We start from the raw sequence: 71615 nt of genomic DNA, 5'->3' as shown, positions 1-71615 counted from the left end.
TAAAAAAGGACATTTGCTATTGAAAGTATTTGTTGTGCTCTGTAGCCATGGATCTGTGCGATGGTATGTGTCGGTACATTAGGGATGACTCCCCACCCAGTCTTCACTGACTACATCATTGTTCGATGAAGCAATCCTCTCTGCTTATTGAAGTACCGTCTGGATATTTTGTGGTGCCAAAGTTGGGAACCGTTTTTAAGGGCTATTTATTTTAATTGCCTCCCCAGTTGAGGAGCGTGTTTCACTGGTGTGTATGGATTTTTGCTGGAGTCCAGCTTGGCTGAGCTTAGTGTTTGCATTTTCGTCGCCACCCATGTTAATAAATCGAAGGAGGGCCTTCCCCCCCCCATCTAATTTAACAGCCCTTTTAGCGAGTCTGCAGAAGTGTGCGGCTCTCAAAATGAAATTCTAAATTTAACTCTGGAATATGCACAGCTTTGTTTTACTGTTGAGTCTCTTGCTAGGCAGGAAATACCTGAGGGCAGTTAAGCTGTTGACTAAAAAAAAAAAAGTGTGTTGGGGGGAGGGAAATCCAGTCTTGTGCCATGAATGGTATGCAGCGCTCTGAAGGAAATCGCTTCAGACTCGAGTCAGAAATATTTGAAGCTAAGAGTTTGCTTTGGGACGCATTCGTGCTATATGTGTGGAAAATCAATGACTTGACGAGAGGGTTGCTAATCTTGTGCAGATGTGCCAAAGGACCAGCATCTCCAGGCGATCAAGGCAGCCATTATGCTTCTACCAGATGAGAACAGAGAAGTCCTACAGATCCTCCTATACTTTTTGAGTGACGTCACGGCCGCTGTGAAGGAAAACCAGATGACGCCGACAAACCTGGCTGTGTGCTTAGCGCCTTCGCTTTTCCACTTGAACACCCTCAAGAGGGAAAATTCTTCCCCAAGGCAAGTCTCCAGGTAGCTCAGTCCTCTCTTCCTTCCTGGCGTCCTCGCTGGTGGTTTGTTGGGCACTTAAATAAGCCTTTCCTTAAGACGCTTTGAACTCTTTCCCCCTTTTTTAAAAAATCAGTCTACCTTTGGGCTAGTGCAAATTCTTCCCACTGAACAGTGGAAACAGGTTGAGGGGACTTTTAAGTGAAAGGTGCTAGTTATTATGCCTGTGATGATCACACAAGTCATTTTTTAAAATTCTGCATTCAACATGATGATGAACACGTGTGCTAAATTCATCTGGCCATTCCATTACATGGTTGAAAATGAAGATCATGTTTAGACCTAGAGCGCAAGATTTATTATCAGCGTTCAGGTGTGGTTCCTAGCTTTTTCATTTCATATTACTTCATTCACACAGGAAAGCACACCTTGGCGCTCCAATATAGTCCTGACAACTTTTCTTTCATCACAACTAATTAATGGTGATTGCGTTAACAGGGTGATGCAGAGGAAACAGAGTCTGGGAAAACCCGATCAGAAAGATTTAAATGAGAATTTGGCTGCAACACAAGGTCTGGGCCACATGATTGCAGAGTGTAAGAAGCTGTTTCAGGTGAATATTCCACTATACACGTCTTCCTTGGGTCTTTTAATATCATGCAATATGCTAAATTGCATTGTCTAGTTATTGACCTGATAAGACTGGCAACCAGTCTTATAGTGATTCATTGTGTCTGTAGTTTTGAACCTCCCAACCATTTTATCCTTCTTGTTCCCATACCCTCAGATCCCTGAAGAAATGAGTAGATGTCGGAATTCCTATACAGAGCAAGATCTTCGGCCTCTGAGCTTGGAGGAACTAGGCAAAACTAATAACTCTGAGCCTGCCGACTACCGTTTTTACATCCAGGACTGTATGGATGATTTGCTTAAGGAGATTAAGGATAAATTTAAAGGCTGGGTCAACTGTTCCACCTCGGAGCAAGCAGAGCTTGCCTACAAGAAGGTATATTAGCACAACTCCAGGACTGTTGTTAAATCTCGATGCATTTCACATAGAAAGTGAAATCACAGAGAGAGTACATTTGGAAAGGGGGGAAATAATGACTGCCTTAAACTTGGCAAACTTCAAATAATATTCCCACTCACTAGGGCTTCTCCCAAAAGTGAGAAAGATGGAACAAACTGATCTGATCTGAAATCATTTTGCAGAGCTGATTGCCAGCAAAACGTTAAGCTTGAGCCAATGATGAAATCATCCAAAGTTATTAACATTTCAGAGAAGGTCAAACCAATGTAGCATTTTATGGGCGAAAATGATATGTGGACTGAGGGGCAGTATAGCTTTTAAGGCAGAAAATTCAGGTCTGGTTTATACATGGAGTCAGAAGACTCCAGTGGACTGCAGCAGAGATATTCCAGCTCTCCTCCAGAACTGCCACCATGGTCTACTCGCTCGCCCTCTAGCAACAGTCCTGCTGGCAGGATCAGTAAAGACAAGGGAACTGCAGCCAAAAGGAAGATAGCTGCTACAATCATCGAAGGGCTTCTGACCACACCATTTCTTATGTGGTCCATGGGTTGCACTTAGGATCTGTTCACCCCCCTGCAATTCTTTAACAGTGCAGTCCTAAGCATGTCTATTCAGAAGTAAGTCTTTTTGTACACAGTGGGGCTATGTTGTTGTTTAGTCGTTTAGTCGTGTCCGACTCTTCGTGACCCCATGGACCAGAGCACGCCAGGCACTCCTGTCTTCCACTGCCTTCCGCAGTTTGGTCAGGCTCATGTTTGTAGCTTCGAGAACACTGTCCAACCAATGGGGCTTATTTCCAGCTAATTAGAATTTCAGCCTCAAGAGACTGAAGTCAATAGGTCACTTCAAAATAAGTGCTTTGAGGACAAATTCCCACAGATACTATCCACCAGACATAACTTAGACATTTGCACAGTAACTAAGGTAAAGGGACCCCTGACCATTAGGTCCAGTCGGGACTGACTTGGGGGTTGCGGCGCTCATCTCCCTTTATTGGCCAAGGGAGCCAGTGTACAGCTTCCGGGTTATGTGGCCAGCATGACTAGGCTGCTTCTGGTGAACCAGAGCAGCACACGGAAACACCGTTTACCTTCCCGACAGAGCAGTACCTGTTTATCTACTTGCACTTTGACGTGCTTTCGAACTGCTAGGTGGGCAGGAGCAGGGACCGAGCAACAGGAGCTCACCCCGTCGCGGGGTTTCGAACCACCGACCTTCTGATCAGCAAGCCCTAGGCTCTGTGGTTTAACCCACAGCGCCACCCGCGTCCCTTGCACAGTAACTACTATATATTAAAAAGAGGCTTGATCCCTTTCTTTGTTTTCAGCTTGGCTCAGTTTTGAATTTACACTTTCATAATTAAGCAGGCTTAAAGGGCTAGCTTGTCGAGCATAGTTAAGTGTGTAAGCATATATAGCTACTTATGGTGACAATGCTTTCCAGGTTTCCGAGGGTCCACCTCTCCGGTTATGGAAATCCACGGTTGAAATCCCCGCAGTTCCTGAAGAGATCTTGAACCGTTTACTTAAAGAACAGCATCTTTGGGATGAAGATCTTCTGGATGCTAAAGTGATTGAGACTTTGGACAGCCAGACAGATGTATACCAGTATGTACAGAACAGCCTGGCACCCCACCCAGCCAGAGACTATGTCGTCCTAAGGTAATCTTGCAGATTTCACCCCTAGCAGATTTATGAAGGACAGAGCCTGCAAAACCCTTTTATGAATACAGCTAGCTAAAATGTAGATATATTGATTCATCTACTGATTTGTTTATTTTTTAAATACCTTCACTACCTGAAATGTATGAAGCCTACATTTAAGCAAGCTCTTCATTTAAAAAGAAAAAGAAAGAAATAGGTCAGTCTGCTACGTTAAAATTAATGGTTTCTACAAGTTTTCTACAGATTTATATGTACTAGTAGCAAGAAAGTTACAGCCTACTTTTTTTTTTTTACTGCCAATGAGATTTTTAATTTAAATTATTTTGAGACGTTCAGAATTTTAAGCTTTGACAGCTTGCATTTCTGAATGTTTATTTGTTTTTAACGTCCTCTTGGATTTACTTGTTCTGTAAGTTACGTTGTAAAGGCTATTGGCGGCAAACAATGAAAACTTGGCTAGCTGGTATCTACGCAGTCTTTTGTTATAAAGCTGTTCTTGTTCCTAACAGGACTTGGAGGACAAATTTATCTAAAGGCGCTTGTGCACTTTTAAGCTCCTCGGTGGACCATGACCGTGCTGCAGTCCTTGGCGTTAGAGTGAATGTGCTCTTGTCCAGGTATCTCATTGAACCTTCTGGATCAGGAAAATCCAAACTCACCTATATGTGCAGAACTGATTTAAGGTAAGCCTTTTTTATTCACTTTTTCCTCTTCCGTTGTTTTAACTTCCAAACCCTGTTAGAAGAATTAACTGCCGTATGGCTCAGAATCAGCTGTGTTGTCCTTCCCCTTCCTCATTTGTATAATGCAGAAGAGATGATGATTGGTTTTAATTGATTAATTTAAACGGGCAACTTCACAAACGATTCACTCAAGAACTCCCTGCAATCCCACCGCAGAGATGTGCAACATGTTCAAAAGCAATTCCTCTTGGAAGTCTGGTCCCTACATCACAAATTCCACCCCCCGCTTGTGGATTTGGGGTGCTTTCATTTGCACTTCCATTTATTTTGTTTACAGTTGGTGTGCATATTCATGTGAATGCATACCCTGCCCATGGTTGCACTGTAACATGCGATGTGGAATCTCAAATCATTAACAGAACAAGAATGTGGTTGTCTAAGGTCCATTGCTAGCTTAATGGTAAGACACCTTTGTTGCATGCAGAAGGTTCCAGATGGGCATCAATTCTGGGCTGCATCAATAGGAGTATAGCATCTAGATCAAGGGAAGTAATAGTGCCACTGTATTCTGCTCTGGTCAGACCTCACCTGGAGTACTGTGTCCAGTTCTGGGCACCACAGTTCAAGAAGGACACTGACAAACTGGAATGTGTCCAGAGGAGGGCAACCAAAATGGTCAAAGGCCTGGAAACGATGCCTTATGAGGAACGGCTAAGGGAGCTGGGCATGTTTAGCCTGGAGAAGAGGAGGTTCAGGGGTGATATGATAGCCATGTTCAAATATATAAAAGGATGTCATATAGAGGAGGGAGAAAGGTTGTTTTCTGCTGCTCCAGAGAAGCGGACACGGAGCAATGGATCCAAACTACAAGAAAGAAGATTCCACCTAAACATTAGGAAGAACTTCCTGACAGTAAGAGCTGTTCGACAGTGGAATTTGCTGCCAAGGAGTGTGGTGGAGTCTCCTTCTTTGGAGGTCTTTAAGCAGAGGCTTGACAACCATATGTCAGGAGTGCTCTGATGGTGTTTCCTGCTTGGCAGGGGGTTGGACTCGATGGCCCTTGTGGTCTATTCCAACTCGATGATTCTATGATCTCCAGGGAAGGCAGGGAACGCCCCCAGTCTGAAATCCTGGAGAGCGCCTGCCAATCACTGTAGACATCAGGCAGTTAGATGGACCAATGGCAGCTTCCAAAGTTCCCTATCCCTGCTCCCCAGCAACTGAATACTTGTTCCAGGGATTCCTGTTCCATCTCTTGTTTCTTCCAAGTTATGTCTGCTATGACCAGCTTCAATCATGCATTTTCTTTCTTGGAAACAGGGGCCACAAACCCGACTGGTACACAAAGGCTTTTGGACACTTGTGTGTAGCTGAAGTCATTAAGATCAGAGACTCTTTCAGTAATCAGAACCTGGAGACGAAAGAAGCAAAGTCCAGGTGACAACTGAAGCAGACCAACGTGGCCGCAACGCGAATAGATACTTCCAGGAACTGTTGATTGTTACAGAACGGGCCACAGAGTGGCCTAATAAGTCTTGCCATGAAGTAAGTGTGTCTGGAATGGGCCCGGGATTCTCACTTCCAGCGTCTGTGGCAAACAGTACATTTCCAAAGCTGCTTCCTATCTGTATAAGGCCTATACTGTAGGCCTTGACTGGAATATATTGGATGGTGCAACCTTTTTCTTTCTTTTTTTCTAATAATACTATACTATGTTGTTAGACAGTGTGAATTGCTTCTGAGAAGCAAAACCCTTAAGACTTTAAATATATATTTCTGGATGGTAGTGGAAATGATTCTTTCCTATATAATGTTAGGTTTATTGTATGTATCTGTGTGCCATTTGTCGAGGGACTGTTGCATCCACTGGATTTGTTGGCACTCATCCATGGGGTCTCGCTAAAGCAAGTGAAGGAAGGTTTGCACAGAGGCAGAGGTGTGAATGACTGTGTAATTGTTGAGCGGAGTTGTAGAAAACAAGAGTAGGGGAATTGGAAGTGTCTGGGACACTCAAGAGCATTTGGGAAGATTTTAATCTGTGAGGGGGAGGTAGGCCTAGGAGCTTTTTGTCTGTCCAACAGACCATCGCAAGCTAGTCTTTGCTCATGTGTACTGTTATTACTTGTGTATATCTGAAAAGGAAAATGGAGGAGCTGCCCCAAACATGGCAAGGAAAGCTGAAGCTCAACACTTGCAAATGAAGATAGCGGAAACGAATAAAATGAATGCCTGATGCATTTCAACCTGTGTCTTTTGCATGGACCTTGGGTTGTATTCCATCCTGGAAGGACTTCTGTTTGCACGACAGAACTTTGCCTTCCTCTTTTCTCCCTGCACAACCCCCCAAATCTGCTCCAGAGAGTTGGGGGAAACCCCAGAACAGATTTGGAGTGTGTATGGGGAGGGGAGAAAAGGGGAGCTCCATTCCACTAGCAGAAATCCTTCATGAATGGAACAATTTTGTTGGACACCAACCCAATCCTCCTAAAGATGAGTTTCCTGTTTTAAAGCTCTCAAAGCCTTTTCACCTGCGCTACACCTAGGTAAATCTGAGTCTATAAAAGAGTGTGCTTGAAACCTGGAGTTGTGGTTGTTGACAGCTTCCTCAAAAGTGCACCTGCAGAAGACCTGTATTTGCCTTGTTCATGTTTTATATTGGGGTTCTTCAAGCTTGGGGTCCCAGTGTTGAACTGTAACTCCTATCCTTCCATGCCAGCTAAGCCACCAATCAAGAGAGGAGAGGAGTTGTAATTCTGACAACATCTGGGGACCCAAGCTTGAAGAACGCTGCTTTCCATTGGCAGGTGCACTCACTTAGAAGCCTCTTGGGCACATGTTTCAAAAAACGAAATGCGTGTGAATCTGACAGCACCCATATTTCTACTTCTCAGACGGAGAATGTCTTGGGCGTTAAGGTCCTTGAAAAAGATATACGTTGAAAGGAATGGGGTATTTTTTTACTTTTAAGCGAAAAGTTTTCTCCACAGCCACCTTCCTGCACAAGTACCTGTTGAAAGTATTGGCCGTGGTCTTTTAACAATCCTCTCTTTTGAATGAATCTCATAGGAATGAACTGAAAGCTTGTGGCATGAGCTGAAACTGCTTTCAGTGGCTTGAAAAGTCAGCACTGGAATACGTCATAACTGGAGCATTCTCAAGTTCTAAAGCAATTCATTGTAATAGAATACCGTGTTAGGAGTTCGAAAGTCTTCATATATTCCACTCCACTATAACCATATAACCTCATTTTATCCACTTAGTTTGAAGGGAGGTGACCTCTAAAACATTCAGAGGTTTGGATAATAAAGGATACTGTGGCTATCGTATTATGTGGTGTAATGTAAAGGACTGCAGGTTAGGATAAATGGGAGGGTCAGAGTGATGAGGCCTACCATGCTTCAGGTCAACCACCTTTACAAGAAACCTAGACCCATAAACTCTAAACATCCTCTTTGGGGGGAAGCAAGATAGCCATAATAAAAGAGTAATGTTATCTAGGAAAGATGTGTATAGAATTGTGCTGTTATTTTGCCTTCCTTAGAAGCTGTAGATGCAATTGTCTGGTGCTGAGGTCATGTTTGTGGGCTTCTCTTAGGCATCTGGTTGGCTGCTGTGAGAACAGGATGCTGGACTAGATAGGCCATTGGCCTGATCCAGGCAGCTTCTTATTTTCAGATACAGTTCAATGCATTCTAAGGGGTTGGGTTAAATGACCCTTTGGATCCATTCCAACTCTTCCATTCAATAATCTTGTGTTTCTGTGAATGTGAAATATGAACTACAGTATCCCCTAAAGCAGGGTTTGGACCCTATTGCCTTCTTCCTACCAAAACCCAACCTAGAGTCCCATGTAGGTTGCAGATTCGATCCCCATATGGAACAGCTGCCTATTCCTGCATTGTAGGGGGTTGGACGAGATGATCTTCAGGGTCCCTTCCAACTCTAATTCTCTGTGATTCTATGTAAGGGTTGTTCTTTGATGTAGAAATGCAGTATTAGCACAGAGATGTGCTGAACCAATGTAAGGCAAGACACGGGGGGGTGTTGATTGGAAAGTGATTTTTTTCAAAGCAAGGACTTTTTATGCAGTTGTCCATAATATCTCTACACTCGGACTCTGCCCCTGGAATCCAGCCTTTTAGCCCTCCCTGCAAAAGCTAGAACAGGCTGCTCACACACACGCAGGTGAGTCTTACGAAAGATGGAGTCACCTGCTGGACAGTTGGTTCCATTTTGCTCACCCTCTCAACCTAGAAAAGCCCTTGTGACCTTGTGGTTGCCTTCTTTCCCCATCCCAGGGCAGTGATGCAGCTGGAAGCAGCCCATTGTTACCATTGACAGTGTTATATTATTATTTTTTACTTGTTTTGTTAAGGGGTTGTGTGATGAAGAATTATGGTGTGTTGGTGGATTGTGTCTTGTTCCTAGCAATTGCCTATGTCCACATTATTGGCCCATTTTTATTTCATAGTGTTTTATGTCACTGTGTCTGTCGTTTGCTTCTCTCCGTTCACGTTCTGTTCTTTGCATGTTGCAGTAGGACATGCATGCAAAGATCAGGTGAGGAACAATGAGAGAGAAGATTTGCAGTGAGGGACACCCGGCAGGCTGGGGCACTTCTTTGTGTGTTGATCTGCTTGCAGCATTTCAGGGAGAAGTTTCCAGGGAGAACAGTCCTTGTGATATCTGTCCAGAAATCATGAAGAACGTAGCAGGGATTTTAGTAATTCTCTTGATGTGGTTTGCGTCTCTGTACCAAACCTAGAGGTTAAACCCTTTGCCCTTGCAAGAAATACTGCCAAGGATCAGATATGGATTGGAACCAACTGTTTCAGATGTGACCTGAGGGGGAAAGCTGTGCTAGATCAGTAGTCTTCAACTTTTCAGACCCAGGACTAGCTTTTAACCCAAACATGCATGTGGAGACCAATTGCGCTCTCTCTTTTTAGCATATATTTGGATGGTGTTAGTGCTACTATTGCAACCCACTATAGACCAGGCCACGGCCAAGTAAAGAATCCCAACCCACCAGTTGAAGACGACTGTTCTAGATCATACCTTTAACCCTTATCCGGGGGGGGGGGGGGGGGCGGACCCAAAAAGTTTATTAGGCAGTTCATCCAGTTCGCTAGTTGAGAGATTACTGCCATGTTTGTGTGCTAAGGATTGCACCAGTAGCATATCTCACCAATAGGGAAGCCTTGTGTATTCTTTGTATACTTTTTAAATGTTCAAATGTGTGTGTAAAAAAAAAAGAAGTATGTTGTACATACCAGTCTGTTGTAAACATGTACACTTGCTCACAGTTTATTGTCCAACATAGATAAAGCATGAAAATAATTATTTAAAATATAGTTGTATTTATACCTCAGATATTCTTTTGAGGGGCAGGGTATTTGTACCTCAAGTTGGCTACCCTCCCTCCTCCCCTGTAAATACGTTCTATACGATTAAGGTCTAAGTAAAAGAAGAAAAGGTTTATAACTTGCTATTATTATATGTCTGTACAGAATATAATCAATAAATGCACTATTAAATGTTCATGTTTGTGAAACACCTCTTTTCTCCATGGTGGATAAGGCTACAGTGACTACTAAGCTGCTATGGCCTATGTTCTTCCTGCACTGTGGGAGGCAGTGGTATACATGCCTCTGTATACCAGTTGTTGGGGATCTCAAAGGGCAGTGCTATTTTTCTAGAAAAAGAGGTGCCAGAACTGAGTTCCAATGAGTTCTGGCTGAAAAAAAGCCCTGTCAAGGGACCCAAGGGCTGTTTGCGCTCAAGCCCTGCTTACGGCTTCTATTTGCTTGGCCGCTGTGAGAATAGGTAAAGGTAAAGGGACCCCTGACCATTAGGTCCAGTCATGACCGACTCTGGGGTTGCGGCGCTCATCTCGCTTTATTGGCCGAGGGAGCTGGTGTACAGCTTCCGGGTCATGTGGCCAGCATGACTAAGCTGCTTCTGGCGAACCAGAGCAGTGCACGGAAATGCCGTTTACCTTCCCGCTGGAGCGGTACCTATTCATCTACTTGCACTTTGACATGCTCTCGAACTGCTAGGTTGGCAGGAGCAGGGACCGAGCAACGGGAGCTCACCCCGTCGCAGGGATTCGAACCGCCGACCTTCTGATCGGCAAGTCCTAGGCTCTGTGGTTTAACCCACAGCCCCACCTGCGTCCCAGAGAATAGAATACTGGAATAAAGGGGACTTTGATCCAACAGGGCTCTCCATGCACTCTTATTCATTTAATGTTGCCTATTTTTCTCACATGCTATGAAAAGCTGCTCCCTAAACCAATGACAGGCAACATCCCAAACCTACTGTGCAGGCAATGTCTAGCCGCTCATAGTGAGCAGGCTGTTTATCCAGCTATGCAAAAGAAAAAGCCTGTTGCAGATACAGCTGGTTTTCGTCTCTTCATGCCCATCTAGCAGAATCCCCTCCTATTTTGGTTTAATGATCTATTGAGGCCTTCAGTTGACAAGCCCTCTTGTGTGAATCAGCCCTTTTAAGTATTAAGTAATCTATGGATCAGATTGCGAGTTTCAGTTTATCAAACTGGGTCAACACAACATTACATGAGGGACTTACTCCAGCTAAACTCAGGACAGGCTATCTCCCAATTTAAGTCCCTCCGTTACTGGCAGAGCTGTTAAAGAGGTTTTCACAGCAGAGAGGAAACGCTGTTGTCCTGTCCAGGAAACATGTAGGTTCCTTCAAAACAAAAGGGACAAAAGACCAAACGATAAATTGGAGAAAGTTTAATGTTTGCAAAGGAAGGAAGTCGGGAACTGGAATGTTGGGCTTCATGTGTCACTTTGCGATGCTGTCAAAGAAAGTAGTCAATTAAAACGCCACTTTTGTGCCTCCAGAAGGAGAGGTTCCATTTTTGTCTCCTCCTGCGGTAACATTCTGAATGCCACATCGATAATTAAGTAGCTGCTGCTGTGCAGCGAAGAAGGCATCTCCTTTTGCAGCTGTTTTTCCAGCTGTGAATCCAAAGAAATGTCAGAGCATCCTCTTCCCCCACACACACACCAGCACCCCACCTCCCCATCATTTCAATGGGATGTTATGGAATTACAAGGTCTAAGATATAAAATAAATGGACCAAGCAAACACATACATCAATATAGAAACCGCATGTCTTAAACAGTACAGGAAAAAGTCCTGAAACCATTTTGTCTCTCCCAAATTGACCTCAAATGTTTCTCTGCAAGGAGGGAGGAAATGAGAAAAATATCCCCATTGTCTCTTTGCTCGCAAATCCTGCCTTAAGGGCACATTTAAGTTATGAATAGGGCGAGCCTGTGACCTGGACTCAGGAATTAAGCATTTATCATCACAAAAGAATAGCCAGGCTAGCCAGGTAAACCCATCAACAGGTATGTGTCAGACAGGATTCTGTTGTAGACTGCCCCTTCTCTGATGTATGTATGATGTATTGGGGAGTGGTCTTGGGCTCCAGGGTGGGCAATTTCAAAATGTCTATATAAGGGCTCGCGCGCCATTGTTCTGGGTCCCAATGGGACCAGTTCCCCATTCTTGACCTATTGGGTGGGGCCTATGACATCATGGTGATGAACACAGTTCCTTTTTGGGACTTCTGATGCCCTGCCATTGCACCAGGTGCTCCCCCTTTTGCACAAGACTCCGTGCTCCACTTACCCAGCTTAGGAACACAAAACTCTCTCAAATTGGTTATAAAGGCTCATTATTACAATATCATTGCTGCCCATTTGGAAGCATCAAGTTTACCCTTTGAAAAAAGATTGATGAGTGCAATTATGTGAATGGCGAAGTCATTTCATAGCACAACGGAATCCTCTTTCCAAGTAATCACAATTAACTCTAAAAGGCTACCCATCTAGGACACCTGTCACCGCTTTCCCATGTCGCCTTCCTGAGCTCATCTGTTGGGAGGATATGTCCCTGTTATAAGAAAAAACTGCTCCTTTTCCCTTATGGGGTACCCAAGAGCCCATATAAAGTCCTTTTTGTAGGTTCTCTGTCGGTAGGAGAAAATAACAGAGGCCAACCAGAGAATATTGCAAAGCAGCAACATCCCAATGGGTGTGTCTTAGTTGCATAACTGTGGGCTGTGGCACAAAACTCTGGCATCAGTGGGGAGGGGATACCAGTGGGGAGGGGGTTTGATTTGATTTGATTATTTCATTTCCATATTGATTAATATATAAATTTTTAAAAATATATATCTCTAAGCAGTGTACAAAAACCTGAAGCAACGACAGACAGCTTAAACAAAATATTACAAAAATGGGCAGCTGTGTATAAAAAGGTTACATTAATACAAAGTTACATATATATATATAAATCAATGTCAAGTCATTTTCCTGCTGACACACCCTCCCTCTCAGCCTCCAGGTTCTCACCCAGGGTCTAGCAAATTCTCCTTCTGAGGTGGTTTGTGGAACACAAACTCAAGTGTATTCTTTTTTAGAGCCAGTAGTGCACATACCCATATCCTAAGAGCCCACTAGTTAGGCAACAAGATTTATTACCTGGAATTCTTTATTGTTGTTACTAAGATGTTGATGCACGTCAGGTAACAAATATTACATCCCAGACTCCTGATCACCAAAAGATGGGAGCTTTGCCTATTCTCTAAACCAGGCATGGCCAAACTTGGCCCTCCAGATGTTTTCAGACTACAACTCCCATCATCCCTAGCTAACAGGACCAGTGGTCAGGGATGATGGGAATACTGTAGTCCCAAAACATCTGCAGGGCCAAGTTTGGCCATGCCTGCAACAGTCTGGAAGAGGTATTAATCCTCTGTCAGGCAAAGCAAGAAGGGGGAATAACCTCATGCTAGTGTGAGCTCTTAAGGCTGATGTTCTAATACCTTCTGAATTAAATTTACTGAGCTAAATTCTAACTTATCTCTCTTGTATATTTTTGTGCCTGGGGAAAACGGTCTCTTAGAGAAAAGCCCTATTACAAATCCTCCTCAATGGGCTGAGCACCCTCTAGTGGAAAATGAAGTCTGTACCTATAACTGCTGCCCATAGTTATTAAACAACTGCTAAGCTGTTGCACTTATTACTACCCAAGAGAAAGTGTTTACTATGAGCTGGCTCTGCACACTTGTGGCACTTGGCATCTATAAATGAACTTTCACATATCCTGCACACACCACAGACATAACTTTTCAGACCATGCCCCAAACGCAATGCTGTTTCATTATGCACGTGTTCATCTGTGAGTCGTTCAGTGCTGACTGGCAAACTGGTGATAAATCAAGTTATTTACATGTAGGTGTGAACCGCTCTCATATTATTATGAGCAGGGTTTATTTTTGCAAAATTGTGGTTCAGTGACTAAACACTAGAACTATGGGAAGAAACTAAATCAGCAAACAGATGTCTGCAAAAGCTTCACTGACAGCCAACCTATTCGGGTGGGCATTCTGGGTCATCCCAGTTTCCAGATGGACAGTTGTTTTTTCATACCAGAGGTGAGGAATCTGTTGCCCTCCAAGGATTATTGGACTCCAACATCCATCATCCCTGACCAGTGGTCATACTGGTTCGTGGTTGATGAGCACTGGAGTCCAACCACATCTGAAGAGCCACAGATTCCCCATCCATGGTCTGTACCAGCAAAGAATCCTATTGCTTCTTTAATGTATTGTGACTGACAGCATATGTAAGTCATAAAGGTAAAGGTAGCCCTGCCCGTACGGGCCAGTCGTGTCCGACTATGGGGTTCTGCGCCCATCTCGCTTAAGAGGCCGGGGGCCAGCACTGTCCAAAGACACTTCCGGGTCACGTGGCCAGCGTGACAAGCTGCATCTGGTGAGCCAGCGCAGCACACGGAAACGCCGTTTACCTTCCCGCTAGTAAGCGATCCCTATTTATCTACTTGCACCCGGGGGTGCTTTCGAACTGCTAGGTTGGCAGGCGCTGGGACCGAGCAACGGGAGCGCACCCCGCCGCGGGGATTCGAACCGCCGACCTGATGATCGGCAAGTCCTAGGCGCTGAGGTTTTACCCACAGCACCACCCGCGTCCCATGTATGTAAGTCATAGTTGCTACCAAAGTTTTTAGCAAAACACACATAGACTCTGATTCCATGTATGTGTATTTTTATGGTTGTAAAAATTCGGGCATGTCTGGGTGCCACTGAGCATGTACAGGGTTCCTTTCCCCCAGGTAAGAGAGTGTGTGTGTGTGTGTGTGTGTGTGTGCGCGCGCGCGCGTTTAATGAGGATAAAACAACGGTACCCAGTAATACAGTAAGCCCACAACTTATGCTGGGTTTGTGTTCGAGGGATTGTGCCTAAAGTCAAAATTCTGTATAGTCAAAACACATTGGGTTCAATGGTAGATGGGATGGCCAAAGTCATTTTCCCCAAAACCCTGCTACCTTTCCACCCTCTTTTTAATTTGTTTACATTTCTACCTCACGTGTAAAGCTAAATGCGCACAAGTTAAATGCACATAAGCAGTGGACTTACTTTAATAGCAAACATGATTTTTATAAATAAATTAAAACAAAATCTGATTTATGCTGGAAATGAAAAATGGAATTTCCATCCATTTGTTGGTGGACCTGTGAGTATACGGAATATTTTTGGAAGACACTATTGAAAGCAGTTAAGGTCATCGTGGAAGATTCTAGACCCCCAAAATATTCTTATTAAAAGGAGCAGTGTCCAAAGAAAAAGAGGGAAGGTTTTTCTGAGACAGCAAGAATAACATGCTAAATATTAGGAGACTTCTCAGATGGCTAAATTAAGAGAATAATACAGGTAACTTGCATCTTATGCTTATCATAATTATGTGACCGCAACTTTATGCTAAAGAGCGGTTTTCCTGGGAATGCAGGGAGCAGCAGAACAAGAAGAAATGTGGATAACCCTGAAGTTAATACTGAATTTTAAATTCTTGCAACCCACCCTGGGAGCTGCTGGTGAAGGGCAGGTAACAAATACAACAATAAGCAACAACACCATTCAGATATCATCTGTTGGCAACTCCACCTTTTTGTGAGTAAAGCAGTGATTTATTTAAGGATAACTACTTTGCAACTGCCCTGAGGGCCACACTAGGCTTCAGTACTATTGGCATGTGAGATGATAGGAGCAGGCATGAGAGGGACGATTTAATCCTTCCCTTCTGAGGTCTTATGGGGAATCTCTCTTCCAAAGGTGCCGTAGGCTTGTGAGGCCAGATGCAATATCAATAACTTTCAAATAGCAGCACTGGCTGATGCTATTTGCATTAAACACACACACAAACAAACATACTGCATTATTTACACCAAGATGCATTTAATGTCCTGCCCAGTTTGATCTTGATGCACTCATATTTTGTACTCAGCTATTTGAAGTAGCCCTAGGGGAGCAGGAAAATGCTCATCATCACCATTCCAAATTATCCTCCTGGAAACCTTGGGTATTCCTGCATTACAGAGGGTTGGACTATGTGGCCCTTGTGGTCCATTCCAACTGTACGATTCTATGAGTCTATGTAGTTGTATCTTAGTAACTTTACCATAGATGATGTTAGGTTGACAAGATCCACATTTGTACACCAAAGAAGCCTGTCTCAGATGCTGGTGCAAGTTATCCTTTGCCCAACTACAACTAAGAATTTATCAGTGGGTCGGGGGGCTATTAAATATATACAGGTCTCTTTTCAACTCTCTTCCATTGCATCAGCGCTATTATTAACGCTAACCTAAAGCTTCTTACAGGCCTTGTTCTATATTTTCCCAGGTTAAATAATGAGCAAAAACGACAACCAACCAATTTTCAGTTGTCCTGTTTAGCAAATGTACCTTTTCAGTCCAGGAGAGGGCCACCTAACATTACGTATCCCTTTGACTTGAAAGCTTATGCCTTGCAGCACCTCCTGACAGCAGACTAGAGCCACCAATTTTAGCCACCATCACCATCAGATCATTTCCAGCTAACATCCAGAGCATTTCTACCGGAAGCACAGGACAACTGCTGAATCACATCTTAGGTCTGCAATCTAGGTGTGTGCATGGAATAGTCTTGCTTTCAAGCCCAGAGTTCTAGAGGAGTTCGCTGCTGTTTCGAAGCTCTGAAACAAACGTGGACAAATGCTTTTAATGACAACTGAATACAAGTCCCCTGGATCAGCCAACAAAATGATAACTCACCCAGACACACATTTATTTTTTTAATCGATAACATAAATAATCTTTATTAACGTACCATGGAATAGTTGAAAACCTGGACATTTAAAGTTCAATTATGTATCATGTTCTAAATGTCAGTGCGGACAGTTACAGTTCACTATTTGGTATGAATTACAACACTGAATAGCTGCCAGGCTGAGTACAAGGCAAAGAATAAAATGTAATGCATTGACATTTAGCTCCAAGGTTTTATATTATTAATTAAAGTCCACACTTCTGCTGCGTTACAGGTTAATGAATATTAGCTTCTATCAGTGCGTTGCTTGACCCTGCAGGGTCTAGTTTAATGTCCAACTGGGTTTCGTGCCCAGTAGTGCAAATGCAGTTGCCCAAGTAGAGCGAACAAAACCAAGCCCAATTGTTCATTAGCACCGCCTATATCTCACAGCGACAAGAGAAATGCAAACAAGCACATGATAAATAACAAAATGTCAACATATTGCACAAAGAATAATTGCAGCTTTGACAGCCTATTTGTGCTTTCAAGATCATCTCCCTCTGCAGCTCGGAGGGAACCAATTTAATTGCATGTTGCAGAAAGCCAATAGCTTTCCTCGCGTGTAAATATGTACATCTACAGTTTCATTAAAAGTAATGTAATTTGAGATTTGACATTGGTTATTCTGAAGGTGAGGTTTGTTCCACTCTAACCAAGGATGCTTTTATTGCAAGTGGCTCTTCTGGGTGAGGAAACAAAAGTAGCTTGGGAACAACGAAGACAGACCATTGCTGATTTTGATTAATATATTGCCTTTTAAGCTCAATTCAAAAAGCTGATCCCAATCTAAAAAAAAACCCAAATATTCCAGGTCCAGCAGATTCAGACATCACTTCCATGACCCACCATGCTCTCTTAAATACAACCCATGCCAAAATAAATGCCGAAGGGCATGCAGAGAGGATACTGGCACATAAGATGCAACTTTGGAATTGTCTTCCAGAGATCCACCCAAACCGAATCTGCACATTTTCTGGAAATAGTTATAGATTAGAGTAATTAGCATATTGTTCCCCTCTCCCTGAGACAGGGCAGACTATGCCAGATAAATACACACACTGAAGCAATACATTGAGAATAACCAGTATGCCATGCTAGCCATGGGGACAGCTTGTGAGGCTCCTGTTATCATGCAGGGTGCTGTAGGCAAGGAAGCACACTCAACGAAGGGCATTTACATCTCAAGAGGCGAGTTCCAACTGACATCAGTGGAAGAGGCGACATGACCCTGCTCCTTTTTGGACAGGGGTGCCCAAACTTTTTTCAAAGAGGGCCAGATTTGATGAAGTGAACATGCATGAGGCCCGACCAAAGCTGTTTTTACCATTTTACCCCAAAGTTGAGCTTTTTTTAGGATTTTACCCCAGGACATATACTGCCATGGGGGCCAAATTAAATCGACCGGCGGACCTGATTACGCCCCCAAGATGGACTTTGTGTCATGTGACAAAGACACATGAGAGCAGAAGCAGCAAAGCAGGCTGGGAAGTGCTGGGACTGCACAGTCATTTGGGCGTACTAAAGTTATTCAGGCCTAACTACTAACTGTTGAGTCACTCTGACATGTGACTTAGCAGCCAATTTCTCTTTTGTGCTCTCTGTAGGACCTCTGTAAGGACCTCTTCTGAAGGCCGGCGGTGGGCGAAAGTCTTTGCTCCCAACGGCCAGCATTTTAAAAGCGGTCCAGGATAGCGGGAAAGCGCAGCGCACTTCCCTGCTATCCCGGACCGCTTTTAAAATGCTGGCGGTGGGGAGCAAAGCCTTTCGGCCCCCGCCGGCCTTCCTGGACCTCTTCTGAAGGCTGGGGGGGCAAAAGGCTTTGCTCCCCACCGCCAGCATTTAAAAGAGGTCCCCGGAGATTTCCCTATGGGCTTTCTTCTTGCGAAGCAAGCCCATAGGGAAATTCGTCTTGTGGAACGACTCAAAAACGGAAAACTCTTTCGTCTTGCGAGTTTTTCGTTTTGCGAGGCGTTCGTCTTGCGAGGCACCACTGTATATGGCTATTATTTTGTAAGACTCACCCATGGAAGATGCTGCCTGTTAATTGCAGGACTATCTCACAAAAACACAACAGGGGCTTTCGACAGCTGATGATGTGGAAAGATGTAACATATAAAGGATGTGGCATCAGTTTGATTAGATGGAGGCACTCATCAGAAGGGCATTTCTATTGCAGTAAATCTCCATTAAAAAAAAAAAGTAGGAATGATATGAAGCAATATCCCATCAAATTGTCAAGTATCATTTAGCCATTGAAAAGGCAGTTAAATCTCAGCTACCTAAGTTATTAGAGGAGCCTTGCAGAGATGGAGGTCCTGGAATATTTAACCTAACTGATTTTAAGGATCCCACTCTGGGATATAAAAGCACCGGCAATCAAGTACTTCTTCACATTTATGCAATCAAGTGCTTCTTCACATTTATGCTAGTCATCACTTCATTGCCCAAGAAGTACTATCATAATGTACAGGATGACTGAACAAGCAAAGCAAGAGTTCCTGTGAGTTTTAAAAAGGGGGAAACTCAGTCTAGCTGGACTAATGGAAAAAGACTGCAGAGAAAAAACACATTGGGTGGTATTCAACTACATTTTATTCATAGTAAAACTGAAGTTTATGGATCTAACTTAGCCATATTCATTTATTTTAATGGCTCTACTCTGAGTAAAAGGTAGCTGAACATTGCCTACATCCATCCATGAAATTTAAGGAGTGTTTTGTTGAGCACTAGATGGAGAAAAGAAAGTCAAATGCTAGTCTACTAAGAAACCAATTCATCAGCCTCCCTTAGGAAAGCAGAAATGTTTTAAGGGTCCATTTAAAGTATGGAAGACAATGTGTTAAGGACTATGCAGTCCAACTGCTAGTCTGTTTAGGGGGAAATCAGCCTGGGTCCAATTAGCAAAACAGGCCTCTTAGGCTGTTTCCATCATCATTACTTGAGTGAATATGATGAGCACAGCCTATAGCCTCCGTTTATATATGCATCACTTCAGGAAACAGTGAAGGACACCCAGAAAGACACTCCTTCTACGGGTCATGTTTGATTTTCTCGGACTTTTTTTACATCTCTTTTATCCCTCTTGTTGTCTTGATTTTTCAGTTCATCCCTGGCTCTCACCTCACGTGTCTCTAAGATCCCACAGGAAACATCACCTGAAACCCTCGTTTTACAGTGTCCTTTTCGCTACAGTGAAAAAGTATCCTATGTATGTACAGTCTATTTGGATAGCAACATTAAAAAAAGAAAACAGAAAAGCAACATAAAAAGCAAAGGCCTTCAGATACGAGGTGTGTGCTCCTCCAAGCAAAAGTCCAGCAAGTAAAATGCATGCAACATATTTCAGTGCCAATAGGCTAAGGGTTGATCTTTTCATCGGGTGAACATTCATTCATTCATTCATTTATTTTTGGGTAACTAAAAAAAAATGCCTCGTTCCTCATCTTACAAAAGGCTTTATTTATAAAATGTTCTTAAAAACGCAAAACAGATTTCCTAAAAGCAATATAAAACTATGATGGGTGTTTGCAGAAAGCCTGCATTTCTGCAAAATGTCAAGTACCCTTTTTCACAATGGCATCCTTATCCACACATTTGTTCCCACACACACAGAATGGGAAATCAGATGGGGGGGGAGTCTCTAAAATTCCACAGGAAGCAATATCTGAAGCCCTTGATTTCCAGAACTACGCATGCTGTTGTTCACCTGCTTTCTTCACAATAATGCACCAGTTACCATGATCATAGCTTGAACTTATTATGTGAACCTCAGGCACATTATCCTCAAGCAGAGAGCACAGCTCCCCTTCCCGAAAAACATGGTAATAGCGCATGAAGGCTTTTGTATCCTGACCGCAAGCAACTCGGTCTCCCACAGCCACAGCCGCATCTACAATAGACTCACTGGAGCTCACCGCTGAAGTCCTTTTAAAGTGTTTGCCCGCAAAAGAATGACTATTGCCTGGCGGGATGTAGCCGTTGTTTACATTTTCCACAGAGCTCTCCAGGAATGACATTTCCCCATTTTTGCTTTGGACTAAAGCAGGGGGCTCCCCATTGAAATCTCTCAGTGATCTTGAGGCCGCCAGCCATTCCAATCTTTTGCACGCCATATGCTTCATAAACACTTCATCATAACTATTTAGTTGCTGCTCTTTCAGCAATGGTCCTCGACAGCCTAAATCTACACTGCAGTGCCTTGATGGCTGAACAGAGACGGCGTTGTTTGTCCATCCAGCTGTGCTCTTCAAAGGCTGCATCTTCTCATTCTGCTTCCCCAAGGCTGACTCGTCTAGTGATCTGGAGGAAAACCAGGAACGAAAAGATCTCCCAAGAGCACTGTAAACTCGTTTCTCTTCCTCTTCAGAGATTTTCACACAACAGGCTTCAGCTATGCAGCTGCCAGTCCTCTGGGGATGTTTCTGGTCAAGGGTAACAGGGTAGCTGCAGTTGGAACCCATTAGCTGGTCCGGGGGCACGGTCTGAGATGTTATGGTAGGAGCTGCAAACTCCCTCTTACACGCATCCTTGCTGCGTTCAGAAAGCAACCGGGAGCAGAGGGCTTTGTTCCATGGAACAAACACATCTTGCTTCTCAAAATGCCGATTCTTTTGTTCCATGGCCCACACGTAAATCATCATCTGGCCTCCAGGTACCAGCACCCTGGCCATTTCTTTTATTGCTTTGATTCGTCTTTGTTGTGTGGAGAAATGGTGAATCACTGGGGAGAGAAGCAAAACGATATTTTAACATTCATGGATATGGGGACTCTGTGCTAAAAATATTAAAATACTCTGCCTTTTACATGTGTGTCAATGCAACTTTACAAGTGAGATTACAATTTTCACATTATTTTTGCACCTAATGAATAATTTCTATAATGCTGAATTTAAACAAATGTTTTAGATATAATGTTAAAAGCCCAGCATCTTGCACTCTTGCCCTGTAGGCTCTATCTCATGCAAGGCTTGAAGGAACATGGGGAGTGGTCTGAAAAACATCCAACCATCTAGTCTAGGCTCAGGTTCTTGGCTGCTGTGTCACAAGGGTTGATCCTCAGCCTATGTTAATGACACACCAACTAGCCATGTTTATCTGCAACACACCCAGGAACGTGATCTCTTTCCCCTGCTAGTATATCAAGCCAAAGCCTCTCTCTTCACTGCTCCCCAAAACAAAATGAATTATTCTGTGCTGTTCAGGTATGAGGGGAGAATTGCACAGATGTCAGCAAAAATAATTTACTGATGCAGAAATTTTCAGATTCAATCCATAGCACTTCCAGTTAAAAGGATTAGATCCCTTCTATTGTTTCTACTGATTTTAGAAGTAGTTGCTAGGAGAGTAAGAGAAAACGTAGATATAAAAGGGGTAAAGGTGGAACATCAAACATATAAAATAAAAGTGTTTGCAGACGATGTGGTTTTAACAGTGGAAGACCTGAGGAGTAGCGTAACAAAGTTTCTATGCAAACTCATGCACCCTTCTGTATCCTCCATCCACAGAAGGAAGAGCCATTATCAGAGTTCTGGGACACATTCCAGCCAGGGAAAAACACTTGGGGGGTGAAAAGGGACTGGTAAGGGCTGTGGCCTGGAGACAGGGGGTGTGGCCTGGGGAGAGGTCCAAGGGCCAGATAAAAAGGCCTAGGGGCCATATTCAACCTCTGGACTTGAGGTTCCCCATCCCTGCTCTATACTATTCTTCATATTCTGGACAAAGTGAGCATACAGCAGTGCAGAAGCACACATTGTATAGTGAACATATTTTACTCCCCCCCCCAAAAAAACATCCAGACTCTCTTACCTCCCACAGAAATGATCGCGTTGAAGCACTGGCCCCGGAAAGGAAGATTAAGGTTATCGCAGATCATCACTTCGCACCCGTTATTTCTTGCAATCTCTACCAAAGAACCGCAGTAATCACATCCAAGATTATACACCTGGCTATTGACACCAAGGTATTTTCCAGTCCCACAACCTTTAAAAAATAAAAATAAACACACTCACACAAACACCAAACAAGGTTACAGAGGGACAAAGCAATCTCTATCGTTCAGATGACATTGGAGCAGAGTAAAACTGTGTGTTCTCAGAGTGAATATGGACCACTGAAACAGACAAATACAGTGGTACCTTGGTTTTCAAACGTAATCCGTTCCGGAAGACTGTTCGAGTTCCAAAATGTTTGAAAACTGAAACCTCAACCGCCAACAGCTAGGCCTCAGGATCAGAGCATTCAGTGGAAGCTGCGTGGCACGTTCAACTTCTGAGGCGTGTTCGAAAACAGGGGCATTTACTTCTGGGTTTACGGCGTTCAAAAACCAAAATGTTCGACAACTGAGATGTTCAGAAACTGAGGTACCACTGTCATTGTTTCTTACAAGAATCGCCAGGTTTAGATTCAGGTTGCTAACATCATGTTAATGCTAAAGCTGTCTTCTTCAATCCATCCTGCACTTACAACTTTAGGGCAGTGTTCCCCAACCTTGGGTCTCCAGCTGTTTTTGGACTACAATTCCCATCATCCTTGACCACTGGTCTTGCTAGCGAGGGATGATGGGAGTTGTAGTCCAAAAACAGCTGGAGACCCAAGGTTGGGGAACACTGCTTTAGGGGACTCAGCATCCACCCACAGAAACAGCTGGAGTCAATTCCTTACCTATAGCTCTCTTCATTCTAGTGACATTCTATGTAAACAGCAGTCTCATTACAAGTGTCATTCTGAATATCCTTCAAAGCTACCTAGACAAATAACTGAGTTTTAATATGATGTTTATGATATTCTGCCCTAATCCACCTCTAGTGATGAATTACAACTGGGATGGATAGGATGTGCATGAGAACCACCAGAGATGCATCCCAGTCAATCCTCTGAATGAATATTGGGATACAGATGTGCATTCAGATTAACATTAACAATAATAAGGCTGCATGAAGCCTCCATCACAGATCTCTGTTGCTGGATTGCAGCGTTCTTCCATAAAAATTACTGCTACTCATATGTCAAGCTTTAGGAGTGACTACAAAACATATCTCCTTCCTGTGCGTAGTTTCAAATCCACAGCCAAGAAAAAGTACCACTCTAATGCAAAGAAACCTTTTCAAAAAGAGTTTGAAAACTGCTCCAGGCAGTCAGCAGGCAAGTGATGAAGAATAATTCCTGCCAATTTTCAGCTGGCGAGATGCAGGGAAGCAGCAAAAGGGACTAGTTTACTATAAGGAATTCAGATGAAATGCTTCCGATTGCCTTAAGAATTGCCCTGAGTCTTTCTGACCTGCTAATAGTGTTAATGAAAAAACTGTCTCCCAGTCACTACAGAATGACAATGGAGCATCTTAAATAGCAAGAAAGCAAACGTTCAAAGCAGAAGCCTGCATACTTCTTCAAGCATACTGTACTACCGAAAAACGAAGGCTGCAATCCATCACACAGTAGTAGTCATTGTCATAGTAAGATGATGATAGTATTTGGCATTTATAGAGCACTTTGGGCGATATTCAGACTGTTTCAAATGTTTTCATAGTTCTTCTGTTTGCTTAGTGCTGGGTAGGGGTGAGATATTGGGGTGGAAGACAAGACAGCTCAGCTAACAGGGAGGAGGGCTGGACAGGTATAAGCTACCCATCATTCTCCGAGCCTGGGATTTCCTGGTTGCCATGTCACCAATCCATCAGTTCTAAAACTGCAGCCGTGTTCCAGATCAGTAACCGGCAACCACCTTCCATCCAAAATTTAATCCTAGAAAGGGATGGCCAAACACCACCCTGCTCACCTCAAACCCCATCTGAATTTTGCAAGAATCTCCACATAGTTTCGCCCACCCTGCTTCAAAAGCAAAGAAAAAACCTACCATTGCAAGGAGGTAACCAGAAACGGGAGGCAGCCAGGCTACTGGTCAACAGGCCAGCCAGCCCACCTGTTCAACTGCAGAATTAATTGATGCTTCTGGGCACGCTCACAGAAATTTATCCATTAACATCAGCAGAGAGTGGTGTGTGTAAAAGAAATGCTTGCATCGAGCTGTTCCCTTCATCAAAGTGAACATGAAGATATTGTGGACTCTCGTCACCACATCAGAGCTCAGGGATGGAGTTTATGAAACTTGTGGTGGATAAATACTGTATAGTCTCTCCCCCTCCCTCTTTTTTTATTGGACTCGAAATTTAATAGATATACAGTGGTACCTCAGGTTAAGTACTTAATTCATTCCGGAGGTCCGTTCTTAACCTGAAACTGTTCTTAACCTGAAGCACCACTTTAGCTAATGGGGCCTCCTCCTGCTGCGGCACAGCCAGAGCACGATTTCTGTTCTCATCCTGAAGCAAAGTTCTTAACCCAAGGTAATATTTCTGGATTAACGGAGTCTGTAACCTGAAGCGTATGTAACCTGAAGCATATGTAACCCGAGGTACCACTGTATGGCAAATCCAAATTTAGCAATAATGTGTACATAACAGGATGTAAAATCATCTCCTCCTATCTTCTTAAAGTTATAAGGATTCTTCATGCTGTCTGTCTATCTGTCTACACATACATGCATACATGCACACAAACATATACGTACCTATATCAGCAATGAGGCTGCCTGGCTTTTGCTCTAGGAGAAACTGCCGGACGCGAGGCCACGCTTTGCCCTGCAGATCATTGAAATAGGCAGCTGTGCTTTCATAGACGCTATGCACATGTTTCTTTTCTAGCTGGGAAGCCTCATGTTCCATCCTTCAAGAAACAAACAGACCAAACCATGCACTGAACAACATGTTCCCGAGTTAAATTCCAAAAAAGAACAGCCATGAATAGAGGCCCAATCTCGATATACAGCAGCAGAACAGGCTCTTGCGAGAAACTCCCCTTTGAAAAGATACAAGGGAAGGGAGTTCCCAACTTTTCCAAGCAACATCTCCCACACACACACCCAACCATTTCTGCATACAAAAATGCATTCTTCATTTGCCCCCCAACGTCTTACTTTGGGCGGAACGCTGCTTGTTTTCTCCTCTCAGTCACCCTGATTAGCAGGCCTCCCTTTTTTCTCTACAAGTTCTGCCTGCTAATAGCCTCTTGCAGCAGAGCGTGGTGCTAAAACCAGATCACTCCAGGAGGCAACATATGCAACCCACTCAATGCACCACCACGTCTCCATTTGCTACTATTTTGCTCATTTCCTATGGTGGCATAGTTGTCCCTATTTCTATGTAAGTCAGGCTTCCACACTGCTGTTCTAAGATACCTACATTCCAGCCACAAACAGGGGAATCCCCGCTTAAGCGGGGGTTCCATTCCGGGCTGCTGCACGTGTCATCAGGATGTGCACAAACAGGGATTCCTCCATTCCACCCTTGCCCTCTTCTGGGTGGGGATTTCCCTGTACAGTCACTTGGTTTGAAGACACTGGTGTGGACAACTCTCCTAGTTGCTGCTTCCCACTGCCTCTCCTCCCATCCATGTGCAGTACCAAAGTGACCTCTCTGGGACTCCACTCCAGAGTTGTGTAGTGTTTACTCCTTAGCCTTTTCTGCTCCCGAAGTTGTCCTGTAAGGCAGCAGGTATGGATGGTTCTTTGGAGTTTACTCCCAAAGCTTTTCTCACAAATACAAGGCAGCAGAGGTTTTGGGTCAGAGATTTCCCTCTCCTAGATGGGCTACTTTCCCAGGTTGACAAACCCTATTTGCCCCTCATTTCCCTTTACACCCCGGGCAGAAATGGCCTTCTTGACTGTTGGACCCTCTACTGGTCTTGTCCACTGAGTCCACCAGAGTCTGTCTTTGCATGCAGGGGAAGTTCCTAACTAAGGTCTGGCTGTTTCTTCTTTTCATCTATTCTCCAAGAATAAGTTGAGCAAACTTAAGTTTATTTCATGGAGCCTGGGGAGTTTAAATGCCAAAGTGTCAGGGCTGCAAATACTTAACTGGAGCTTTCTTTCAGTGTTGGAAAAGGCTGAGGCTACAATTGCCGCTTTACCCCAGAAAAACCAAAAGCATGAAAAAGCCACTACCTTTCTTTGGCCAGAGAAAGCTAAAGCTTGTTTACCCAATCGTCTCCAAGGAATCCAACAATACATAAAGAAACACAGGGGAGGGTGTGGCTTTCGGGAATTATTCCGAAGCACTAAAGCATAAATCATGTCTTAATTTGAAGAGACCTCCACAGACTGAATGCCTGGAACCATATTTAAAAAAAAACTCCTGTACTATCTCCACTGCTGCTTTTATAGTCCATTAGTGTTACAGTTTAAACTAGCACAACCAGCAGAAATATTTGATTGCTAAGGATCCCCTAAGCAAGTTTGCAAGACCCTTGGGCTGGGGTATTGTTTAGGAGTGAGGGGATTCTGGGGAGTGTTTTTGATATTAATTTTTTTGTATCTTATTGATAGGTCTTATGATTTATGTGGAAATTGTTCAATTTGGTTGTGCTTTTCTGATGCTTTATTTATTGTTTATGACTGCTTGTGTTATGCTTGTAGTTAGGTTTTTTTAATGCAAAGCTGCTTTGAGCATGGTGGTAACTATGGAAAGGCAGCATACAAATAAAATTAACGGCCTCAGTCCAGTATACCTGAAGGAGCGTCTCCACCCCATCGTTCTGCCCAGACACTGAAGTCCAGTGCCGAGGGCCTTCTGACGGTTCCCTCACTGTGAGAAGCCAAGTTACAGGGAACCAGGCAGAGGGCCTTCTCGGTAGTGGCATCCGCCCTGTGGAACGCCCTCCCACCAGATGTCAAAGAGAAAAATAACTACCAAACTTTTAGAAGATATCTGAAGGCAGCCCTGTTTAGGGAAGCTTTTAATGTTTAATAGGTTATTGTATTTTAGTGTTTTGTTGGAAGCCGCCCAGAGTGGCCAGCCAGATGGGCGGGGTAGAAATAATAATAATTTTTTTTTTTTTATTATTATTATTATTATTATTATTATTATTATTATTATCATCATCATTATTATTATTATTTGCTTAGAAGCAAATCTCACTGATTTCAATGGGACTTATTTCCATAAAAGCATGTAGGACTGAAATCTTCTGTCTGGTTCCCTGTATTTTCACTTTTTGCAGTGAGGGAACAGTCAGAAGGCCCTCAGAGCTGAACCTCCAGACTGAACGATGGGGATGGAGACACTCCTGCAGGTATACAGGACCAAGGTAGTTTAGAGCCTTAAAGGTCAACACCAACACTTTGAATTATGCTTGGCAATGTACTGGCAGCCAATGTAGATCCTTTAGGACTGGTGATATATGGTCCCGGTGGCAGCTCCCAGTCACCAGTCTGGCAGCCGCATTCTGGATTAATTGTAGTTTCCAAGTCTCCTTCAAAGGTAGCCCTACCGTTTTCACATTCAGCACAATTGTAAACCACTTAAATTTTCCTGTGGCCAAGTCTGCTTGATCTCAACAATCTCAGTAAGAATAAGCCTTCATAAGCGGTTCGGAAATAAAACGTGTTGTTTCCACTGCTTTGGAACCCTTTCCTTTCATCCATGCATGTCTTGAACAAGAATAGAAAGCGCATAACTGCAAACCACTTTACAAAATTGCCAGCTTCTGCCAACAGTGCATTATACTATCTTGGCTGAAGGTTAAAGTTTTCAAGCAAAGCCCAAAGTCAACACAAACTTGATCCAAGAGTATACACTGGAATTTCCAGTAGAGGGGCGGCAGATCTCTTTGGGAAGTGTGGGAAGCCTCAGTTGATCCTGATCAACTGCAGACTGCGATGAAGGGCAATTGACGAAAGGCATTGAAGGAGAGCATGACAAAATTATTGGAGAATCTCAGATATAAATTACAACAAAGTTCCTCAACTACAGGTTGCATGACCAAAAGCTACACAGAATTAAAGCAACAGAAGCTTACTAGTTCAGTCTTCAGAACTAGGTGGCTTGGACCTCCCTGAAGATCAGATGTGACACATGATATTCATGAACTGGTTCTTCTAAGATACTTTTTTAAAGCAACTGCAGGAGGACCAATTTGGATTTGGACCATAGTGCTGGGGAAGCAAGGTTTAACCCTTCTCCCCTGCTATGGTTGGGACCAGTCAAAACTGAAAATTGGCTACCTCTTGTGTGTCGTATATTCCATAAGGTCAAGTGTAGGTAGCAACTTAACGTTTTTAATGCATTATGGAGAATGGGGAACCTACGAGCTTCTGGATGTTGAATTCCAGCTCCCACCATCGCTGACCATGCAACTGGGGCTGATAGTTGTCATTCAGCATATTCTGATTTTATTCTATGAACTGCCCTGAGACCCGCGGGTATAGGGCAGTATAATAATAATAATAATAATAGACACCAGGTTGGCACAGTTTGTTCTACACTACCGTCCAAGTAGAGTAATTTTGGCTTAGCTCAGCAGCCAGTCAATATTCTTCCTCCCCTTGCCTCTCAATACATGACAGAAGACTCAAGAAAGGGAGGAAACTGGTTTCTCAGATCAGGCAGGGCTCTCTGCAGCGAAAAAAAAGCAGGGCAAATTTCTGGCACAAGAGGGTGTCAGGGAGTTTGGTTGTCTCTGTCACATTACACTTTGGAGCAGGCAGAACCTTCTAATGTTCCCAAAGCTCAGAACAGTGTAAGAGATCTTCCCCAACGGAGAACTTGGGGCAGGACGGTGTGCTTCTGAGCAGCATCTGACAATGTCAAAAGGCATGGGGCGCTTGCCTTCAGCAAACTGGCAAGCGGGGGCAAACGAAGGCTAACCAATGCCCAGGGCGGGGCAAACCGCTGGCTGCGCACGCGTTGCGCCGCTACGTACAATGCATGCGTGGCATTGCTACGTACAACACATACGTGGTGTTGCTATGTAGGGCGCATGTGCGGCGGCGCTACATGCGTTGTACGTAGCAGTTTGCCGCCAGCGCTGCCCAAGCACCATACGGATGGTGGTGGGATCCTCCACTTGCGGCTGTAGCAGCGACAGAGGGATCCCACCACCATCCATATGGTGCTCAGGCGGTGCCGGCAGCAAACCGCTATGTACAGCGCATGTACGGCGTCACTGAGCGGCCACAGAGGGATCCCACCGCCATCTGTATGGTGCTCAGGCGGCACCGGCGGCAAACTTCTATGTACAGCGCATGTGCGGCGTCCCTGCATACAGTGCATGCATGCAACACAATGCGTGTGTTGTATGTAGCGGTTTGCCGCCAGCGCTGCCCAAGCGCTGTATGGACAGTGGTGGGATCCTTCACATGCAGCTGCGGCAGCGTGGTGGCTGTTTGTGGGGTGTCTTTTTCTCACCCTTCCAGACATGGCACCTGGGGCACACCGTCCGTTCCCCCCCCCCCCAACGCCACTGCTGGCAAGTGAGTTTGAGAAGGCTTGCTAATGGCCCTCCCTGAAACCGCTGCTGCTCTACAGGAACCACCTTCTCATTTAAACCAAAATTTGCTCTCTCTGTTGCTTACTTGCAGACCATTTCCCTTGCTGTTCCCCTATCACTTTGATGTGGCAACAAGGGTAGAGAATTGGAAGTAAGTTTGAAGGGCATTCAAGTGCCCCATGTCTTAAACATCTCATCTCAGTTTGAATTTTTAAGCCACTTATTGGAGCTCAACTTATTTTTATACAGTGCCTAGTGGTTTCAGGAACAAGATGATAATGATTAATTATCAGCAGCTCGTTCCTTTCAGACAGAAGTCTTCAGTGCACTGAAAAGCTTAAGGACATTGTTCACCCGAGAGCTCTTCCATATCTTCTGATATTCTGTTTCCTTGTTTATTCAAAATTATTCTATGAGTTGGAAAGGGAAAGATGTTTAGCCTCTCTGTGAAGTAAAAGCACATTGAGTAGCATGAATACTGTTAATATTTGTGAGGCTTTTCTTTGAGGAAATGAGTCATCAGGCCTGAATGTGTAATTATAGCAGAAATGCATTATTATGCATTGTTCACTGAGAGGCTATAACTACATTTCACCTCTCCCTGCAGAGCTTTTTGGGGGGCGGGGATTAAAAAAACAAAACTTACCACTAAATCCCTAAAAGTTGGAACTGTAACTTTATGAAATATCAGTTTCCCACAGGAAACCATTCTGCCCATCCCCACCTCCATTAAAGTTTAAATAGCTTAAGTTTCAAAGATGCCTCTTTAAAAATACATATTTTTAAATTTTTGTTGGCAATTTTTTTGTTGTGAGAGAAAGGTGCATTTTTCTTTTTTATTAAGAATGACATTAACGTGTGTGCATTAATAAACCTACTTAGTATCTTAATTAAAGTGATATCCTATATACAATAATTGTGATATGCATAATTTGTATTGTTATTATCTTAAGAAGATTACCTTTCAATGTAATCAATTCCCATTGTTCCAGGTGCATTTTGCGACAGGAAATTTCATTAGTGCAAGCAGTTTCTGAGCTCTGGCCGCAGTACTGCACCTAAAACTTCACATTAAAACTGCAGAGTGGAAGAAAATTCTTGTAAAGAAGCTGGTAAAATGCGGTCTTGACTATGCTACCACTCAGTGGATTTGTAACTGGCTGACTGACCGAACCCAAAGGGTGCTCATCAATGGTTCCTCTTCATCTTGGAGAAGAGTGACTAGTGGGGTGCCACAGGGTTCTGTCTTGGGCCCGGTCTTATTCAACATCTTTATCAACAACTTGGATGATGGACTCAAGGGCATCCTGATCAAATTTGCAGATGACACCAAACTGGGAGGGGTGGCTAACACCCCAGAGGACAGGATCACACTTCAAAACGACCTTGACAGATTAGAGAACTGGGCCAAAACAAACAAGATGGACTTTAACAGGGAGAAATGTAAAGTATTGCACTTGGGCAAAAAAAATGAGAGGCACAAATACAAGATGGGTGACACCTGGCTTGAGAGCAGTACAGGATCAGAAAAGGATCTAGGAGTCTTGGTTGACCACAAACTTGACATGAGCCAACAGTGTGACGCGGCAGCTAAAAAAGCCAATGCAATTCTGGGCTGCATCAATAGGAGTATAGCATCCAGATCAAGGGAAGTAATAGTGCCACTGTATTCTGCTCTGGTCAGACCTCACCTGGAGTACTGTGTCCAGTTCTGGGCACCACAGTTCAAGAAGGACACTGACAAACTGGAACGTGTCCAGAGGAGGGCAACCAAAATGGTCAAAGGCCTGGAAACGATGCCTTATGAGGAACGGCTAAGGGAGCTGGGCATGTTTAGCCTGAAGAAGAGGAGGTTAAGGGGTGATATGATAGCCATGTTCAAATATATAAAAGGATGTCACATAGAGGAGGGAGAAAGGTTGTTTTCTGCTGCTCCGGAGAAGCGGACACGGAGCAATGGATCCAAACTACAAGAAAGAAGATTCCACCTAAACATTAGGAAGAACTTCCTGACAGTAAGAGCTGTTCGACAGTGGAATTTGCTGCCAAGGAGTGTGGTGGAGTCTCCGTCTTTGGAGGTCTTTAAGCAGAGGCTTGACAGCCATATGTCAGGAGTGCTCTGATGGTGTTTCCTGCTTGGCAGGGGGTTGGACTTGATGGCCCTTGTGGTCTATTCCAACTCTATGATTCTATGATTCTATGAAAAGGAGGACCTTTTTCTGCCTCCCCACTTCCAGCTACACTCTGAAGACGGGAGAAGAGACTCTCTTAATAAAATTAGAGGAGTGGGCAGGAAAAGGATTAGATCATGTGAAAAATGAACACAACATTTTAGCTGCAGCTCATTCATTTTCAGCTTTGTATTCTTGTTCTGGGGAAAAGCATGCCTAGACATTCTGTTGTTGTGCCCATAACCTAGATTTAAGGTGCCTTTTAGCTCCTAGCTTTTATATCTCAACTTCTAACACTGTTACCTTTGTCTTAATGCAAATCAAGAGAAATACATGGTTTTACTGCATCTTAAACGTCATTATTCCAATACAATAATAATTAAAATGATTCCAATTCTCTGACAAGAGGTCAAAGAGAAATAGCATCCAGTACAATTAAGAAAGATGGGAGCTCCAGAGTTTGCAGATTAGGCCCTGGAAGAGGGGTGAAGGATGCATATACAAGCCAGGATCTCTCCCTCTGCTGCCCACTGGAACAGCTCAGTGCTAACATTGTGCCAGAATACCCTACGTGAATAGAGAAGGATATTGGAGATTTGGATTCCAGGAAGCAGTGATTTCAACTCATGATCTTTTTTCTTACCCATCTCTGACACGAGCAGGTGCCCCAATCCAGGTGACCAGCTGTGTGTTCAGCTTTTGTGGTACAGGAAGGAGCTAAGGCATACAGTGCTACCTCAGGTTATGAACTTAATTCGTTCCAGAAGTCTGTTCTTAACCCGAAACGTTCTTAACCCAAGACGCGCATTCCCTACATAGGCCTCCCGCGGCCCCAGAAGCAGATTGCGTTCGTATCCCGGGGCAAAGTTCATAACCCGGGACACCTATTTACAGGTTTGTTGAGTTCATAACCCGAAGCGTTTGTAAGCAGGACTGTTTGTAACCTGAGGTACCACTGTAATTTAAACACAGCTTTGCAGCAGAGACTCAATGCAGTTATTTAAAACTCCATGATGGAGACCAAAAAGGAAAAAAGAAAATCTTGTTGGCATCATACCGACTTCTTCAAATACGGGAGTTATAGAGCTTTGGTTATCAGAGTTTAATCATACTCAGGGAGGTGTATACTGCACTCCACTTTGCGAATTGGGAATACTTTAATGGTTTTTTCCAAGCAGAGGTCACGCTCAGAGCAGAGAACACTGTTGAGTAGTTAAGGCCAATTGAGGAGGATGATTCATAGCAGTTGCCTTTAGAAGCCAGCTGCTCAGTGTTTATGCTCTTCAAGAGGAAGACTGCAGTTCAAAACGGTCCAAGACTCTCAGGCTACAGGACGATAATCGTTATTCCCCACAAGTCAGTACTGGGGCCCTAAACCACTCCATTATCTACAGTGAGTTCTGCCTTGGCCAGATCTGGATGGAATTTCCACGCAACCCAAGGCATTGAAGGAAACTTAAAACTAACCAGGGCATAGATGCTAAACTTCATAGAAATGATATGCAGGGATGCAAATTTAGGATTTAAATATCGCAGAAGGCCAGTGAAGTAATTTTCAATGCAGAACACCCCAGATGAATTCTATCCTGTTTTGGACCTTAGATAAAGTCCTGCCTCAGATGAAACAGGGCGACCCTGGTTGAGATGCTGATGAAGGGTAGAAATCATTATGTTTCAGTTCAGTAGGAGACTGACTGCCCAAGCCCAACCTAGGTTCCACCTTCCCATTATCCATGAGTGCCTCAGCCTAATGGCAAAAATAAACAAATGAATTGAATTAAACTGCCCCCCTTGCCCTTTAAGGGCCTTCACATTTTCTGCCTGAGCCACTTCACGATAGAACCAGCTGCTCCCAACTAACTCCACTTACAGGATTCCAACTATGATACTATCACTTTTTGCATAGATCAGTCTTTTCCCCACTGGCTCAGGTGCTGCTACCCCTGGGAAAAGGTCCAGCCTGTTCTGATCACACCTTCTGCTAGCTCACAGAACATCACACCTCTGTTCAGAATTCCCAGATTTCCACCTTTTTGGGGAAGAATTTCTGTGTCTTCAAAGGGTTAAGGAGCGGCAGAAAGCTAAACTGCACAGCTTTACTCATCACTCCGGCTGGATCTAGACCCATCAAAGATGTGTTTCAGTTAAACGTGTTGTAAACTCATACAGGGAAATCCAGTTGGGAAAGACGGGACTCCTTTCCACAGCGCCGCCTGGTGTCACAATGTTATATCACATATACAACACATATAAAACACTTTTTTTAAAGCTGAGTCCTCCGTCTCTATGCTGGGAAAACCTGCAATTCTTTGACTGCTGCCAGTTCAGCTTTGAAGTCACATGATGAGTCTCCTTTTCACTGAAGTGAAAATCCAGTAGGAATTTTATCAACGTACAAGATTAGAATCGTACCCCAGAGTCCTAAAGCCTGCCTGTCTGCTAAGATTCTTAAAATTATGGCATGAACTCCATTTCTTTCTTTTTTTTTAAAAAAAATGATGAATTACATAATTGATGGGCTTTATTTAAAGCAGCAATTATAGTTGGTGCTTTAAAAAAAATAATTCCATCCTGTTCACAGCAAGATTAAAAGTACTGTGATTATTCTTTGATGTTGCCAGGCTAATTAAAAGTGTATTTGCCGCCACTGACTTTTTAATGTGAATGAATATATTACCTCCTGTGGATGAATCATGTATTGAAGTATCCATCAAAACTTCCAAACCATTCCATTGTTTCCTGATTAGATTTTTATTATCCCATGAACTAAAGTGGAATTAAATATTAACAGCACAGCACTGAATTTGGTTCTCTATCAATGAATTATTCAACGCACTATTGTGTATCATTATAGATACATGGTAACATTTACCAGGTTTTGGATACAATCTCGGACTGGGTACTGTAAGTCTAACTGGAGGACTGGTGGAACTGGGGTGGCAGATGCTGTTGACAGAATTCAACCTCCTCTAGCAGCCCAGGTGGGATGGCTTTCCAAGATTCCCTTTACACCACTGTGCTTGAAATTCCAGGTTGTAGTTGTACCCTTTTCGGCAATTCCAATCACACCGAAAGGCTGGGATTCAATCGCTAACAAAGCGACCATTCCATGATAACAATTTTTATTATTTATACCCCGCCCATCTGACTGGGTTTCCCCAGCCACTCTGAGCAGCTTCCATATATATAAAATAATAAAAGCATCCCTATTAATATGTAGAGATCAGGAGTGGAGCCAAAAGTCTCTCACTCTGTCCCCCTCCCCAGTGCATACATACATTTTTATACTGTTTTACCATCTGTGCAGGGCTTGAGACATATCTTGAGCAGCAAGCAGAATAATGGTATAAAGTGCTAACCCCCCAGACAATCCATCATTTGACTACATCTGCCCTCATGTTCATTTCATAATGACAGTTATCCAAAGCTGTGCAACAGGCAGGCTTGTGAATTATATGAAGTTGGACAGTGATGTCCCTGCCGCAGGGACCATTGCTAGTAATTAACAATTCTGGTGAAGATTCACCCAGCAACATAGTGAGCCTGCTAATTCCAACTGATTAAATATTTTGGCATTTTTACCAGAGAAGCGACAGGACATAAAGAGTCCTACAATTTTCTACACACACACACACACACACACACACACACACACACACTTTTTTTGTCTCCTGCTTAGAACATGAGCAATTATAGGAAAGCGTTGATGGTTTATTTTCTTTTTATATTTTTTATATGGTTTTTAGCCTGCTTTTGCAAATACTCTCTTGCCTCTTTTCCATGCCTGTTTTGGAGTCCTGGTTCACACATTCAGAATTGTAATCAGCTGCACGGTTCACATCACTCCAGGCAAAGGCAAAGTAATGATGGCGCAGGAGGAATTTTATCCTCCATACCTTATCAGCCCTGGCAGCAATTCTGAAATTATTCTGCTCACCTCTTCACTTGTGTATTGGGAAACGGTGCAACTGCTCAGCTTGGCAAGATGTTTAGAGGCCTTCTTTCCTACTGTGGAGCAGAAAGGTCCTCCTTGCCTCTTGTCTTCAACTGGCTTATACATTTCTATTGCATAAAGGTAAAGGGACCCCTGACCATTAGGTCCAGCCATGACCGACTCTGGGGTTGCAGTGCTCATCTTGCTTTATTGGCCGAGGGAGCCGGCGTTTGTCCACAGACAGCTTCCAGGTCATGTGGCAAGCATGACTAAGCCGCTTCTGGTGAACCAGAGCAGTGCACGGAAGCCTTCCCATTTACCCATTTACCTTCCCGCTGGAGCGGTACCTATCTATCTACTTGCACTTTGACATGCTTTCGAACTGCTAGGTTGGCAGAAGCTGGGACCAGACAACGGGAGCTCGTCGTGGGGATTTGAACCGCCGACCTTCTGATCGGCAAGTCCTAGGCTCTGTGGTTTAACCCACAGCATAGCAAGCACAAAAAGAAGATAACTGGGTAGGAAGGACACAAGAATCCCATAGCCAGAAATGCTGTGATCGTGGAGAACCTAAGCCATAAGTCTACGTCCATTTTGGCTCCCCTGCCCCTTCCATTAACACAGATCAAAGTGACTGCTTGTAGAGAGATAACACCTCCCATTACTTCATCTGTTTCAGCTCTACCCATTTCTGGTTTTCTCCCTCCCAGCCTCCATCTCTCTCTCTCTCTCTCTCTCTCTCTCTCTCTCTCTCCTGGATCCGCCCCAACCACACAGCTCACCACAATACTGGCTCACCCTGTAGCAACCATTTCTCCTCTATATCTCTATCTCTCTCACAAACAGAGAAGAGGCAGCAGTTCTCAGAAGGAGAGTCCAGAGAGCAAGAGTTGTGTGCCCACAGTCACCTTCGATATTTGCCAGGCACAATTTGCACCTGGTTATCAGCCACTTGAGACCGAGTGAAGACACAGGATGGGATCTGGTGCCTTCACCATCTGGAGGTGCAATGCTTGGATATGGACTGTTTTCACATACTATCAACACATCCTATAGAATTCTATCTGTGATATCTTACCTGTACAACCAGAATGAATTTCAGGAACCAAAAAAAATTGTATTGAAAAATACAACTTTCGAGGCATCTTGCCCCAAAATGGCAACTAGGGATTCTGTTTTGGCAACTGTAACCCTGGTTTAAGGAGCCATTTGGTGTCTAGCTTATATATCTGAGTTTCTAACACAGCATCCAGAGGGCCACATGAAATTGGGCCAGGGGCTCTATGAGCACATTTAAAGGGGAGGCAATGCAAAATAGCAAAAATCTAACTATAAAGTAGTCTTAACAAAATTACATCAAATAATATTAGTAAAGTGCACAAAGTGTTTGGCAGTCATTGCACACATTGGCCAGGGCGTCAGCAGAAGCAGCATGTTTACCTCTGAGCAAATGGAATAGAAATCTGCCTGCACAGTTTTCCAAAGATGGCCACTAGCTTAAAAGTGGGCAGAGACAGGAGACAAATTTTATAAAAATGCTGATAATGCAGGCAAGGTCTACATGTATCACTTTCTGCATTAAAGCTGAACATGAAAAATGTCGCACATTTACTTCAGTATTTATTTATCAAGGCATTTCCATATTGCACTTTTGCAAATCGTCAAGATGGTGTGCAACAATGTCAAAACATTCAGAAGCAATACGAAGCAATCATTACAATGGCTGGCTGCTCCAGAGTCATTTAAAAAAACTGCATAGGCCTGTTGCCATTAAAAAAAAGTCCCCAAGAAACGCCTGAAAGTCAAAAGTGAGGATGCCTTCCAAATCTCTGCTGGAAGAGTGTTCTGCAGTGACACTCAACTCCTGACTTCTAGATGAGGCCAGTCCAGACTTTGTGGCACAGAGAGCAACTAACAGTGCTCCTCTGGATGATCTTGGTGATCAGACTGGAACAGAAGGGTTCGGGTGGTACATAAGGTATCCTGGACCCAAGTTGTTCAGGGCTCTGTAGATCAACTCAAGAACGTTGGATGTGACACAGCAAGGTATGGGCAGCTAGCGAAGACCTTGTAGCAAAGGTGCTACATGCTACCAGCTATTTGCCCCCATCAGCAGTCTAACCACCGCATTCTGCACCAGGCCCAAGGGCAGCTACTCATAAAGTGTGTTGCAGGAATCTAGATTCTAGGTAATCAATGCATGGACTACAGTGGCCAAGTTATCCTCATCCAAGAACGGATGTAGGTAGCATACCAGTTAAAGCTCATAAAAGACACTCCTAGCCACTGAGATTACTTGGGCCTCTAATGAGAAAGATGTATACAGAAGTACTCCCAAGCTATGTCCCTGCTCCTTTAGAGGGAGTGCAGTCCCTTCCAGAACAAGCAACTACCCTATCTTCCACACATAGGAACCACCCACCCACAGAGCTTCCCAGGCATCAAACACAGTTTATTGACCTTTATCTAGTCCACCAATGGTCCAGAGCTTCCACAGGCTCTCCTGATTCATGGAGAAGTAGAGCTGTGCATCATCAGCAAACTGATGGCACTGTGCTCCCAAACTCCTAATAACCACTTATTTGATAAATACTCCCATTATGTTTATGAGATCAGGTCTTCATTAGATTAGATTGGTCGCAACTAGGGCCAGGGCCTTTTCAGTACTGGCCCCGACTTGGTGGAACGCTCTGTCACAAAAGACTAGGGCCCTGCGGGACTTGACATCTTTCCGCAGGGGCTGCAAGACAGAGCTGTTCCGCCTGGCCTTTGGTTTGGACTCAGTCTGACCCTTATGTTTTCCCTCTCCTTACGGTTTTGATCCATGGGCTACTTTTAAAATGAGGCTGCATTTTAAATTGCATTTTAATCTGTATTTTAAATTGGGTCCCCCCCCCCCTATTATGTTTTTACTGTTGTTAGCCGCTCTTGCCGGGGAGGGCGGGGTATAAATAAATTTTATTTTTATTATTTAAAAATCAGGAGACATACACTTCCCTCTGAGCAAATAGACTCTTGGGCCATATATCATTTTTTTAAAAATCAATACAATAACGTACAGCTCAGCACATGATTACAGTTAAAAATGATGTTGAAAACAACAACAACACCAAAAAGTCTACCAGTAAGCCAAAAAAAGAGCCAAGTTCACTCCCCCAAAGTCCTTCCCAAATAAGAATGTCACCAGAGAACCTGGGTTGTGTACACGCCATACATTTAAAGCACATTTGCACATGACTTCCCCCAAATAATTCTGGGAACTGTAGTTTGTTAAGAGTGCTGGGAATTGCTGTTCTTTAAGGGGTGTCCTGATAATTCTCAGAATTATCAACATTCTACAGTTCCCAAGATTCTTTGGGGAGAGTTATGTGCTTTAAAGGTATGGTGTGTATGCAGACCTGGTTGGCAAGATTCTCTGAAACTGAAAGGGCCCTACTCCTCAGAACTGAACTTTTTACATCCTTGGAACTGTAGTTTTTATATCCACAGGACAAGATGTTCAGAGCATGGCAAAAATACCAAATGCAACTATAGTATGAGAACCATATAAATGCATGAATCTGTTTTAAGTCGGTAAAGGAAGAGAAAGCACCAGAAAGATTTTTTAAAAAAAACAAAGATAATGTTTTTTTTTTAAGCACTGAATTTAAAGAATTTGCTGAGGGAGAGAAATCTGAGTTAGGGAATTCCATCCAACAAAAATGAAAGCAAGGGACTCTGCAGAGAGTATTTTAATAATATATTATAACAAGATGCAACAAATGTTTTCCTAATTCTAGAAGCCACTATGCTCTGTCATCATGTTACGCACACTTTCATTATAGAATAGCTATGTGTTGTTTTAACTATCTACTGTCTTGGGTTTTTATCGCTTTGCCTTTAACAAATTTCTTTTCTCTCCCTAACGATCCCCCACCACACGCAATCAGCTTTACAAATATTTCTCCCCAAACAGGATGGTTTAAACAGAAGTGCTGTGAAGCAGCCTTAAAAAAAAGAACATGGAAATATATAGCTGCTGAGAAACTGGATGAACCAGGCACAAGTTAAGACGGGAGCATATGGCTACCATGTTCTATGGAAGGGAAATGTATTTGGTGCACAGATATGCAAACACAAAAGTGCAGGCTAACAACAGAAGGGGAAGCCAGCAAGCCATCACCTGGCCACCTGCTACTCCTGGCAAAGGGAGCAGCACAAACACACCCACATGCACGCAAGATCGCTATCACATTTCTGTCTGGAAATTAAATCCCACCACTGAACTAGACTGGGTGAAATTATTGCACCTGGCTTCTCCAGCTGGGCTAGATTTGCATTCCCTTGGCACTGCAGATAATTTTCATACATGAATATCACTTCTGGGGAGTGGGGGGGGGACACATTCACCATCGCATGCAGCAAACCCATGGCCATTCTGGCAGCTGTAAACATGTCAATACTGGCACGTGCATTCGTTACACACGAAGGCATGGGTGTAGCCAGGATTTTTGTTGCGGGGGCAGGCCTTTTGTTGGGGGGCAGAACATCAGTTTGCTATGTATTTTTATTTTTATTGATTGATTTGGGTTGGCAGCAGCCCCTCCCTGTCCCGCCCCCCCCCCCTTGGCTAAGCCCATGCAAGAAGCTTCACATCTTTTCCAATGCACATGTAATATCCATGCAGGGAAATTGGCAGGCGGCTTCAGGAACAACAAAGAGGTCAAAAGAATGAGACAAAAACTGAAGGCAGCCGCGTGAAGTTCTCCAAGTCAGCTGAGAAGGCTGAGGCAAGATCAGAACAGGGTGGTTGCTTTTTTAAAAAAATAATAATTTTAAAAATAGTCTCCAGCCATGAGGATGCTAGAGAGCTTTAAGAACAAAACAAGCGAGCTGCAAAGCAAGAGTTACACCCCCCCCCCACTTCTCTTCAAAGATCTGGTCTATTTTAAGGTTTATTTATTTATTTGTTCGTTGCAAAATGCAAAACAGCTACAAAGATCAAAGGAGGGAGGTTGGGCCACTGCTGCCGCCCGCATGAAGACCTTCCAGCCCCAAACAGCAGAGAGGCGTCCAAGCAAGTGGCGCGGCGGAAGAGAAAAAGGAAGAAGTTGTGCCGAGCGGGATGGCATCTTAAATCAGCATCTCTGTTGACTTGCTGGACAGGGGAATAAAAGGGAGTTTAATGGACGGGTTTAAACATGCACCAACGACGGGGATCGTCCTGCACGTGCGGAGTGTATAGGCAAGCATAGGCAAGCATAGACAGATTTATTCTTAAGGCAAACCGACAATGTCTCCCACCCCCCACCCCCTTTCCACAGCCCGATCCTAAACATGTCGGGAAAGTAAATCTTCTCGCTGCGTGCAGAGGGACTCCCCTACCCGAGTCCGCTTGGAACAGTCACCCCAACTCTTCGGAGCGGGAGAGTCGGGAGGGCGCATCGCCAAATGGGGGGCGCGGGATTATACAACGCTTCGGTCGCTCTACCGTATGCATCCTAAGAGAGCCGCGAGAGGCATTGCTGAGAAGCCGCGGTTTGCCTGCCTGCCTGCCTTGCCTGGCGAGCGTCCCGAAGAGCCGCCTCGTTTCCCGCCCTCTCGCCCCCGTTTACCTGCACCCGCCGGTAGGAGGCAGGGTGGGCGAGAGCCGCCTCATGCGCCTCCTCTATCCGCCGCGCGCCGCAGGCTGCCGGCCGCGAGCAGCAGCAGCAGCACCGCCACCAGCCGCCGCCGCTGCTTCTGCATCCTGCCCGGGGAGAAGGAGGAGGAGGCGGCGCTTAACTCGGGCGACGTCGGGGGCTGCGAGGCTCCCCTCGGCGGCCGGGCTCATTCCTCCTCTCTCTGCCCCGGCTCTCCCTTCTATAGCGCCTCTCCGCTGGCGCGAGGGGGCGCGGAAGCTTCTGCTGAGAAGATGGGAAGGTGACGGGGAAGGGGGGGGGGATAGAGAGGCGAAGGCGGCTCTGGCGCTTAACGAGCAGGTGAGAGCGCGCGAGAGAAAAAAGGTCCCCTTCGGGACGACGACGCAGGAGAGGAATGGCGCGCGAGAGGAATGCGAAGAGGCAGCCGGGGAGGCTGCGGGGGGCGGAGGGAGACGCCAAGGGCGCGCCGGGGAGGGAAACCGAAGGCAAGGGCAGCAGACTTTGGGGGCAGGAGGCGAGCCAGGACAGACCCAGGGAGACGAGACCCAAGGCATTTGGGCACCCCACCATTGCGCCCTCGCTGCCTGCCAGGCAGTGGCGTAGCGAGGGTTGTCAGCACCCGGGGCAAGGCAAGTAATTTGCGCCCCCTAACCCGTGGATTTGCGCCCCCTAACCTGTGGATTTGCCCTAACCCCAGATGTTGCGCCCGGTGCGGCCGTCCCCCCCTGCACCCCCCACCCTACGCCACTGCTGCCAGGGAATCAGGGGAAGGGAAGATCTACATCAGGAAGGGGTGAGGAAGCGTGACATCGAGATCTGTTGTCCCAGTGGGTCCTGCCACCTGAGGCGGTCACCTCACCATGCCTCATGGGTGGGGCAGCAGGGCTGTCTTTAGCATATGCACCACTGGGGTGCAAAGATGCGCCCAGCGCCCCCAAATTTAGTTAATTCCGCGTGCACGGCGCCGTTGAGAATGACAAGTGCCATCCTTGAGTCTGACAAGTGCCACAGTTGTGAATGTCAAGCGCTGCCACTGGTGTGGCAGGTCTTTGGTAAATGGGCGCACAAAGTTGAAAGTCCTTTAGTGAAACAGTAGGCATACATTTCGGTGATACCTAGGTATATGTGTATTTTGTTTTTCTAGCTTGATCAAAATTATTTATTATTTCATAACAGGTAGATAGTTAAGAGCTTAGGTGGCTTCAGCAGCGGGCATGGTCATCCCCCAGAATTTGGCACCCAGGTGCCCCACACCCCTGCACCCCTGGGTAAAGATGGCCCTGTGGGCCGGCTCTGGGCAAGCTGCCCTGCCTCACCGGGTTGCCATGGGACTGGGTTGCCAAGCTGCCATTTTATATTACTGGTTTGCATCCCTCCTTTTTCTCCAAGGAGCTCCAGCTTCTCCCCCTCGTAATTTAATCCCTCACAACCAGTGCTATTTTTCTAAAAAAAATTGGTGCCAGAACTCATTGTGAACGCCTCCCTCGTTCTCTCGCATTACAGAGCCCACCTGAGAGGTGAGTTCCAGCTAGGGGGGCAAGGCCTGCCCACAACATTTAGGCTGAGACACAGGAACTGGTCATCCAGTGAGGTTCACTGCCCTGTGGGGATTTGAACCCTGGTCTCCACACACACATAGCCTCAGGGCCTAGTCCCTCACACTGAGCACTACAGCAGACAGTGCCCCTGCAGGCAATTCTACATGAGGAGCGCTGTGGGAAATTGTGACACCTAGGCGTGCGGTGGGGCTAAGGCAAGCACCATGCCTGATACCCATAGGTTTGTGACAGGGCATTTTCTTGGGGCTCTACATTTGGTCTCCCACCCGTGAGTGAACCCCTATGTGCTTGGCCCTCATTGGGCTGAATGTTGTCCATTTTTATTATAGTTAAGCAATATGATGCAGTAAGTTGATTTTATTTTTACAAATATTTCTAGACCACCCCTCATGCAAAATATGCCTTTAGATTACAGTCTGTCATAGTTACCTGTAAATCCACTAAAAATCAATCCTATATCTTTGCTATATTGCAGCAGTGCAACAGAATCCTGTACAGCAGTGGTTCCCAGTTAGCTAAGTACTGCAGACCCCTTGGTTTTTTTTTCAAAAGTCAAGCCATGGCCCCCCATTTTTGAAAATGTTGATATCTCTATGGTAGTTTTTGTTATGTTAATGGTGCCACAGACACCATGGGTGGGTTGTGCAGACCTCCTGGGGTCCACAGACCACCAGTTGGGAACTACTGCTGTTCAGGTTTACTTGGAAGCAAGTCCCACTGTGTTCATTGGGGCTTGCATTTAGCAAGTCTGATTGAGATTGCAGCATCCTAACTGCATGTAATAGGCCAGGGAGTAAACCCTGTTAAATGGAACAGCAAACATGCATAAAATTGTGCTGTTAGTATTGGTGTTCTGAAAGGCACCAGATCACCTTAGCTACTCCTACAGAATTACATGTTTCCTGCTGCTGTAAACTGAGCTGAAACGTACTTACAGACTTTGAGAGGAATAAGAGGGCATGAAATTTGATGCAGAACTGGGGACCAGTTTAAAGGAACACACTTTCGTCCCAGATTCTGAATAGTGGATTTCATTAAGATATCTGTGTGAGAGAAAGTAAGAGAAACAGAACCTAGACTATTTATATATAGCAGGCAGGGGTGGGCTTTGGTAATATGGTGCCTTGAGTGAGGCAAAAATTTGGGCCCCCCCCCAAATGTATCTTCTCAGTTATGGATCTTATCAATGTGGTACCAGCTTGTCACCCTGCATGGGGGAACTTCTACACTCTCCTAAATCTGATGCTGCAGCAGGGAAGGTGGGAACCTGTGGTGCTCTGCATGTTGTTGGACATTTCAGCATGATCAGAGATGATGGGGGATGCAACCCAACCACAGCCACAGGTCCACAGATTCGCCACCCTGACATGAAGCATTTAAGGATAGAAGCAGGCTTGGTTCTCAATGGCTACAATCTGGGACACAGTTGTGGGGAGACTAAATCTGCCTCTTACCCCAGAGAGTAGGGCCAGTGAGGAATATAGTTTGAACCATACCTCATATGCAACCCTTTGGTTTCTCTCATATAAGTGAATTGCCGCCATTCCCTTGGTTAAAAAACTTGACATTCATGGGAGAGTGGGGAGGAGATGCGGGGAAATGAAGTGCTGCCTTTGTAGACAACACTGCCGTGTCTCTGATTTGATTGCCTGCTGTGTTTTCTGTGACCCAGACACCTGACAGCTTCATGAATAATCCTTTTAACAAATGAGAAGCCAGATGTCTGACCTAACGTGATACTGAAATACATTGCAAGAATTTGTGCAGAAACAAAGAAGAAAATTACAACTTATGCTTTTTAAAAAATCTGTAAGTGTTGCCCTCATGTTCACTGCTGGTGAATATCATGCCAGGGCCCTCTGCTACAACCACTCTTGGCACACATTTAAGCATGGCAAAAGATTCCCGTAAACATCTACAATGCATGCAAAACATTAATACCCATCCATCAACTGGAATGGTTGTGTCTTTCAATGGCCCTGTGTCTTTTTCATCGCATAGTGTACCGCTGTAGCAACCTCCCCTCTTCATTGGCAGTTTCATTGTTCTTGACAGGGACACTGTGTATCAGAACCTTTGCCCAGCGTAAGTTCAGACCTGGTGAGGAAAAGATATGACAACCTTTTGTTAGAGATAGAGTCTGGTGAAATCCAGAATTCTGCAGCCTTGGGGACTTCAGACCAAAGCAAATGTGGGTAACTTCAGCCAATGGAGGTCCACTGGTTAACATGTTAGCATTATCGTGTCTCCAGTGTTCAAAACTCCCATTGTTCTAGGTGCATTTTCAACAGGGGGTGTCATTAGCGTGAGCAGTTTCTAAGCTCTGGCTGCAGTACTGCACCCAAAATTCCACATTAAAACTGCAGAGTGGAAGAAAAGGAGGGCCTTTTTCTGCCTCCCCACTTCCAGTTACTCTCTGAAGACTGGAGAAGAGACCCTCTTAAGAATATTAGGGGGGTGGGCAGGGGAAGGACTAGACCATGTGAAAACAGAATGTAATATTTTAGCTGCAGTTCATTCATTTTCAGCTTTGTATTCTTGTTATAAAAAGCCCATTCAGACATTCCGTTGTTGCGCCCATAACCTAGGTTTAAGGTGCCATTTGGCTCCTGGCTTTCATATCTCAGTTTCTAACACTGCCTATCTGTACTGAATCCTGGATGGCTTCCAGACAACCTGTTTATTTGAGCATTCATCCTGATTTGTTTTCACAAGGCTTGTGTAGAAGTTACCATATATGATGCCTGCTTTTTATTGAACAAGCATTCATCCTGATTTGTTTGTGCAGAGGTTACAGGTCTCCCTGATAATCGATTGCTAATCCCACACTTTTTAGTGTATTCTTTCAATCACTTACTTCAAAAAGTCTGGTTTGTTTAGGGCTTTTAGGTGGGTTTGTTGCATTAGAGCACCACAATCCACATTGATCACACAAACCTAAATTTACTGGTGTGTACTTTAATCCTCCCCATGAAATAGTAACAGTCTGCAGGCTGTTGTGTCTTTCCTGCTTTGGGGACATTAACAGGAAATGGTCAGAAGCTTGGTATCTTAGGACAGTAGTTGGGAACCTTTGCCCCTTACTCCCATCAGCCTCAAGCAGCATGACCCATGAACCATAGGTTATAGGAGCCATAGTTCTAAAACATCTAGAGGTGATTCCTGCCCTAGGATACTGGTTTGAGAAGTTACCATAAACCTGAGAATATGACACATTTTCACTCCACATTCTCATAGAGCTAACTCACCTTGCCACCTGATTGTCACCTTGCTGTACACTGACTGAATTAAAGTTTTTTTTTTTTTTAAAGACTATCAATGTCTTTATGATCCAGTGTCATCTTAATGAACCCAAAGCAACATGTTGGTTAAACATGCATTCTACTAGTGAATAAGGCAAAACTTATTTCACAAAGAAGTGTTGGAACAGGACAGAACAATTATAATGGCTATGCAACTCACAGGAAATAATATATTTTACTGATCTTCTTTCATCGCATGGATATTGTGACAACTGAAGGGATAATGATGCTAACCAGATTTGCATGCCTGTTCTACAAATCGTGCAACTGTGACTATAGCTATAGATTAAATGCATTTCCCTGTTTTTGATTGAGAGCTCTTAATCACTTGAGCTCACTTCATTCTTACAAAAGCCATGAAATAACCCAGTGTTTCCCAACCTTTTTTGGGCAAAGGCACACTTGTTTCATGAAAAAAATCTCGAGGCACACCACCATTAGAAAATGTTAAAAAATTTAACTCTGTGCCTATATTGACTATATAAAAAGTACAGTGGTGCCTCGCAAGACGAAATTAATTCGTTCCGCAAGTCTCTTCGTCTTGCGAGTTTTTCGTCTTGCGATGCACGGTTTCCCATAGGAATGCATTGAAAATCAATTAATGCGTTCCTAGGGAAACCGCCTTCAGACCAGGTCCGGGGACAGTCTGTCCCCCGACCTCTTCTGAAGGCTGGGGGGGGGGGACAAGAGCTTTTCTTCCCACTGCCAGCCTTCAGAAGGCTGTTCTGAAGGCTGCCGGTGGGAAGAAAAGCCCTTCTTCCCACCTCCCGCCCCGCAAGCTCCGGGGACAGGAGGGCTTTGCTGCCGACCACCAGCATTTTAAAAGCCCCTGCTGTCCCGGGGCGATTTTAAAATGCTGGCGGGCGGGAGCGAAGTCTCCGCTGCCCCGAGGAGATTTTAAAATGCTGGGGGTCGGCAGCGAACGCTTCGCTCCCGCCCGCCAGCATTTTAAGATCGCCCAGGGCAGCGGAGAAGTCTCCGCTGTCCCGGGAAGGCAGGCGGGGGGAGCAAAGACTTTTGCCCCCGCCTGCCTTCAGAAGAGGTCCAGGACCTCGTTCCGATGCCCGGCGGCGGGGTGCGAGGTTCCCGCCCCACCGCCCGGCATCGGGGCATCGTTCCGATGCCGGTCGGCGGGGTGCGAGGTTCCCGCCCCACCGCCCCGCTTCGGAGCAGCGCTCCGAAGCGGGGCGGCTGGGGCAGGTGTTCCCGCCCCACCGCCCCGCTTCGGAGCAGCGTTCCGAAGCGGGGCGGCTGGGGCAGGTGGTCCCGCCCCCCCGCCCCACTTTGGAGCACCGGGAGAAGCGATCTCCCCGCAGCCCCTTGCTTCAGAAGAGGTCCGGGGGCAGCGGGGAAGAAGCGCTGCGCTTCCCGCTGCCCCCGGACCTCTTTTGAAGCAAGGGGCTGTGGGGAGATCGCTTCTCCCTGCAAACCCTTGCTTCAAAAGAGGTCCGGGGGCAGCGCGAAGCGCTTCCCGCTGTCCCCGGACCTCTTTTGAAGCAAGGGGCGGTGGGGAGAAGCGATCTCGGGCGACGCGGCGCGCAGGCGCACTGCTCGCTCCTCTTTCCGCGCAGGCGCCTTCTCTCGCTCTTTCGCCTCCTTTTCTTTCTCTCTCGATGGTCCGCCTACAAAGGAGCGAGGGAGGCGCCCGCCATGTTTGGATTTGCATCCAGCAGGAGATGCCGCCGCCGCCCCGCCTCTCCCGCCTCCCTCCCACGGCACACCAGGCAAGGTCTCACGGCACACCAGTGTGCCGCGGAACACCGGTTGGGAAACACTGAAATAACCAACCTCTGAAGGGGAAGGTGTAGTGTTTTGGAAGTTTTATCATTATAGTATTTATCAGTATAGTATTGGAAGATCTCATGGTGAGGTCATTGTGGTTGCAAATAATCTCATGTTTACCATTTGGATTCTCCTCTTAAGAATTGAAATGAAAAAGTGTTTACATACCTGCTTTGATTCTGTTATTTGCAGAGTTGTTATGTTGTTCTCACTTGGCATCATTAGTAGTTTCAGTTTCCTCCTTTGCATTTCCTCTCCTAGTCCAAGTTGTTCCTGGTTGCATAGATTCTATCTTTAGCAAGTTTTTCTTCTTCAGGGGGCTTTGGTGATGAATGCTGACTTTTCTACTTGGTTCTTTGTAACTATTCAGCTCAGCCAGATAACTTTCCTTATCTGTTCTGAAATAGGTGATATGTCACTGAATCAGACAAAGTTGAAGGAAGGAGGCCAATGCTTGATAAGGAGTTAGAATGAATGGGAGCTGGAGGATGGCTAATGTCCAAATGCAATCTCACATTTCAAGAGCTGTGAACTTTACCTGCTCCCCTCCACTATCAATCTAGCTGTAGTATTTTAAATATTTTTAAAATAAGATTTCTTACCTGCCCTTCACAATACAGGCCAAGGCAGATTACAGCAATATAATCATATAGATATAAAAACAAATACAAAAGATGCAATCATAAAAACAAGTAAAACAGTCCCAACCAAAACAAAACAGTATAGATTCAACAACAGAAAGCTGAAACTGTCAAAGGACTTGTTAAAGGGGTACATCAGTATACTGAAGTAGATGTGAAAAGAGGATGCTAGACACATTTGAGTAGCAAAGGAGTTCAATAATTTAGGGGCTGCCACCAATAAATCCTTCTCCTCTCTCCCGGTACTTTGATATTTTGGGGTGCATCCCATTCTTTTCCAGACACCTTACCCCTCCCTCAATGACGACCCATAGTAGCTGACATATCTTCTTTCTCCTGCCTTAAATTTTAGCCAGATCCCTCCTTGTCTCCTCCTTCCCCGTGTTCAGAACTCCCCGTCCTCCATTGTCTCTTCGGGAATAGTCTGTTCTGATCTCAGCAGAAAGGCACTTGCCACTTACATTCCCTCAAGGAAAATCTTTTTAACCATATTAAAAGGGTTCTAAAGAACCCCGTATAAAATAAAATGAGACTAATTACAGGGAAGCAGGCATTTTCGCTTGCTTCTCAGTGGTTCTGGGGCATGATCTAATAGGTCCTGTAGGTATTTGTGAAAGGCTGGGAGTCCTGGATGCGCTGCTCTGTGCCTTGCTTGCCTTTTCCCACCTGGCCTGCGAAGGCGGGGCCCTGACTGACTCCAGCTACAAAAACTAAAGCTGCTGAACTGACTCTTGCGCTGGGGTATTATTTAGAGGGAGGTTGTTGCAGTTATTGCTATTAATTTTTTGTATCTTTATTTTTAGATCTTATTAATATTTATGTGGAAATCGGTTGGTTGTGTCCTTTTTGATGTGTTTTATTTATTGTTTACAATTACTTTTGTTATGTTTGTAATTATGTATTTTTTCATGTTGTAAGCTGCCTTGAGCCTGGTTTTAACTATGGAAAGCCGCCTTACAAATAAAATAATGAATGATTGGGGATGCTAGCCCCCAAGGCAACAAACAAAAAAGTCACAACCAACTCCATCGTGAACTCCTGGCCCCATGGCACTTCTACGTTATGCTAAAAATAATAATAATCCAAGCCTTTTTTCTACCTGATTTCCCTCTACCATGGGAAAAGTAAATGTAATCTTTCCCACGAAATTTTAAACGTTTTAATTGTTTTATTGCATGGTTTTATGGTTTTACTGCTTTAAACTGCTTTGATATATATTTTTATGATATAGTGGTAAATAAATATTTTCATAAATAACATTTTCCTTATTCTCATCATCATGCCCACTTTAAGGCACTCTAGAGAAAGAAAAAAAATGCTACCTTGCATGTAACTTTTTCTCTTCCTGGCTCTTCCACTTTCCTCACAGCAAAGTCAAGTCTCTAAGATGCCGCCTCATAATTCCATATAAGGCCATGCCCCACCTCTGTTATCTCTTCTCTATAAAATAGCAGTTAAGCATATGGTCCAAATAACATGTGGGTGGTTTATAAACCCATTCTTCTCTGTATGTATCTATACTGGTGTTTCAAGCTGTAAAAGATAATTCTTCTAAATCAATGTGGACCATTACCATGTGATCTTATGCCTAAACCCCATTACTCTTTTGTAAAGAGCTGGCCTCGCAGAATAAGCACCCTCATATTTTGTTCTTATTGGTCAGTGCTAAATGCCCCAGAGTAAGCAATCATAGCCAATGCATGTTTTTTCCCCATGTGTACACAATTGTATTCAGTAAAGATCCCAAGATGTGTATTCTTCAAATTAGAATACATATGTTAAGAAATAGGTTAGCGTGCATTTGTGTACAGATATGATAGCAAATCTAGTAGCAGTCCATGAAGCATATTTTGATACCAACTGCAGAGGGTATTTGAAGACATTAAGGAGCCACCTAATTTTTACCCTGAACTAGCTGGCTATAGTACATTAGGAAGAGATCTATCCCTCTTCACTTGGCACAAGAGAATAGCATAGCACAGCTTGTAATAATAACCTGTTCTTTGAAAGTTTCCACAATTACTTTGAAGCAAGTGGCACAATGTGGGGGGAAATATACCCAGGATTCTAACCAAGTCCTACACTCTTGCCTGCATCACTTGATAGGTGTGTGGATTTTTCTAAAAGTATTTTGGGCTTTGGCACCTCTTAAGACGATATATTTTTCACACAGGCCAGATTTGTTGTTGTTGTTTACTCATGTCCGACTCTTTGTGACCCCATGGACCAGAGCATGCCAGGCACTCCTGTCTTCCACTGCCTCCCGCAGTTTGGTCAGACTCATGTTGGTAGCTTTGGGAACACTGTCCAGCCATCTCGTCCTCTTTGTATCCATATGTTTTCCCTAAATTTGGGATTTATATCTGGGGAAAGTTTAATAATAATAATAATAATAATAATAATAATAATAATAATTTATTATTTGTACCCCGCCCATCTGGCTGGGTTTTCCCAGCCACTCTGGGCGGCTTCCATAGAAACCAAAAAACACTAAAATATCATACATTAAAAACTTCCCTGAACAGGGCTGCCTTAAGATGTCTTCTGAATGTCAGGTAGTTGTTTATCGTTTTGACATCTGATGGGAGGGCGTTCCACAGGGCGGGCACCACTACCGAAAAGGCCCTCTGCCTGGTTCCCTGCAGCTTTGCTTCTCGCAATGAGGGAACCGCCAGAAGGCCCTCGGCGCTGGACCTTATGGAAGAAAAGGGTTAAATTTCATCTTCTCCAGTGCAGTGGTCCCAATACAATGTAGGGGTTCCAACAGCTGTTTTAGAGGAAATATTACATATATAAAAACCAAGAGATTATCCTAGATCATCCAGGCTGGTTCTTATAAACAGAATGCCTATATGGCAGCATCCTGGATACCCATTTGGGCACTATATTGTGACGGGCACTCCAGTGGTGAGAGATTTCATGGGTGCATTGTCAATGACAATGTGTAGATCACTGCCAGTTGTTTTTTTTATACTGGGAATAGATCGCAGTCTCTCGGGAGTTGCACAGGCCTGCTATAAAACAACAACAAGCAGTTGTGTAGCCTCATGACATGTGAATAATCCCCTGGCAACCGTAGGGCTCAGCAAGAGGAATCAGTATTTTGAAAGTGCTGCTTCATACAACGAAGAAAACTCACAGTTCCATCATTCACAGAGCACATCTTTGTTGTTTGAAGGGCATATGCCTATCTGAAAAGATATGCTAAGCACACCTCCAGAAGCTGAAACTGGCCAGAGCTTTTGGGCATATGGTGTTTACCATGATTGCTCCAGATTGTGGCTTTGGATATTCTGAACAAGTGTGGGGAGAGGAAACACGTCCCATATGTGCTGCCTTTGCCTCTAGTTGCTAAGAATATTCACAGCCACTCAAAAGCTGCAACTCTAAACATGCTTCCTAGTCCCACACTGAATTCAGTTGGGTTTAGTATCAAGCAAACATGGATATTCATAGTATTTAATAGGAAACCTCTGCAACCAGGCAACCGTTTTTGTCATCTGTTAGAACCTGTTTTATTGGTTAAGTTAATAAATTATTTTCCTTCTTTCTGTAATACTTAAACTATTAGGAGAAATAAATGTGAAAGCATGCTGAAAGCACTGGTCTAAGCAACAGTGAAGCGTTTTAGTTTATGTGCCTCCTCATTCCTGGAATTCAACAGAGATTTCTCCATTTCTGGCAAAGCAGTTCCAAAAAAGGTTTGTCTTGTAAACATGCTAGAGTTTTGAAAACACATAAAGGTAAAGGTAAAGGGACCCCTGACCATTAGGTCCAGTTGTGACCGACTCTGGGGTTGCGGCGCTCATCTCGCTTTACTGGCCGAGGGATCCGGCATACAGCTTCTGGGTCATGTGGCCAGCGTGACTAACCCGCTTCTGGCGAACAAGAGCAGCGCACAGAAACGCCGTTTACCTTCCCGCCGGAGTGGTACCTATTTATCTACTTGCACTTTGACGTACTTTCGAACTGCTACGTTGGCAGGAGCAGGGACCGAGCAACGGGAGCTCAATACAGTATATTAAATCATACTTAGAGCCAAGCTTTTGCCTTCTGATTAAGGCTGGCAATTTTCAGTGCTTTCTGTATGGTAAGAATGTTTCCCACTTATGATTTAATTTTTGTATATCTAGTTTTCCTTTTCTCTTTTGAGATGCTATATAAAATCACTGCAGTTTTGAGTGCTGCATTAAAGCATAATAAAATCAAAATCATGATTTTCCTTTTGCAACATGTACACTTATTATTTAATAACTGTATTGCTTCTCAGCTGCCCCCTTTCAGCTCTGCCCACCGGAATGTAGAATCTCTGATCCAATTATCATCATCATCATCATCATTTTTAATTTGTATACCGCCTTTCTATCTTACAATACTCAAGGCGGTTTACAAGCTGAAGAAACAAAAAATCTACATCTTATAACAATCTAATACAATACAAAAATGTGATAATAAAACATAACTTTAAAATAGGCAGCCTACATAAAAAAAAAAGTAACATTCAACAATCAATTAGAATAGTATAAAATAATATCAACATAAAAGTTAAACAGAAAGTTCAACAGTTACAATAATATCTAAACTATAATCAATAAAACAATGGCAAGCCACAGTACATAAAACAATACAGTACACATTGAGAAGCAGAGGGTAGAGCAAGGCAGGTGGAAGGAGGACTTGCCTGATGGAGTCTCTCCCCTCACAGTTCTTCCTCCAGGACCAGCTCCCTTATGAGGACTTCTAGGGCTGGAGGGTGGGGCAAGGCAGGTGGAAGGAGGCCTTGCCTTATGGAGTCTCTCCCCAGGCAAACTTCTGTGCCATCTTGAAGAGGCTCCTTGGTTTCAAGTCAGTGTTCCAAGTGCATAGATTGGCTTCTGACTGCTTTGTATGTACGGGAGGGTTCAGAGTTTGATGGATTTCCCAGTTGGAAAGCAATGACTAAAATATGTCAGTCGTGACCAGGGAAATTTTCAAGACTTCCCACTTTAGAAGGAGGAGGTTCTTTATCTGAGAGCAAGCTCTGTACCAGCAGTTGGCCAGGCCAGCTACTGGCAGCTCAGAAGGACCCCTTATCAGCTTGACCTGACTGCATGGGCCTTGCTGCAGCCCTCACTCCTGGGTGGCTGTTTTAGCAGTGAGCACATGGTGGTGCCACTGTTGAAAAAGAGCGAACCTCTGTAGTGGCCGACTGCCGGTCTAATTTGCCCAACATACAATGTGCTGGTCTGTCTCAAAAGACAATGGAGCGCGCCTCTGGGAATGAAGTCAAACCACTGGAGAATCACAGCGCCTGCTGTGGCTGCAGAGGCTGATCCATCTATAGATCTATAGTCGGGGTTCAACTATAGACAGAAATATGTGTTGCTGCTGTTAAAGAAACAAAAGAAGAGAAACAGCAGCCACTGTGTGAGAGAGGTGGCGGGACAGTCCCATGCCAAGGACCTCCTGAGGTCTGGCAATGGAGGTTGGAGTCTAGCAATACTTGGAGGGCCACAGGTTCCCACCCTGCTCTGTTTGGTCACCATGCTGGTGAGTTCTGTTGGCCTCATATTGACTTTAATAAGTTGTGTTGACTTATTGAACTAGAGCAGTTCAACAAGTGGCACCTATCTGGGTTGCCAGAGTCTTGTCTAGCACTGTGACAGATTAATGAATCCTGCATTTAGTCCTGAGTCTCAGAGTCCCATGACACTGCTTCCTACTGCAGCTATGAATGTAATTCCTTATTTTTCTAATGCAGCAATTTGTTTCCTTCTTTCGTAATCTGATTTTTCAATTTCCGCAGAACTATCTTGAAGGGTTAAGAGCATTAATAAAGTTCAAATGTTTTTAATAAAATGGGTGCCTTTAATTATACCCTTTATTTTGCACTAGAAATTATGACTCTAATAAGAAGAGGAACGGTTTGAAAATGAGTGACTCATGCTCCCTGCTTTTATGGAAGTTTACTAGTTGGTACGTTAAGTCACTGAGGAATAAGGAAACACTAATTATATTGTCTGAGACTGACCGGCCTCATTCTTCAAGCAGCTAACTGAGTTGCTTTGTGCATTTATATCTACAATAATTGGATTCTGAGACTCAGAATAGATGCTTTAATTAAATTGTAGAGTAAAGATGGCTTTTTTTAATGTTATACAATGTATCACTTTTTTAAATGCATGAGGCTTCTACATTTGCCTCCCAGTAGTTTTATAGGTCAAAGCCTCGTTTGAAGAAGCTAAATGCCATGCATGAAATGAAGCATGTCCGAACTTCCAAACACTCTTGTCAATTGACTTGATTTCCACATTACACATGCTTCCTTATTTAAAGGGGCATTCGGATTTTCCTTGCCTATTTTAGAATCCCATGAAGGGAGGAGTGCCTTGCATATTCAGGCTGCCTTTGCTTTCCTCTTACTTGCCTCTCCTCTGGTGGTGAGTCACTTCTGCTTTGAGACTGCTAAACCTGCTGCTCTAAGGACGGGGTAATATCTGGCAGCTCCTTCTCCTTTCCATGGGGGCATAGATCAGGGATAGGCAACCTAAGGCCCGGGGGCCGGATGCGGCCCAATCGCCTTCTCAATCCGGCCTGTGGACAGTCCAGGAATCAGCGTGTTTTTACATGAGTAGAATGTGTCCTTTTATTTAAAATGTATCTCTGGGTTATTTGTGGGGCCTGCCTGGTGTTTTTACATGAGTAGAATATGTAAAGGTAAAGGGACCCCTGACCATTAGGTCCAATCGTGAACGACTCTGGGGTTGCGGCGCTCATCTCGCTTTATTGGCCGAGGGAGCCAGCGTACAGCTTCTGGGTCATGTGGCCAGCATGACTAAGCCGCTTCTGGCGAACCAGAGCAGCGCATGGAAACGCCAACCTTCTGATCGAATTCGAACTGCCGACCTTCTGATCGGCAAGTCCTAGGCTCTGTGGTTTAACCCACAGCGCCACCCGCGTCCTGTAGAATATGTGCTTGTCTGGCCCACCACATGGTCTGAGGGACAGTGGACCAGCCCATGGCTGGAAAATGTTGCTGACCCCTGGCATAGATATTTGGGGGAGGTGAGGCAAGAGCAGTGGCGTAGCGTGGGTTGTCAGCACCCGGGGCAAGTCAAGTAATTTGCGCCCCCTAACCCGTGGATTTGCGCCCCCTAACCTGTGGATTTGCGCCCCCTAACCTGTGGATTTGCCCTAACCCCAGATGTTGCGCCCGGTGCGGCCGGCCCCCCCTGCACCCCCCACGCTACGCCACTGGGCAAGAGGTAAGATGATACCAAGCGCCTTTTCACCTTCCTCTGCCTACAATTTCTGGGAGGAGTGTGTCTGTCACTGTCTTGTGGAATGTAAAACACAGTGGGAGCTCAAATACGGAGGCTCTATCCAACTCTTTTACGTAGTGCATGTGCAAGGTTTTTGTGTCAGCAGTCATGTGGGTAGGTTCTTTTTCGCTCTCTCTCGCCTCCTCTCTGTTTCCCCAATCTTATATTGTCTATAACAAAGAATATCTCACATAGAATGTAACAGATCTGTCGAAAAGGTTCTATGAACCGAAAACAGAGACACTGTATGTACTTTTGTAATTCAAGAAAATCTTTAATGAAAACATTTTTTGAAAATACTTACACTCTTTGGCACTATGGCCTTTCCATGCTAAATGCAAATTGGCAGAAATTGCACCTGCATACCTGGTTCTCACCCACGCACCCATTTCTGAAATGTCTTGTGCAAACTACCCCTGTCTTCAGGTAACAGCTTTCCATGTTCTCCCAGCAGTGGCAGCCAGTTATGTGGAGCAGGCTGAGGAACTAAAGAGTATTCTATAATTACATCCCAAGTTATATTATCCATGATGATGGGAGGACCAAGACACACATGGCTGCAGTTTTCAGCAACAGCCACCCGCACATGGAGCATAACATTCAGTTTGGCCCTATGGCAAATTTAAGGCAATGATGCAAATATAACTTCAAGACATATTGGCTGAGAAGTTGTAATACCATGCAGTGCATTATGGGAGGTTATGCTTCTAACAAAGTACAAAATTTTTGCATACAAACTGCTAGGAGCTGAGCACTAAGGAGAAATAACAGGTCAGATAATGCGAGTGAAGTATGGAGTATACCTTCTTGTGCCATTATTGGTAGCAGGTTATGTGACACACTGCTGATTTGAAGGTATTTGCCCCTTTGAAAATTCACTTTACAGCAGATGTTAAAAAGAAAGCCTCTGTGGTGCACACAGAAACAGCTTTTTACAAAAACAACGCAGTCAATAGCTAAAGTGCTCTGATTCCCAGGAGGGAATTACACAAGAAGTCTTGAATAAGAACATACAGAGCTAGACTGTAATCACTGGAGAGAGAGAGAGAAAGAGAAAGAGAGAGAGAGAGGTGAAAGCTTCTTTGTATGAACTCTTAGCCCAGAGGCACTCAAGGGCTTTCCAACTTTTTCTGTGACCTGGTTACATTTCACAATTCCTGTGATGTTTATATGGAGAACACCATGTAAACAGAAGTCACACAGTTCACCTGCTCCAATACAGTAGTTCACACAAAAAGAAAAAAGCAGAGTTTGTCTTGCTCAGAATTCAGACAGTCTTCATCAGGGCTGGCCTAAGATATTTTGGTGCCCAAAGCACAGCAACACAGCAACAAAATGCATCCCTCCAAGCCAAGGGACATAAATTACTTTGGTACCTGTGGCCAGTGTTAGAAACTGAAATATGAAAGCCAGGAGCTAAACGGCACCTTAAACCTAGGTCATGGGCGCCACAACGGAATGTCTAGGCGCACTTTTTTCGGAACAAGAATACAAAGCTGAAAATGAATGAACTGCAGCTAAAATATCATGTTCATTTTTCACATGGTCTAGTCCTTCCCCTGCCCACCCCCCTAATATTCTTAAGAGGGTCTCTTCTCCAGTCTTCAGAGAGTAGTTGGAAGTGGGGAGGCAGAAAAAGGTCTTCCTTTCCTTCCACTCTGCAGTTTTAATATGAAATCTTAGGCGCAGTGTTGCGCCCAAAGCTCAGAAACTGCTCACACTAATGAAATTCCCTGTCGCCTAGAACAATGGGAGTTTCGAATAACTGCCTGTGGCAGAAGAATTCCAGAAACACATATGTCTCTCGCTCCCTAGCAGTAAAAATGCAATGATTATTACTGCTTGTGCTGCTACATAACTAACCATTTGTATACACTGATCTAGGAGCAATCCAAGCCCCTGGGAAATGTGCACAAATGAAGCAACTACATGAAATTAAGTAACCACTATCAAAGTAAAAAGAGGGACACGGGTGGCGCTGTGGGTTAAACCACAGAGCCTAGGGCTTGCCAATGAGAAGGTCGGCGGTTCGAATCCCTGCAATGGGGTGAGCTCCCGTTGCTCGGTCCCTGCTCCTGCCAACCTAGCAGTTCGAAAGCACGTCAAAGTGCAAGTAGATAAATAGGTACCGCTCCGGCGGGAAGGTAAACAGCGTTTCTGTGCGCTGCTCTGGTTCGCCAGAAGCAGCTTAGTCATGCTGGCCACATGGCTCTCTCGGCCAATAAAGCGAGATGAGCATTGCAACCCCCAGAGTCGGTCACGACTGGACCTAATGGTCAGGGGCCCCTTTACCTTTTTATCAAAGGAAAAAGGGAAAAAATGAAGTAACCACATGCATCTTTCCCACCCAATCAGCACCTCAGGAACAGCCCATTAAATCAACCTGCATGGTTGTTTCATTCATATAACATCATGTGATCACATAATGAGATAATGGTCTCCTGCGATGGGCCTCTCTGTGCAATTTATCTAATGGTGCAGTTCATCCACCCATAATAATGTGTGAACATAGGGAGGGGCTTTATCCTCTGTCATTCAAACCGACAGGTCTTCTCTAGGGCATCAGGTGGAAGGCTTTCCCAGCCTAATTACAAGGCTCCTTTAACCAGCAATGCTAGCAATTGACCTAGTCTCCATGGGCTGGATGTGACCAGAAATAGTGAGGCGTTGGTAGGGTGTGCACCCCTTCTTTCTGCCTTGGATTGGTGTGCCACTTTCCTACTTTCTTCATGTAAAACTTTGTTAACACCCTTAATTATTAGTATTAATAATTAGTAGTAGTAGTATTAATAATAATAATAATCAACACCCTTAAGAATTAACACTTTTCCTTAATTCTTTAATCTCTTCCTATGTATCAGAACCATTCAGAATAATTCACTCTAAAGGGCAACTTGGGTGGTTGAGTCTGGGTCCCAAATTAAGTTAGTAGTTAATGAACTTCAGTTTCTTTTTTATTATTATTCTATTAAAGATTTTCTTGTTTTACAGAAGTATGTGTAATGTCTCTCGTATTTTTTCCATGTAACATTTTTACAAATCCGTTTCATTTGTTGAGACATTGGGGGGTGGGAGATGGGGGGGTGGGGAGGGTCGGGTGGCGATGTTTCTATTTTGCTTAATGTATGTAGGGTTTGGTGTCAGCGTTGCTCGTGCAGGTTCTTTGCTGTTCACTTTGGTGTTGAGAGAGGTTGGGGTTGGCCTAGGGTGTGGTTGTCTGTTTGTGATTGGCTGTGGTGATCTTTGTTTCTTCAACTTTATCTTAGTTCACCTGTTGAGACCTTGCATAGCCTCACCCACCTCTGGAGGAAGGTGAAAGACAGCTGGATGCCACCAGCATACTGACAATTCCTCATCCCAAATCACCAGGGCCCAATCTCTCCCAGCACTTTCATGTAGATGTTAAAAAGCATGGTCGGCAGGATTAAACCTTGCATAATAACCCCACAAGGTAAAACAAACCGGGCAGAGCAGCAGTCCCTCAGCACTACTTGTGACCCAGCTGGTCACTCAGATCTCCATGAGTGACACTCCTACTAGTGCTATATGGTCCCAAGGTTTGTCTTATGTCTGCCAAAACCAGGGCTTTTAGTGTGGTGGCACCTGCCCTTTGGAACGAACTTCCAGTGAATGTCAGCCAAGCAGTTGCAGTTTTGGTAATAAGGTGTTCGCTTAAAATTTATCTGTTCACCTAAACCTTCCTTGAAGGGAGATCTAGCCAGGCTTTCCTTGAGGAGAGATCTAGCTATGATCAATTGATTTTTTATTTATTTATTTATTTATTCATTCATTACAAATCAATAGATCTCTGTCGTTGTGCACACCCTGTGGAACACCCTCCCATCAGATGTCAAGGAAATAAACTATCTGACTTTTCGAAGACATCTGAAGGCAGCCCTGTATAGGGAAGCTTTTAATGTTTGATGTGTTGGAAGCCACCCAGAGTGGCTGGGGCAACCCAGTCAGCTGGGCGGCATATAAATAAATTGTCGTTGTCATTATTTTATCAGTTTTTATTGTTAGTTTTATACTGTTCACCACCATGGTATTTTTTTGCTAATGTTGGCTGTGTGTAAATGACTGAGAGTAAACAAACAGGTAGAGACATACACAGAACTTCTAAGGTTCACTGCCTCCAACTCCCATCTCCACTAAGGTACCCAAAACGATGCAATGCTCAGTATTACTTAGTGAATGCTAGTACTCAGAATATTCCATTCTTACACCTATGTAGGCCAAATGTCAAACTGGTTTAAAATAAAAATACCTAGTAGCAGGAAAGGGCAGGTCTGTAACCTTTTTGGTTTAATGTGTCAAATGAAAATTGGATGTAGTAATTTAAACAAGCAAGAATAATATATCCATATGATTAGCACAACACTGTCATCTTCATCTTGTTTTAAGAGAATTGACCCCAGTACTTCAAAAACACTTCAAAGGTGACATTTAATTTCTTCCGCCATGCTGAGACAGAGTTTATTCAAATACATTGGAAAAGACTCGAGATGATTGTCAAGCGGGAAAGGAGCCACATTAAATAAATATATATGTAATCTCAAAGCCCACTGTGCTCATCTGTTCTGCTGAGACATCTGTTCTCGAATTCTGTTGCTAACAAGCTGTGAGTACAAATAAGACATTTCAGCCTGAAATAACTACCCTATAATTGGCATCCACACTGCTGGGGCTGAACTTGAACATTAAGTTAATTTCTTTTTTAAAAAAAAGATAGCCATGTTATTAAAGCCTCTCTGATAAGCCTATAGAAATTATCAACTTTTCTATGGTGTTAAATTGCTGAGAGAAAGACAGTTTCATTTTTAAAACTTATATCTCTTTGCCTTATTATGCATGGCATCTATACCCCACCTTTGAGCGAAAAAAGGCTCTGAGTGGTTTGCAAAAATCAGCTTACAGTTGTTTTAAAACACAGGTTTATACACACCATGCCCCAAACAGGCATATTTCAAGCTTGCTATCATCTCATAGCTATTCCCCCCCCCCCCCATCTGAGGCAACTGTATAATACACCCAGCCAAATATGTTGGGGACCATTCACCGGACACTACTGTGACACAACCTCTGTTCATTGGAAACTGATCTGCATAAAAACATAGCTGATATTGATGAAGGAGGTGGCTCCTGTTTCTGTTCCTTCACCTCAATGCATTGGCAAGGAATAGGTCTTGGCAGCATAAACCTGAACTCAGTGCAAAGATAGGACCCAAACCAATGAGTGCATTTAGACTAAAAGTTAAGAATCCCCCCCCAATCTTCCAGAATCTGTTCAACAGTGGAACAGAGCAGATCTTCTTGGAAGATGATGTACTGTCCTTCATTAGATGTCAGGGACCGTGCTGAGGAGGGCTGCACTGAGGAGGATATGGTGGGAGCCTCCCCCTGATCCTGAATCTTCCCAGGAGCAGGAGGACAGTATAGATTTGGAACAGTGGTTTGCAGAGGGGCATAGTTCAGAAGGCAGAAGCTGGGAAATACTGGATGGGGAACAGCTAGGAGAAGAAACACTGGAAGAGAGAGGGTTAACAGATTCACGGTCTCTAGACAGCATTCCTCTGCTCAGGCCAAGGTCAAGAAGAGCTCAGAAAGTCTCAGAACAGAAAGCACAGAGGGTGCAAACTCAGATTACAAGACGTAGGAGTGACGTAGATTAATAGGGACGGAAGGGGGTGTGATCCTTAATTGGGAGCACCTCCATTTCTAGGAGATGTGTTCTTTGTTCTCTCGCTGTGATTATTAAAGTTTCTAACTGGTAAGACATTCCTTTCTTTGATCTTCTTATCTACTGCCACAGGGGGCAGAGGTGGGGGGAGGAAGCTGATTCGCCGAAGCCTGACATTAGAGATTTTTAAGCAGGTTTTAGGATGGCCACCTATCTGAATTGCTGCAGAAATAGATCTCCTACATCAGCCAGGAGGTGGTGGTGGACTTCCCACACTATGATTCTGTTTACCAGCAATCCAACTAACAAAGGAATGGTTAGCCAGCAGCTGTAGCAATATGTACCATCACTTCATATTTGAATTCTCCTTGGATTTGCACCTTTAAAAAAAAAAAATTCTGGTTATTGTCAATGTTTTAATGTTGACGTTTTATTAAGCTTTTAATATTTTGTTGAGAGCTGCCCAGGCTGGTTGGGGCAACCCAGTTAGATGGGTGGCATATTATATTATATTATATATATTATATTATATTATATTATATTATATTATATTATATTATATTATAATATTATATTATATTATATTATATTATATTATATTATATTATATTATATTATATTATATTATATTATTATTGGCTCAGGTCACCAAGTGCCACTAGCCTCCAAAGAATTTAATACACCAGGTAGGCCACCAGGAAGGGACGTGGGTGGCGCTGTGGGTAAAAGCCTCAGCGCCTAGGGCTTGCCGATCGAAAGGTTGGCGGTTCGAATCCCCGCGGCGGGGTGCGCTCCCACTGCTCGGTCCCAGCGCTTGCCAACCTAGCAGTTCGAAAGCACCACCAGGTGCAAGTAGATAAATAGGGACCGCTTACTGGCGGGAAGGTAAATGGCGTTTCCGTGTTCTGCGCTGGCTCGCCAGATGCAGCTTGTCACGCTGGCCACATGACCCGGAAGTGTCTCCGGACAGCGCTGGCTCCGGGCCTCTAGAGTGAGATGAGCGCACAACCCCAGAGTCGGTCAAGACTGGCCCGTACGGGCAGGGGTACCTTTACCTTTACCTTTAGGCCATATTGCTGATGGCATCAAACATACAAGTGTCTGTTCTAGCTGCAAAAAAATTCAGTAATCTTCCATGCTGAGCCTTTTGAAACTTAACAACACTGTGCTGCTGCTGCTACTTGTATCTCTATCAGAGCTGGCAACCTTTCAGGCACCAAATCACAAGAAAATACTACCTCCAATTGATTTGTTTACTTAAGATGTTCTTGGCTCCTGTCACCATAAGCCACACAGTACTTAAAAGCAGCCACATTTAATTAAGTTTCTAGGCACCAAAGCCCTCCAATCTGGACACTTCTGAAGCCTGATGATTAAGTGCCAAACCATTATTGTTCCAACATGTCCTCACAGATGCAAACTTTGGATAGGAGCCTCCCTTAATTCTTGGCAGCAGAATTCTGGGTTTACGCAGCCTTGCTCATCGTGGCCAGTGATGTGGGACCAAAAAGAAAAAAGAAAATGCCACCAAAAAAATTCCCAGCAGAAATGCTTTTCCAATTTCATAAGTTTATTAGTAATGATGAATGGATGCCCGTTGCAAAGACAACACTGGCAATCATGGCAATTTCCAAGATTCTAGCTTTGCTTGCTAAATCCAAGTACAATATACCTACTAGAGTGAACATTTTCTGATACAAAGTGAAAATGCTCTGATGCGAATTAACTTAATTTGCATAAGGAAAATTCTAAGTCAAAATTTTCCCAAAAATCCACATCGCTGATGATAAATAATGGGCAGTTTTCTTCTGCAGCCCTTGCATTAAGCCCTTCTCTGTCTCTCCTGTTGGAAGGGAAGACTGTGCCTTTCCTCGTTTGTAGGGAATGAGCACAACATAGTTTATAGATTACTGAATTTCAGCCATGCCAACCTGGGTTCAAATTCCAGTTTAGCCATGTCATTTACTAGGCAGGTCTTACAGGCTTGCGAGATGACACCATATTCACCAGCCTGACCTCCATGTTGGCAGTTTGGTATACAAATTGTGTATTCCAACACTTGGACAGCCCTTGAAGCAACTTTTATCTTCCTTCCCCACCATGAGCCCCTCAAATTTAAAAAAAATGGCTACTGGTTATAGGAGCACTGGAGTGATCCTATAGTTAAGGCAGGTGGCAAAACAAGTTTCTGCCATCCTATGTCATATATGAGCAAGTTTGTTTGTTTTTCCTCACAGAATTCATTCTTAAAGGTAAATAAATGCATTGTGCGAAAGGTGGATTATGCTCTTTTAATGTTACTTTTCTCTTTGGTCCTTTTGTAAGTAATAGCTCGATGATGCTCAAGTTCATGCAACCTATAGCAGGGCTGGCTAACCTATTGCTCTCCAGATATTCTTGGACTTCAGCTCCCATCATCTCTGACTGTTGGTCATGCTGGCTGATGCTGATGAGAGTTTGAGTCCAACATTATCTGGAAAGCCATCCCTGCTCTATAACATTGAAGCCCTTGCTGCTAAACCATGCCACATTTACTATGAAGTCTGATCATTCATTCATGAGGGAATTGGTTTGTTGGCAAAATACACTTCAGGCTCCTTGCCCAATGCGCAGATAATCAGAAGACCTGTTCTTTTCAGGTAACAAAACTGCTAGCAATCTTTTATGCAAATGTTTCTCCTCAGCTGATAGCTGATGCTGAGCTCTCCTGCGTTGAGGATAGTACTAGCAGATGCTGCAACGCAACAAAAGGTCCCTTGACACTAACAAAACAAGCCAATTCTGCCTCTGAAGCAAGCACAGAATTCGATTTCTTCCCATCTGTTTCTTCCCTTGTGATAATAGTCTGAGTTACAAGTCTCAACAGATCTGTCCCTTTCACAAGGCTGAAAAGACAAGATCAAATTGCATGCTGCCGACAAAGTCAAAGGTCTTTTTCTTTGAAAGAGATGCAGCACGAGACTAATATGATTTGTCCGTGGACTGAGAGCTTTGAGTAAAGCCATCTGATGCATTTTAAAACCTACCTATAGTTGTTCTCATGAAAAAATGTAATTACCTTGCATTTGTAGGATGCAAATTGTGTAGGCTGGATCAAAATCACACACACACACCCCCAAAAATTTCTTATCTTCCTGTTAAAACAGGGCCCAATTTTGTAATGCTTTTCTTTTCTTTGGCATTTTTGTGAGGGGGTTTCCACTTATTTTACAGGGTCTCACCTGGAAGTGCAGCTAGTATGAATTTGTGGAAAGAGCCACTCAGCCACTTCCCATTGACCCCACTTTGTAAGCACACACATCAATATATAAACCACATGTCTGAAACCCCACAGAAAGTCCTGAAACCATTTTGTCCCTCCCAAATTGACCTCAAACATTTCTTCCAGGTCGAAGAAAAATGGAAAAGCCTCCCCATTGTCTCCTCCTTCACAAATCCTGTCTTAAGGGTATGTCTGCGTATGAATAGGATCAGCCTATGATCTGGCTCAGGAACTAAGTATTAGTCATTACAAAAGACTGGCCAGGCTCCCCATGGTATCCAATCAAGTGACCATTAACAGGTCTGCCAGACAGGAGATAAACAACGCACTCAGATTTCTGTTGTAGATTGCCCTTTCTGTGATGTAGGTATGATGTATCTGGGGGGTGGTCTTGAGCTACACCCCTTCTGTCATGTATGTATGATGCTTCTGGGGATGGTCTTGGACTCCAGTGTGGGCAATTTAAAATGTATATAAGGGTGGGCACACCTTTGTTCGGGGTCCTCCTCCTTCTCCTGCGTGTGAAGGGGGCACCCTGTTGCAACAGTTCAATAAAGATCAGGCTTACCAACTGCTTTGCTTCTCAATATTCTCTGGCTGGCCTCTGTTATTTTCTCTGACCGATGAAGAACCTACAAAGTACTCTGTAAGGGTTCTTGTGTTCCCCATAAGGGAATAAGGGCATATTTTTGTTTATTCCAGTGAGAAGCAGGGAGAAAGCCCTGCAGCAATGAAAGTGGCGTGGTCGAGGGAGATGCTTAATTTTTTACGTTTTAAAAAAGAGAGAGTTAAAAATTGATAGCCCTTGATCACCTTATAGATTATGTAAAAAAAAAAAAGCAGCTGCCCTTGCAAAAAACATCAGAGAGTTTTGCCCCTTAAGTTTTCCAACTGCTTCATCTTGCTCCCACTCACCCAACAAATGGTCAAAAAGAAAACATTTTTGAAATTTTCAGCACAGCTCTAAATTGATACAGAAACAGCACAATCCTGTTTCTCAGTTCGCCAGGAGAGCCTTAGGTGTTCAACTAAGCCTCCGAACTGTTGGATCTGGGTTCTAGAATATATGCTGGCATTGGGGGTCCTATGGCTGGTGCATCAGTAGAGTAATCCCACGACTTGAAAGAGGGATTTGAAAACAGGTGCTATAGAGGGAAGAGCAGGAACATCAAGATACTAAGCTCCTTGAGACCCCCCAAGAGGTGGAATCCTATGATGGCACATTATGCCAGTAAAAGTGGGTTGCATAAGTAGGAACACATACCCCATTGAACACAATGGAGAAGCCAATAACACTGTCCTTCTGCTCTGCACAAATGTCATAAATTATCGGATCCTACCTAAACTATGCCAGTGTTATGCTTACATTAGCAACCCGCCAGAGTAGCAGGTTCTTTGTATTGCACTGCCCAGCCAAACTTCCCTGTCTAGCAAGTTTCAGTTCATATATCACCACCACAATAGCAACAATGAAACACATTTGCAACGGAACCCTCCATATGTTTTAAAAGATGTTTAGAAGAAAATCCTAAAATAGGGTTACCAGACGTCCCCGTTTCCTGGGGACAGTCCCTGGATTTGCAACTAAGTCCCTGGACAAATTCCATCCCTGGAATGTCCCCAGATTTCATCTAAAGTCCCTGGGAAACACAGCAGCAGCAGTCTCAGCCTGGAGCAGTTGGCTCTGGCTGGCTTCAGGAGCTGCTTGGAAGTCCCCATATGATGGTGGTGCAGGGGCTCTAAGATGCAGCTTCCGGGCTGCCTCCACCTTTCCTGACCCCAGCAACTAAGCTGTGAAGGGAGGCTTCACGCTGCCTATCAGAGCTTGCGTGCAAGCAGGAGGGGGTAAGGATCTCCCAGTTAGACAATGGGAAGCCTCCCTTCCCAGCTGAGGAATCCCCGCCCCCTCCTGCTTGCACACAGGTAGGAATGGGATTGGGGTTGCTCCAATGGGAAGGGAGGCATCGCGCTGCCCGAGCCTCACTGCTGCCACTCTCGGCCTTCCTTCTCCACCTTCCATGCCTGACCCACCACGCACCGCTTCCCCACCACCACCACCGAAGAACCAACAACTCAGGGGCTGCCCAGGCTCATGGAGAAAGGAGATAGAAGCCTCAGAGGAAGGGGAAACGTGGCGGTTGAGGTCAAGGCAGCAGCCGCCCCTCTGCCACCGCCATCGCTGCAGCATCAATGTGCCAAACATGTAGTAAGTAAGTATGTATGTATGTATGTATCTATTTATAGTGTCCCCAGATTCATTGAAAAAATTCTGGTAACCCCATCCTAAAATGATACCCATGCACTCCAAAACAGTCTAGCAAAACAAGTGCTCGTATTTTTAGCTCTTTTCCCTCTTCTTTTTAGGCTGTAGTTTAATTGTTTAAAAGCATTAGGAGCACAAATTTCTCAGGAAGCGACGCAGGAGACCTGGCTTTCTTTACATGTGGTTTCTACTTATTAATTTCTATTTTAACCAACTATTTGGGAAGCTGTGTTAGCAACAGTTCTAACAACAGTTTCTTGCCTCAGACTGTCACCACCACATTGCACTTGTATACTTAATAAAACAATAAAATTAAAACTACAAAACTATATGTAGAAGACCATGTACAAGGTGTGTTAAGTGTGTTGCAACTTGTTAAGTTAATGGGCTTCCTTAGCACCAAGCTTGATTGTGGGCCATACTTACTAGACCCAACACATATTTCATGTATACATTGCTAATATCAGTAACGACAAATTCTAGGAGTTGTTCATGGAAGAATAGGCTCCTGTTTAGCCTACAGCAAGTACGGTAGTTTTTATAGATGCTTTATTCATAGAAGGCCTTAAGCCTTCTGTAATAGCTTCCCTCTTATATTGTGTTGGATTCTTTCCAGTCCCCTGTTAGCAAAACCACACAAAACAATCAATGATCTGAATGAAGGAAAGAAAGAAAGAGAAGGAGGGGGGAAATCAGTACAGGACTCTGCTGTAGCTATATTAATTGAAAGCAAGAGCTTCATTTCTGAAAAGTTAGAAGAATTCTTTTTTTAAAAAAATCGTTCACAACAGCTCTCCATTACAGACAGTTGCTAAGGCAACTGCTGCTTTCAGATTTATTATGCTCTCCAAATCCTATCCAGTATAATATTACAAGCCCCACAGGTGGTAAGCTGCTACATAGCAAGATTCCGTTTTGTCCGATTATCATTACTTAATTGGCTCACATGAGAATAGGAGCATCAACCTGAAGTCCAGTGAGATTTGTTTCTTTCTTTTTTTCCTATAGAAGAGTTAAGCGCTGGCCTAGGCAGCTTTTTACAGTATAGTAAGGTGCTATATACAGGGACGCGGGTGGCGCTGTGGGTAAAACCTCAGCGCCTAGGACTTGCCGATCGTCAGGTCGGTGGTTCGAATCCCCGCGGCGGGGTGCGCTCCCGTTGCTCGGTCCCAGCGCCTGCCAACCTAGCAGTTCGAAAGCACCCCTGGGTGCAAGTAGATAAATAGGGACCACTTACCAGCAGGAAGGTAAACGGTGTTTCCGTGTGCTGCGCTGGCTCGCCAGATGCAGCTTGTCACGCTGGCCACGTGACCCGGAAGTGTCCTCGGACAGCGCTGGCCCCCGGCCTCTTAAGTGAGATGGGCGCACAACCCCAGAGTCAGACACGACTGGCCCGTACGGGCAGGGGTACCTTTACCTTTACCTTTAAGGTGCTATATACTGAGTTCCCTAAGGAAACTTCTGTGTACACTTAGAACCACTGGCTTATTTTTAAGAGAGAGGAGTATTTTCATGCAAATAACCAAAGACTGAAGAGAGACCAAGTATTCATCCAAATGATTGTAAAAATTATTCCAATATGTCAATGTGTAGAGCAGGGTTTCCCAAACTTGAGTCTCCAGCTGTTTTTGGACTACAACTCCCATCATTCCTAGCTATCAGGACCAGTGGTCAGGGATGATGGGAACTGCAATCCAAAAACAGCAGGAGACTCAAGTTTGGGAAACCCTGGTGTAGAGTATAAAATCATCCAAGATTCCATTTAATGATGTACTAATGTTCATGTGAGCCATTTAACGCGGGTGGCGCTGTGGGTTAAACCACAGAGCCTAGGACTTGCTGATCAGAAGGTTGGTGGTTCGAATCCCTGCTACGGGGTGAGCTCCCATTACTTGGTCCCTGCTTCTGCCAACCTAGCAGTTCAAAAACATGAAGTGCAAGTCGATAAATAGGTACCGCTGTGGTGGGAAGGTAAACGGCGTTTCCGTGCGCTGCTCTGGTTCACCAGAAGCAGCTTAGTCATGCTGGCCACATGACCCAGAAGCTGTCTGCGGACAAATGCCGGCTCCCTCGGCCTATAGAGCGAGATGAGCACCGCAACCCCAGAGTCGGTCACGACTGGACCTAATGGTCAGGGGTCCCTTTACTTTAATGTTCATGTGATGATACCACAAAGTGGAGTATTGATACAGGTAGGTAACCATGTTGGTCTACCATAGTTGAAACAGAATTTAAAAACACCTTCCAGTAGCACCTTAGAGACCAACTAAGTTTGTTATTGGTATGAGCTTTCGTGTGCTACTGGAAGGTGTGTGTTTTTTTATGGAGTATTGATGTGAGTCTATCTCAGGCAGGATAACAGTGCGGCTTGCCTGGGATTGCTTGGTACTCCACCTCATCCTGACTCACTTCTTTGCCTTCAACAGCATTCTGACATGAAAATATTTAGTAGCTTTCCCCAAATCCCACCACATGCCCAAACTTAGAAGCGCTTAATTCCTGCAGATGACCACACTGCTAACGGCACAGCACCAGGGACTAGTGTTCTTGTTTTTTGAAAAGTTGGGAAAACTACACATAATGCAAAACTGATGCTCAAATGGTGCTCAAGTGCACAATGGCACCCATGAGGCTGCTGTATTCCTCCTCCATTTTGATCTCCCCCACCCCCTCTTTGGGAGTGAGAATGTCTGGAAGACTACCAAAAGTTGAGAAAGAAAGTAAGAGAAGTTGATAGAGGAAGTGTGTTATATTGTAAGCCATCTTGAAGGGATGGCTTACAATATACTTAGGGGAGGGCTGAGGACAGAGTCGGTGCCTATGGACTGTGTGCAACTTGTTTCAACAGGATTGCTCATCTCTTCCATTCTAGAAAGAAGAGTGGTGAAGTTGATTCCTCTGTCTGGACTTCTGCCAATCACATGACAAACACTAGTGATTTACTGGCTTCTTCCTTTCCCGGTATCGTGGCTGGATGACAGCGTGGTTTAACATTTTTATATACACCAACCAATAATGGAGCACAAAGGCAGTCAGGAGGCCACAGACTGGGGAGTTGGTTGCCACCAGGAGCTGCAAAAGAGGTGAGAGGTTTGGGACAACAGGGGATGGCATCTATGAGGGCTCTGCAAGCTTCAGACCTCCAGCCTCAGGCTAAGTATCAAAAGGCTGGTCCCTCATTCCAGCTGGTGGTACAGTAGTCTTGGACTCAGCAGGCTCCTTCTCCTCTTGCCTTAAGATAAATTCACATGTTGAAATATACCAGTACTCAGAGTCGCAAAGTGATTTCATGCTCTTTATTCAGCTCATAGTGGTGAGGAGGAATGGAAGTCCCCTCAAAGTATCTGCTTTATATACATTATTTACACAATGGGCTACACGTGATTGGCTAATTCCGGACTTCTCCTGTAGGCCAATCAGGTTGTGGATTCACTTTTATCTGGAGCTGGATTGGGTGGCTCCTGCCGACAAATCATACTGCTGCATTGTTCTAGGACCAATCAGACTGCTGCATTCTGAATCCTATTGTTCTAGGACCAATCAGACTGCTGCATTTTGGATCCTATTGTTCTAGGACCAATCAGACTGCTGCAGTTTGGATCCTATTCAACTCAGTACATAACACATGTGCTTTTTGGAGTTTATGATAATTTGGGCAGTGCATCAAGAGACATAGTGATGGCCATTACTTGAGATGGAAATGTAAAAGGTTTTAAAATATTCATGGAGGATTGGACCATCAATAAGTTCTTAACCATGGTATCTACATTTATAAATATTAAATTATTATTAAATTATAATAACCAACAAATCTCTGCATTATATTATAATAAATTATAATAACCAACAAATCTCTGGTGCCTCGCAAGACGAAATTAATTCGTTCCGCAAGTTTTTTCTTCTTGCGAGTTTTTCGTCTTGCGAAGCACAGTTTCCCATAGGAATGCATTGAAAATCAATCAATGCGTTCCTATGGAAACCGCTTTCCGACCAGGTCCGGGGACAGTCTGTCCCCCGAACTCTTCTGAAGGCTGGGGGGGGGACAAGGGCTTTTCTTCCCACCGCCAGCCTTCAGAAGGCTGTTCTGAAGTCTGGCGGTGGGAAGAAAAGCCCTTCTCCCCACCTCCCGCCCCGCAAGCTCCAGGGACAGGAGGGCTTTGCTGCCGACCGCCAGCATTTTAAAAGTCTCCGCTGTCCCGGGGCGATTTTAAAATGCTGGCGGGCGGCAGCAAAGCCTCCGCTGTCCCGGGGCAATTTTAAAATGCTGGCGGGCAGCAGCGAAGGCTTCGCTGCCGACCCCCAGCATTTTAAAAGCCCC

General features: G+C 44.4%; 2 protein-coding genes and 1 long non-coding RNA gene across 8 annotated transcripts in view; 2 read left to right on the top strand and 1 right to left on the bottom strand.

Annotated features, from left to right (window-relative positions):
* DLC1 (DLC1 Rho GTPase activating protein) overlaps positions 1-9811 on the top strand; it is a 264415-nt gene extending 254604 nt beyond the window's left edge. For 3 of the 5 annotated variants that reach the window (XM_028745177.2, XM_028745180.2, XM_028745178.2), the window contains 6 exons: positions 689-914; positions 1389-1503; positions 1678-1896; positions 3367-3584; positions 4097-4270; positions 5591-9811. In XM_028745177.2, coding sequence (XP_028601010.2) covers positions 689-914; positions 1389-1503; positions 1678-1896; positions 3367-3584; positions 4097-4270; positions 5591-5711 — 1073 coding nt within the window. In that variant the 3' untranslated portion in view covers positions 5712-9811. The remainder of the gene's footprint in view (positions 1-688; positions 915-1388; positions 1504-1677; positions 1897-3366; positions 3585-4096; positions 4271-5590) is intronic. The other 2 variants (XM_028745179.2, XM_028745181.2) reach the window with 1 other exon arrangement.
* A 6620-nt stretch (positions 9812-16431) lies between these two features.
* Positions 16432-41602, bottom strand: TRMT9B (tRNA methyltransferase 9B (putative)). Of its 2 annotated transcripts, none has more exons than XM_028743454.2 (4): positions 41481-41602; positions 25028-25182; positions 22267-22440; positions 16432-21181 (listed from the first exon to the last, which is right to left on the bottom strand). In XM_028743454.2, the coding sequence occupies exons 1-4, from the start codon at positions 41522-41524 to the stop codon at positions 20148-20150; spliced, it is 1407 nt and encodes a 468-aa protein (XP_028599287.2). In that variant the 5' UTR covers positions 41525-41602; the 3' UTR covers positions 16432-20147. The 2 variants fall into 2 exon arrangements, with proteins under 2 accessions (XP_028599287.2, XP_028599288.2); XM_028743455.2 differs by lacking the exon at positions 41481-41602 and adding an exon at positions 41251-41447.
* Positions 41603-41740: 138 nt separating this feature from the next.
* LOC114603933 (uncharacterized) lies at positions 41741-71087 on the top strand. Its single transcript, XR_003708186.2, has 2 exons — positions 41741-41846; positions 70170-71087. It is a non-coding gene; the product is annotated as an uncharacterized LOC114603933 (long non-coding RNA).
* The last annotated feature ends 528 nt before the right edge of the window (positions 71088-71615 follow it).

The sequence above is a fragment of the Podarcis muralis genome, chromosome 9 (genome assembly GCF_964188315.1).
Source record: "Podarcis muralis chromosome 9, rPodMur119.hap1.1, whole genome shotgun sequence".
Lineage (NCBI taxonomy): Eukaryota > Metazoa > Chordata > Lepidosauria > Squamata > Lacertidae > Podarcis > Podarcis muralis.
This window is presented reverse-complemented; position numbering and strand designations above follow the sequence as displayed.

Bases quoted from the DNA above. Each gene is read 5' to 3' on its own strand.
- TRMT9B (XM_028743454.2), bottom strand. From the start codon at position 41,524: ATGAGGCGGCTCTCGCCCACCCTGCCTCCTACCGGCGGGTGCAG. The intron at 25,183-41,480 runs GTAAACGGGGGC...TGTTTCTTGAAG, and splicing joins CCTCCTACCGGCGGGTGCAG to GATGGAACATGAGGCTTCCC. The intron at 22,441-25,027 runs GTACGTATATGT...TATTTTTTAAAG, and splicing joins CAGCCTCATTGCTGATATAG to GTTGTGGGACTGGAAAATAC.